At 38.9% G+C, this 72089-nt stretch overlaps 1 protein-coding gene across 3 annotated transcripts; it reads right to left on the reverse strand.

Moving 5' to 3' along the window:
* Positions 1 to 24596: 24596 nt before the first annotated feature.
* On the reverse strand, positions 24597 to 42806 carry LOC104120791 (ion channel DMI1-like). Of its 3 annotated transcripts, none has more exons than XR_011409751.1 (12): positions 41996 to 42806; positions 41191 to 41259; positions 40321 to 40941; positions 39155 to 39337; positions 38878 to 38937; positions 38596 to 38799; positions 37252 to 37500; positions 28942 to 29040; positions 26733 to 26927; positions 26206 to 26282; positions 25640 to 25906; positions 24597 to 25218 (listed from the first exon to the last, which is right to left on the reverse strand). XR_011409751.1 is itself a non-coding variant. In XM_033652720.2 (12 exons), exons 1-12 carry the CDS (start codon positions 42596 to 42598, stop codon positions 25000 to 25002), a joined length of 2802 nt encoding a protein of 933 aa, XP_033508611.1. In that variant the 5' UTR covers positions 42599 to 42805; the 3' UTR covers positions 24597 to 24999. The 3 variants fall into 3 exon arrangements, 2 of the variants coding, with proteins under 2 accessions (XP_033508611.1, XP_009630932.1); XM_033652720.2 differs by having other exon boundaries at positions 26206 to 26298; positions 42056 to 42805; XM_009632637.4 differs by having other exon boundaries at positions 26206 to 26298; positions 41996 to 42805.
* Between the last annotated feature and the right edge of the window lie 29283 nt (positions 42807 to 72089).

The raw sequence follows: 72089 nt of genomic DNA on the forward strand, positions 1-72089 counted from the left end.
CACACTGCCTCAAACCACATGTCTCATCACAATCTCATGGCCGAGAAAATTTCTCCTCACTCAAAGAAAAATCACACGCTCCTTTCTCATATCTGATTTTTTTTAATTTTCTTCACAAAAATAAGTTCACCGATTCTTCTAAATATTTTATCAATATTCTCCTTTTTGAATACCCATAAAATAAAAATTAAAGCCCACGTTATTCAGCTCTTAATCTCTATATTATATAGAAATAGAGATGTACAACAAGTCTTTAACATAGAAATGGTTGGTAGATTCAAAATTATAAGCAAATATTGCAACTTTGAAAACCCGCTCGCCGTCAATCATCACCACTCAAAATTAGACTGTATCCCTGCCATCAAAGCTACCCACCATAAGGCTGAACATTTTAGATGAAGGGGGGAACATGAACGGGAAAAAGGGGTGGGGGAAAAGAAAAAGAATGGAGGGTGGGGATCGGGAAGAAAGAGGTATGAATTAGGGATTCGTTTTTATTTTATTTTTTGTCATTTAGTATTTGTGTTTAGAACTTAGTACTTTTTTAATTAAAGTACACTCATTCACGTGCTCTATCAGAGTGATTAACACATATCTTGACACATCAGTTGGATTTTTGCCACATAACCATGGTCAACGGTCAAAGGGATTTATTATTATGCAAATGAACGAGTACAAGTGTCTAAATGGAAAAGTTATAAGTTCATTTACCAGCAAGACAAACGTGTGAAAGTTTAGGTAGCCCAGACCATTTTTCCTTTGTATATTCTACTAGATGCTCATGCACTTATGACACCGATTTTTAAAAATTTCTAGTAGATATTCATGGTTGTACCTAATATTATCATCATTTCGCTTTATGTATTGTTCATCCTTTGTGACTTAGTAAGAATGAAATTATTTTACCATGGTTTCTAAACTTAATTCCACCGTCTTAAAGTAATTCATGATTTGAAAAGTTTTATGAACCGATAACTGTGTTGGTGGTTCACCGTTGGCTTGCCTAAAGGAAGCATCGGACGCCATCACGGCCTATGTTGGGTCGTGAAATTTTGGTATCAAAGCACTAAGTTCACATTGATTTCACGATCATGAGCATACCTAGTAGAGTCATGCAGATCGGTGCGTAGACGTCCATACTTATCTTCGAGAGGCTATAGGGTATTAGAAAACTTCTTTTTCTTTATCTCTTATCGTGTAGTCAATGTTGTGCTAAGTTTAAATCTTTCTCTTATTCTCTAACAGATGGTGAAAATGTGCACTAGAACATTACCCAGCGACAGGGGGAATGCTCCCCCAATCGTTAGAGGTAGAGGTAGAGACCGAGGGAGGGCCAGAGCTCCTTTTAGAGGGCGAGGGCATCCTAGAGTTTCCCTAGAGTTACAGCTAGTGGATCTAGTGGAAGATCCTATTGTGGAGGAGCAGGATGAGGCACCTGTAGTCGAGAAGGACCTAATAGATTTTATGATCGCACCAGGCTTTCAGAAGGTCATGGGACGTATACTGCAATTTATGGACTCTATGACTCAAGCTAGACTATTTCCAGCAGACCCGGCCATATCTCAGGCGGGAGGGGGAGTGCAGACCCCTACCCCTCATGCTCCAGGCACACTGCTATTTTTTATCACACCCCAGGTGCACTACCTATTGGCGGGATTCAGCTGGTTGTAGTGGATAGAGAAGAGACTAGACCGGCCGCGACCATTGAGGAGCAGAAGCGGCTGGATAGATATACTAGGCTTTTTCCGCCCGTCTTTGGCGGTGAGCAGTTAGAGGACCCACAGGATTTATTGATCGTTGCAGGGAGAGGCTGCATAATTTAGGACTATTGGAGTCTAACAGAGTGGACTTTACCACTTTTTAGCTAGAGGGGAAGGCATGTAGATGGTGGAAGTCTTATCTCCTGAGTAGGCCAGCAGGTTGGACTTGGGATCAGTTCACACACCTCTTCTTGGAGAAGTATATTTTAGCTTCACAAAGGGAAGAGTTACGGGGTCAGTTCAAGCGGCTCAAGCAAGGTCAGATGTTTGTGACCGACTATGAGGCGAGATTCACTAAGTTGTCTCGTCATGCATATATCATACATCCCACAGATGCAAAGAGAGTGCGGAGTTTTATTGTGGTCTTGCACTATGGGATTCATGTTTTTATGGCCCGAGAGGCGGATTTGGGGACTCCTTACTATCAGGTTAAGGAGATAGCTCAGAGGATCGAGCGTATCCGCAACTATGATAGAGAGTTCACGTCGAGGGATAAGCAGCCTCGGCATTCTGGTGGATTCAGTGGCGCCCCATCTGGGGGTAGAGGTAAGTTCATGAGGGTCCATCCTAGCAGGCCAATGTATTCGGCACCACAGCCTATTTGGGGTTCTCCAACACGGCCTTACTTCAGCGCCATTGCAGAGAGCACCTACCGTCCACCAGCTATTCAAGGTTCCTCCAATAGGCACTCAGGCTATCCGGGCCAAACCCAGGGTCAACAGTTTTCAGCACCGAGAGGTTACTTCGATTGCTGGGAGATTAGTTATATGAGGAGGTTTTGTCCCAGGCTTTGGGGCAAGGTAGTACAGTAGATCCATCAGCCCATGATTACCGCACCAATTGCCGCACCAGTTGCCGCACCACTCGTTTGGTCGGCCAGAGGTGGAGTGTAGGTGGGTAGAGGCCGACCTAGAAGTGGAGGTCAGTCAGGTAGCACTCCAGCTATATTCTATGCCTTTCCAGCCAGACCAGACGCAGTAGCCTCCGATGCAGTGATCACATATGTTATTTCTCTCTGCCGTAGAGATGCTTCGGTACTATTTGATCCAAGGTCTACCTATTTTTATGTCTCTTTTCTCTTTGCTCCTTATCCAGATGTATCTCGTGAGTCCTGGAGTGTTCCTGTATATATATGTCTATGCCATTGGGAGATTTTGTTGTTTTGGATCGGGTTTATCGATCCTGTGTAGTGACTTTTTGTGGGTATGAGACCAGAGCGGATCTTACATTGCTTAATATGATTGACTTTGAGGTTATCATGGGCATGGAATGGTTGTCTCTATATCATACTATTCTCGATTGCCTTGCCAAGGTTGTTACTTTGGCGATGCCAGAGTTGCCTAGGTTGGAGTGGGGAGGTTCATCTATTAGTACATCCAGTCAGGTCATTTCTTTCTTGAAGGCTCGACATATGGTCGATAAGGGTTGTCTGGCCTATCTGGCCTTTGTTCGAGATATTGTTGTGGCGACTCCCACGTTAGATTCAGTGTTTGTGCTGTGGGAGTTCTCCGATGTATTTCCTACGGACTTAACATGCATGTCGCCGAAACGTGATATCGATTTCGGCATTTATTTGGCACCAAGCACCCAGCCTATCTTTATTTATCCTTATTGTGTGGCTCTAGCGGAGTTGAGAGAGTTGAAGGAGCAGCTTCAGGAGTTGCTCGAGAAGGGATTCATTAGGCCGAGTGTGTTGCCTTGGGGTGCACCGGTATTATTTATGAAGAATAAGGATGGGAGTATGCGGATGTGCATTGATTACTACCAGCTGAATAAGGTCACCATTAAGAATAAGTATCTATTGTCGCGCATTGATGATTTATTTGATCAGCTTCTGGTGCTAGAGTGTTCTCGAAGATCGACATGAGATCTGGGTATCATCACCTACGGATTGTGCTTCGGACATTTATGGATTTGATGAATCTAGTATTCAGGCCATACCTTGACTCATTTGTCATTGTTTTCAGTGATGACATATCTCGTAGCATAGAGGAGCACGAGCAACGTTTGAAGATAGTGCTTCAGATTTTGAGGGAACAAAAACTATATGCTAAGTTCTCTAAGTGTGAGTTCTGGTTACATTCTGTGGCTTTCTTGGGGCATATTGTGTCAGGTGAGGGTATTAAGGTGGATCCCAGGAAGATCGAGGCAATTCAGTGTTGGCCTCGTCCTACCACAGCAACCGAGATCAAGAGTTTCTTGGAGCTAGCAGGTTATTATCGTCAGTTTGTGGAGAGTTTCTCGTCTATTGCATCTTCTTTGACTAGATTGACCTAAAATGTTGTTCAATACATATGGTCCGATGATTGCGAGGCGAGCATTCAGAAGCTCAAGACCGCATTGACTACATCACGAGTGTTGGTTTTGCCTTCCGGATCAGGGATGTACATTGTGTATTGTGACGGTTCATGCATCGGGTTGGATTGTCTATTGATGCAAGATGGGTGAGTTATTGCATATGCTTCACATCAGTCGAAGCCCCATGAGAAGAAATACCCTGCGCACGATTTGGAACTGGATGCGATAGTTCATGCTCTCAAGATCTAGAGGCATTATCTTTATGGAGTATCGTATGAGGTTTATAGCGATCATTGCAGTTTGTAGCATTTGTTTAAGCAGGGGGATCTTAATCTGAGGCAGCGCCAGTGGCTTGAGTTACTGAAAGACCATGATATTACCATTCTTTATCATTCGGGCAAGCCGAATGTGGTCGCGGATGCCTTGAGCAGAAAGGACGAGAGTATGGGTAGTTTGGCGTTCATTTCAGCAGAGGAGAGGTCATTGGCTCTGGACATTCAGTCCTTAGATAACCGACAAGTGAGGTTTATATTTCAGAACTCAGTCGAGTTCTTGCATATGTGTGACTCAGTCTTCATTCTTCGCACTTGTTGGTTCCTAGAGAGTTGGTACTACAAGGTAATGCCAAGGAGGTTACTATCCAGGATAATGGTGTTCTACGACTCCATAGTCTCTTATGTGTTCCTAATGTTGATGGCCTAAGGGATTCGATACTAAAAGAGGCACACAATTCATGTTATTCCATTCATCTAGGTGCCAAAAAGATGTATCATGACCTGAGGCAGCATTACCGGTGGCGGCGGATGAAAAATGACATAGTTGAGTATGTGGTGAGTTGTTTGAATTGCTAACAGGTTAAGTATGAGCACCAAAGGCCATGTGGCTTACTTCAGCAGATGGTTATACCTGAGTGAAAATGGGAGTGCATCACTGTGGATTTCATGGTTGGTTTGCCACGGATGTTGAGGAAATTTGATGTCATTTGGGTCATTATTCAAAGTGTAAGAGGGGGGTGAATTGTAATTTTTCTTTTCTTTTACGAGATAGTCGACTAACTTGCGTTCTAGTCGACTGGACTTTTGATATGAGATGTAAATCAAATACAAGAAAATAAACTACAGAATGTAAATGACACAAAATGTTTTATACTAGTTCGGATTCAGAGTGAATCCTACGTCCAGTCCCCTTGGGTTGCAAGGGTGTTCTCTTTCAAGTATGAAGTTGCTTAGTTCATATGGGTTGGTGTTGTTATACACCAACAGCTTCGCCACTTTGTTCTTTCCTCTCTTCTTGATACAATGCATCACCAGTGATTTCTCTCTATTTCTTCTCTCCCTAGTTACACAGTAAATCTATAGTAGACTACAATGCTTGTCTAAAGTAGAACACATAGATTGATATTGGTTCGATCAAAGTATATCCTTCCTTTGCATCTTTTGTAGTATATATATGATAGTTGGTCTCCATTCTTCATGGCGTGATAGTTCCATGGCTGAAAGGCAGGCCAAGGGAGTTGATTCTCAGAATCAATCATGATGATTTTCTTCCAAGAATAGAACGAAACTTCTTTTCATTGTTTCCTTGATTTCCTTTTCTTTGCAAGCCCTTGAGATTGAATATTCTGCGTGATTGAATATTTTCTGTAGATCTTCTATATTGATTGATTGATTTCTATACTGATTGATTGATCTTTTATACCGATTGATAGATGCCTTCCATAAATAGCTGAATCGACTATCCGTTTTCCATGAAACTCACAATCACATCATATTTACTCCTTGATTCTTGCTTTTAGATCTTGACTTGCACGTTTAACTCCTTGGTTCTTGCTTTCAGATCTTATGCTAGAATCTTTCCAATTCTTGTGACTTCCTTCTTTGGGATTGATTTCCTGTAATTATAATTAAGTTATTGTCTATCATTAAAACATATATCTAACAATCTCCCCCTTTTTGATGATGATAAAAAAAACTTAATTCATTTAACTTCCCTGTTTATAGTAATACTCTACAAGTCAGTCGACTGAACCACATCCTGCAAGTTAGTAATACTCTATTCTATTCTCCCCCTTTGGCATCAATCAAAAAGAGGGCTAAACAAGTCTAACTACTAGCAGATAAGATTAGCATATAGTACGCTTAATTACAGTCATCCACAGAATATCCAAAAAAACCATGCAAGCATAAAAAATATTATCAGGCAACATTGTGGGCAAGAATACGGGTTTCAAAATTGATATCACTGGGTCCTAATTGATTTGGTAGAGGATCAGACAAGGAATCAACAAGATATTGTTTTTCTTGTTCAAACGACACTTCAAAATCATCAGGCTAGGAGTTTTTAAACAGAGCAAAGTAACCAGAACTTTTACACTTAAACAGGGAATCAAAAGTAGAACAATCTAGAATGATACGCGGACCCAGCATGAGTGACTCAATTTTATCAGATTTCTTGGAATGGAGATTTGCATAGAACATACGAACCAGATCTTCATAGACTTTTGGACGGGTTAGGGCAAAATATTTTCCCATTTTTGAAAAATGAAGAAATCTTTTACCTTGTAATTTAGGGATTCTATCTCTTCCAGATTGATGATTCTTCCATGAGCAATTGATTTTCCTTTGAATGAGACAAACTTATCTCTGTTGGGAGAAGCCCAATAGCTCAATTCTGACTCCAGCGCACTGTCCATGTCTATCTTCACCTTCTTTGGAGGGAACACTTCTACACCTTCTTCTATGGGTTGCTTTCCTAGTTCCTTTTTCTATTCGAGCATCATAAGAGAGGTTTTCTTGAGAAGAAGAGAAACCCTCAGAGTGGTCAGATCCAATAGTGACTGGTTCTGACGGTTGAAAAGGGGTTTCTCTTTGGACAGGGTGCTTTTGCGAGTGGAAGCAGAGGGATGTTTTGAAGCTTTAGCCATTAGAGAGTTTGAGTCAAGGTTGTACAGAGAAGACATAAATAAGAGGCGGACTTATAGAGATGGAGGGAGGAGTGAAGAGACGGTATTGAATCGACATGACTGATGGGGCAGAGAAAGGCAACAGACACGACTGATTGATTCAATTTCCATCTCGGTAAACCAAAAAGGCGGAAAGAAGTGATAAAAATGGAGGCGCTTAATTAATGTTGCAAGCAGTAATAATGAAGTACACGGTACAAAATATTTTTTACCAAAATTATTAAAACACGCAATCTTTGAAAAGAACCAAAATTTCATTGCCTTATTTTGAAAAAGTAATAATACCAAGTAAATTCCTAAGGGTTTGAAAGTTGTCCTCTAGAGGAGGCTTAGTAAAAATATCAGCTAATTGATTTTCAGTGCTAAAAAATAATAATTCAATGTCACCCTTAAGAACATGGTCTCTAATGAAATGATGCTTGATATCTTTATGCTTTGCTCTAGAATGATGCACTGAATTTTTTGAAAGACAGATGGCACTAGAATTATCACCAAAAAGTTTAACAGTCTTAAACGAAAGATCATAGTTACTTAGTTGATGCATCATCCAAAATAGTTGAGCACAACATTGTCCAATGGCAATGTATTCAGCTTCATTTGTAGATAATGCAATTGATCCCTGTTTCTTACGGTTCCAGGAAATAAGCGATTTTCCAAGTAGTTGACAAGTTCCACTTGTGCTTTTCCTGTCATCTTTATCTCCTACAAGAACTGCGACTGAAAAACCTTCAAGCTTAAAATTATTAAGACGTGGATACCATAATCCATGTGATGTAGTTCCAATAAAACATCTAATAATTCGTTTCACAACTGTTAAATGTGACTCCTTGGGAGCTGCTTCGAACCTGGCACATCTGCACACACTAAATATTATGTCAGGACGACTAGCAGTTAAATAAAGTAACGTTCCAATCATTCCTTGATATTTTGATTTATCCACTGGTTTTCCTTCCTCATATTTGTCAAGAGATGTAGCTGGACTCATGGAGTCCCATGTGCCTTGGCATTGCTCATTCCAAATTTTTGTATTAGATCCTTCGTATATTTTGTCTGACATATAAAGATTCAGATTGATGAATTTGAAGTCCAAGGAAGAAAGTCAATTCTCCCATCATGCTCATTTCAAACTCACTTTGCATGATATGTGAGAATTCCTTACATAGAACAGGGTTAGCAATTCAAAATATAATATCATCAACATAGATTTGAATAATGAGATTTCCTGAAGAAGAGGGTAGTATCAATCTTGCCTCTTGAGAATCCATGACTCACCAAAAATAAGCTTAGACTTTCATACTAAGCTCTAGGTGCTTGTTTTAGCCTATAGAGAGCCTTAGTCAACTTGAACACATAATAAGGAAACTATGAGTTTTCAAAACCAGGAGGTTGTTTAACATAAACTTCCTCATCAATGAAGCCATTTAAAACGCACTTTTAATATCCATTTGAAATAATTTAAAACCTTTAAAAGAAGCACATGCTAGTAAAATATGAATTAATTCTAACCATGCTACCGGGGCAAAGGCTTCATCATAGTTGACTCCTTCATGTTGAGAGTAGCCCTGACTGGCTAGCCTTGCTTTGTTCCGGATAACTTTACCTTCTTCATTCAGTTTATTTCTGAATATCCATTTGGTTCCTATGATTGTTGCATTTGCTGGTTTGGGCACCAATGTCTAAACTTGATTTTTGTCAAACTGATCAAGTTCTTCTTGCATAGCCTGTACCCAACTTGAGCCTTTCAGAGCTTCATCAACTTTCTTAGCTCTATTTGGGATATGATAGCAATGTTAGCCTTTTTCTTTAGAGCTCCTCTTGACTTCATTCCATAAGTTAGATTTCCAATGATACACTTCTGAAGATATTCTAGTTCGCTTCTCCATTCGTTTAGTACTACTTTAGTACATTGAGCAGTCGACTCATTCTGAGGTTGATTATGCTCGCTGATGTCTTCATTAGTGGACTGTGGGATTTCAGTTATACTGTCAGCAGATTCTTTTGAAATCATTTGTTCATTGATCTTTGGTTGATTTTTACTGATCTCTCCATCGCCTGCAAGATCTCCTTTCTTGACCATAGAGTTATTATCATCAAAAATAACATGAATTGATTCTTCTACGCATAAAGTACGCTTATTATAGATTCTAAAAGATCTACTATTATTTGAGTAACCGAGAAATATACCTTCATCACTTCTTGGGTAAAACTTACCAAGATTATCCTTACCATTATTGTGGACAAAGCATTTTCTTCTAAAGGGATGAAAGTATCTAATGTTGGGTTTCTTACCTTTCCATAGTTCATATGGATTCTTCTTTAAAATAGGTCGAATTAAGCATCTGTTGAGAATGTGACATGATGTACTAACTGCTTCTGCCCAGAAGTGATTTAGTAGGGAATATTCTAGTATCATGGTTCATTCCATATCCTGCTGAATTCTGTTTTTATGTTCAACCACTCATTGCATAATTCCTTGAATGCTCTGCTTTCAAATTCTCCTCCATGATCACTCTGAATAGTTGAGATAAATTACTCCTTTTCTCTCTCTATCTTTTTGCAGAAAATCTCAAGGTTCTTTAGAGCTTCATCTTTGTGAGCCAGAAATATTACCCATGTAAAACGTGAGTAGTCATCCACAATAACAAAGACAACCTTTTTCCTCCTATACTAGCAGTTCTAGTTGGTCCAAATAAGTCCAAATGCAATAGTTGAAGTGGCTTGCTAGTGGAAACAATATCCTTGGGTTTGAAAGAGTTTCTAATTTGCTTACCAAGTTAGCATGCATCACAAACATGGTTTCTAGAGTAGTTTAGCTTAGGAAGACCAACGACCAAATCATATTTGGAGAGTTTTTTAATTAAATGCATGCTGGCATAACCAAGCTTTTTGTGTCAAAGCCAGGGATCATCAGTAATGGATGCAAGACAGATATCACTTTCCAAATTATCAATGCAATCTAAAATGTAGACATTTCCATACCTCTTTTCTGGAAGAATGATTTTACCTGATTCATCTTCAATAGCACAACCGGTTTTCTTGAATTTCACTTCATATCCAGATCACATAGTTGGCTAATGCTTAGTAGATTGTAATTTAGTCCATCTACAAGATAAATTTTAGTGATGTCACAATTGTTATTAAACAGAACAGTTCCGGTATCGAGAATTTTGCCTTTTGAATCATCACCAAATTTAACGTTTTCTCCATTGATTTTGGTAACTCCTTGAAGAGATTTTTATCGCCCGTCATATGACTGGAATACGCATTGTCAAGATACCATTTTCTCTTTTGACTTTTCCTTGGTGTTCCTACAAATAAAGATTATTACCTTTTTTTAGGTACCCAAGCTTGCTTGGGTCCTTGTTGGTTAGTTCTACCAGGATCAGTGCTTTTTTTCGTTTCCAAATCCATCCTAAGACATTTGATTTACGAAATCTACAAAAGAAATATTTGTGTCCAGCCCTATTACAGTAATGACACATAGGGGTTGATCCAGTCTTTGACCTTCCACTGATGTTAGTACTTGTGGACTCTGTTCTGGCATGTCCTTTTTCCAGTTGACTCGTAAGTCACTTGGTTGGACTTGACAAAACTGTGACTGGTGGATTTGCGCATGCCATTAAGTTGCATTTTCAATTCTTGAACCACATCTTGAAGTAAATCTCTTTCGATCTCACATACTTCAAGTTTGAGTTCCAGTCATTCTTTTCCCTATTGAGTCTCTTTAATTCATTTAGCAATTTTTAAGACTCTTTTAAGGTAAGATCAAGAATATCCTGCATTTCGTTACATCTATCATAGTCATAAGGTTTTACCTCACTTGTTTTACCTCGTGCCATAAAGTAATTTTTAGTGTCTTCTTTACAGTCGTCGTTTGATGTATCTTCATCAGTCCATTGTCCAGAATATTTGGTCATATCATTTTCCAAAATCGTCATGAAACATAGATTTGCTATTTCTTCATGTTCTGAACTATCTTCATCGCTCCAGCTTCTGAAAGATTTGTTTTTGTTGAATCCTCTGGAGACTTTTCTCTTAAGATCTAGGCATTCAGCTTGGATATGACCATACCTTCCACATTCAAAGCATTTTCCGTCATTTTTGTCTTGTTTATTATATTGCTTGATTCGTCTAGATGACATCCTTACCTTCTTTGTGTTTCTGTATCATCTCATAAATTCACTCATGTTTCTTGACACCATGGCAATTTCTTCTTCAAGAACTTCTGGATCATCATCAGCATCATTTTCAAGACCTTCCATTGTAGTTTTGAAAGCAACTGTTTTCTTCATTTCTTCTTGATGAGTTTTCTTGAGATGGGTTTTCTCAAATACTATAAGATCACCTCGTAGTTCATCATAGGAAGGTTTGTCTAGATCTTGAGATTCGAGTGCAACTACCTTTGTCTTCCATGTAGTAGGCAAACTTCTTAGGATTTTTCGAACTTGATCACCACTTGAGTAGGGTTTGCCAAAGGCTTTCAGATCACCAATGATTTTGCTGAATCTTGCAAACATCTCCTCAATGGATTCTCCTTCTTTCATCTAGAAGAGTTCATAATCGTGAACCAACGGATTTATCCTGGTTTCTTTCACTTTGTTGGTTCCTTGATAGGTAACTTCCAGTTTGTCCCACATTTCCTTGGCGATATCATAGCTTGAAATTTTCTCGTACTCTTCTCTACTAATGGAATTATTAAGCATGTTTCGTGCCTTAGTATTAACTCGAACAATAGCTATTTGCTAATCTATGTATTAATCTATATCTTCAAGGTCAACGGGTGTTTGAACTGCTCCTGGTAATGGATAATTTTCCTTTTTGATAATGCGTCATACTTTGACATCATAGGACTTTGCATAGATTTCCATGTACACTTTCAATGAGAAAAGTGTTGTCCATTGAAATATGGTGGCCTGACTTGTGATGTTCCCCCTTGAAATAGTGCTCCAATAGTTATTAATTTGTCATGATCTTTTCTCACAAGTTGTTAAGCAAAAATGTGAGACCTGCTCTGATATCAATTGAAAATATAAGAGGGTGTGAATTGTAATTTTTCTTTACTTTTATGAGATAGTCGAGTAACTTGCGTTCTAGTCGACTGGACTTTTGATATAAGATGTAAACTAAATATAGGAAATATATTACAGAAAGTAAATGACACATGATGTTTTATATTGGTTCGAATTCAAAATGAATCCTACGTCCAGTCCCCTTGGGTTGCAAGGGTATTCTTTTTCAAGTATGAAGTTGCTTAGTATAGATGGGTTGGTGTTGTTATACACCAACAGCTTTGTCACTTTGTTCTTTCTTATCTTCTTGATACAATGTCTCACTAGAGATTTTTCTCTCTTTCTTCTCTCCCTAGTTACATAGTAAATCTATAACGGACTACAATGCTTCTGTGAAGTAGAACAAAGAGATTGATATTGGTTGGATCAAATTATATCCTTCCCTTGCATCTTCTATAGTATATATATGAGAGTTGGTCTCCATTATTCATAACGTGATAGTTCCATGGCTGAAAGGCATCCCAAGGGAGTTGATTCTTAGAATCAATCATGATGATTTTCTTCCAAGAATAGAACGGAACTTCTTTTCGTTGCTTCCTTGATTTCCTTTTCTTTACAAGCCGTTGAGATTGAATATTCTGCGTGATTGAATATTCTCTGTAGATCTTCTATACTTATTGATAGATCTTTTATACTGATTGATTGATCTTCTTTATCGATTGACTGATGTCTTACGTAAATAGCAGAATCGAATATCCGTTTTCCATGAAACTCGCAATCACATCATATTTAATCTTTGATTCTTCCTTCTTTGGGATTAGTTTCTTGCTATTAGAATTAAGTTATTGTCTATTATTAAAATATATATCTAACAATTATCGACAGACTGACCAAGTCTGTATATTTTATTCCGGTGATGACTACATATACTTCAGATATGTTGGCACAGATGTATATCTAGAGATCGTTTGGTTGCATGGCGTGCCTATTTCCATTATTTCATATTGAGGCACTCAATTCACTTTGTATTTCTAAAGAGCAACACAGAGTGAGTTGGGTACTGATGATAGGCTAAAATTATTAGTTTTTAGTTATATTACACCTATTATTTACTACACTTTAATTGTATTTGAGCTTTAAAAATGAAGAATTCATATTCATTATGTATTTTCTGTTGTGTAGGTTGAGATTCCGGGCTAAGACAAATTTTTGGAGCTAAAATAAATAAAAGAAAACTTTGAATTCTGAGTAGAAGTTCAAGAGTTAAGCCGAGGTCGAGTTAGGGTGTCAAGGACTGAGAATGTACATGAAAAATGAACGAAAAATATTCAAAGGCCAAAAACTATGGCCTAAGATGCCACCTGAAATGCATGTTACTGCACCAGCTCTTTAGGAGACTCTCGCCCAATTTCTGAGCATGTTCGGCACTTTAGCTCAAGCAGGGTTGATCCCACTTGATCCTGCTACATCTCAGGCTGGGGGAGGAGCACAGACTCCTACCGCCCGTACCCCAGAGTAGCGGGTCCAGGTTGACAGGTCCCAAAGGTCATACTAGTGCAGCCGGTAGCCCCAATTCAGCTCGAGGTTAGGACAACAGCTTCTGAGGGGGAGGAGCTCAGGCTAGAGAGGTACAAGAAGTACCACCCTCCTACTTTTAGTGGCTTGGCATCATAGGATGTTCAGGGTTTTCTTGAGGAGTGCCACTATATCCTCAGTACTACGGGTATTGCGGAGTCTAGTAGGGTTGCTTTCACTACGTTCCAGCTTACGGGAGCTGCTTATCAGTGGTGGCAAGCATATGAGTTGGGTAGTCCGGTCGAGGCAGCTCCACTCACTTGAACTCGGTTCTCGGATATGTTCTTGAGAGAGTATGTTCCCAGATTCTCAGAAATGCATGGCGCGCAGAGTTTGAGCTATTGTGCCAGGATTCTTTGACCGTGTCGGAGTAGGCGATCCGGTTCAATGATTTGGCTAGGCATGCACCATCCTTGGTTGCTACTGTTAGAGAGCAGGTCCATCAATTTTTCGAGGGGCTCAACCCCAGTATCAAATTTAGCATAGCCCTAGAGTTGGAGATGGACATCGTATACCAGCAGGTAGTGGGGATTGTTAGGATATTTGAGGGTATGTTGACTCGGGAAAGAGAGGAGAGGGAGGCCAAGAGGTTTCGAGATTCAGGCACATACAGTGGTACCTGTGACCCAGCTACAGCTCGTCATGGTAGGGGCTATGTAAGTCGCCCTGTTCATTCCACACTTCCAGCTTTTAGCGGTATTCCGACCACTCCTAGGCCTCAGGCTCACTATTATGCACCGCCATTATCTAGGGCACCCCCTGCACGGGGTGCTTTCAGCGGTCAGTCTAGCCGATCAGGTCCGAGCCGGCCTCAACAGCCATATCCTTCGAGAGCTTATTTTGAGTGCGGTGATACTCGTCATATGGTGAAGAATTTCCCCAAACTCAGAAGGGGTGCACCTCCACAGACTACTCAAGCTCTGCGTATTCCACCGGGCCCTCAGGCTTCTCCGTCCATGGTCGTCGCACTAGCTTCCACCCCACCTGCACAGCCAGCTAGAGGTGGAGGTCGAGCAGGTAGAGGTCGCCCTAGAGGGGGAGGCCAGTCCAGATATTATGCTCTTCCTGCTAGGACGAAGGCAGTTGCATCCGACTCTATCATCACATGTATTGTTTCGGTCTGTCATAGAGATGCATTAGTCTTATTTGATCCAAGCTCTATTTATTCATATGTGCCATCTTATTTTGCTCTGTATTTAGGTGTATTCTGTGGTTCTTTGAGTTCTCATATATATGTGTCTATACTTGTGGAAGATTCTATTATTGTTGACCGTGTGTATCGGTCGTGTTTAGTTGTTCTCGGTGGTTTTGAGACCAGAGCCGATTTATTGTTGCTCAGTATAGTAGACTATGATATTATTTTATGCATGGACTGGTTGTCGCACTATCATGCTATTATCGATTGTCACGTCAAGGCCATGACGCTGGCTATGCCAGGATTACCACGGATATAGTAGAGAGGTGCTTTAGATTATGTTCCTAGCAGAGTTATCTCATTTCTAAAGACTCACTGTATGGTTGAGAAGGGTTGTAATGCTTATGTAGCTTTTCGTGAGGGATATCGGTGTTGACACTCCTACTGTGGAGTCAGTTTCGGTAGTGAGGTATTATCCAAATGTATTTCTGCTGTATCTTCCGGGCATGCCTCCCGACAGAGATATCGACTTTGGCATTGATTTGTTACTGGGCACTCAGCCCATTTCTATTCCACCCTATCGTATGGCCCCAGTAGAGTTAAAAGAGTTAAGGGAATAGTTGCAAGAGTTGCTTGATAAGGGCTTCATTCGTCCTAGTATGTCGCCTTGGTGTGCTCCAGTCTTATTTGTAAAGAAGAATGATGGTTCTATGCGAATGTGTATTGATTATTTCCAATTGAACAAGGTTACAGTGAAGAACAATTATCCATTACCACGTATTGATGACCTACTTGATCAACTACAAGGTGCCAGAGTGTTCTCTAAGATTGACTTGCGTTCAGGGTATCATCAATTGAAGATTTAGGATCCAGATATCCTAAAGACTGCCTTCAGGACTCGGTATGGACATTACGAGTTCCTTGTGATGTCTTTTGGGTTAATCAATGCCTCATCAGCATTCATGCACTTGATGAACAGTGTATTTCAGCCCTATCTTGACTCATTCGTCATTGTGTTTATAGACGACATTTTGGTGTACTCTCGGAGCTGGGAAGATCATGAGCAACACCTGAGGACTGTGCTTCAGACCTTGAGAGAAAAGAAGTTATATGCAAAAAATTTGAAGTGTGAATTCTGGCTAGATTTAGTGGCATTTTTGGATCATGTAGTATCGAGTGAGGGGATCAAGGTAGATCCGAAGAGGATTGAAGAAGTGTAGTGTTGGCCCAGACCGTCCTCACCTACGGAGATTCAGAGTTTTCTTGGTTTGGCGGGGTATTACCGTCGATTCGTAGAGGGTTTCTCATCTATTGCAACACCTATGACCAGATTGACCCAGAAGGGTGCTCTATTCAGGTGGACCGAGGAATGTGAGGAGAGCTTTCAAAAGCTCAAGTATGCTTTGACTACAGCCCTAGTGTTGGTATTGCCTAAAGTTCGGGGTCTTATACTATGTATTATGATGCATTGCGCATTGGTCTCGGCACAGTGTTAATGCATGACGGTACAGTGATTGCCTACGCGTCTAGACAGCTGAAGGTGCATGAGAATAACTATCCTGTCCACGACCTCGAGCTAGCAGCTAGTGTTCATGCCTTGAAGATCTGGCGGCACTATTTGTACGGTGTCCCTTGTGAGGTCTACACCAATCACCAGAGTCTACGGCATCTGTTCAAATAGAAAGATCTTAACTTGTGGCAGCGGAGGTGGTTAGAGTTCCTTAAGGACTATGATATCATCATTCTATATCATCCCGAGAAGGCCAATGTGGTGGTCGATGCCTTGAGTCGCAAGGCAGCGATTTTGGGCAGCTTAGCATATCTACCGGTAGCAGAGAGGCCATTAGCCTTGGATGTTCAGGCCTTGGCCAACCAGTTTTTTAGATTGGATGTTTCTGAGCCGAGCCGAATTTTGGCTTGTGTGTTTTCTCGGTCTTATATTTATGATCGTATCAGAGAGCGTTAGTATGACGACCCCCATCTGCTTGTCCTCAAGGACACGGTTCAGCACGGCGATGCCAAGGAGGTCACTATTGAAGATGATGGTGTATTACGGATGCGGGGCAGGCTATGTGTGCCCAATGTAGATGGCTTGTGTGAGTTGATTCTCTAGGGGGCTCACATTTTGCGGTACTCCATTCATCCAGGTACTGCGAAGATGTATCAGGACCTGAGGCAGCATTATTGGTGAAGGAGAATGAAGAAGGACATAGTGGAGTATGTATTTCGGTGCCTAAATTGCCAGCAGGTGAAGTATGAGCATCAACGGCCAGGTGTATTGCTTCAGAAGCTAGAGATTTCGGAGTGGAAATGGGAGCAAATTACTATGGATTTTGTTGTTGGGATCCCACAGACTCAAAAGAAGTTCGATGCAGTTTGGGTGATTGTGGATAGATTAACCAAGTCAGCTCATTTCATTCCACTGGTGACTACTTACTCTTCGGAGCAGCTTGCTCAGATTTGCATTCGCGAGATTGTCACGCTTCATGGCGTGTCGGTATCTATCATCTCTGACCGGGGTACGCAGTTTACATCGTGGTTCTTGAGAGCCGTAAAACATAAGTTAGGTACTCGGGTGGATTTGACTACAGCATTTCACCCTCAGACGGACGGACAGTTTGAGCGCACTATTCAGATATTGTAGGATATGTTTTATGCGTGTGTGATGGAGTTTAGGGGTTCTTGGGTTCAGTTCTTTCCACTTGCGGAGTTTGACTACAACAACAATTATCAGTCGAGCATTTAGATGGCCCCGTATGAGGCTTTGTATGGTAGGCGGTACTGGTCTCTTGTGGGTTGGTTTGAGCCGGGTGAGACTAGGCTATTGGGTACAGACTTGGTTCAGGATGCTTTGGAGAAGGTTAAATTGATTGAGGATCGACTTCGTACAACCCAATCCATACAGAAGAGTTATACGGATCGGAAGGTTCGCGACGTTGCATTCATGGTTGGGGAGCGGGTCTTGCTCCGATTTTCGCCCATGAAGGGTGTTATGAGGTTCAGGAAGAAGTGCAAGTTGAGCCCTAAGTATATCGGGCCTTTTGAGATTCTTAAGAGGGTCTGAGAGGTGGCCTACAGGCTTGCACTACCACCTAGTCTAGCTGCAGTTCATCCAGTGTTCCATGTTTCTATGATCCGAATGTATCACGGGGATCCATCTCATGTGTTAGACTTCAGCTCAATCTAGTTGGACAAGGATCTATCTTATGTTGAGGAGTCGGTGGCCATTTGGGGCAGGCAGGTCCGTAAGTTGAGGTCCAAAGAGATTGTAGTGGTGAAGGTCCAGTGATGTAACGACCCGGCCGGTCGTTTTGAGTGTATTAGCCTCGATCCCCTACTTATTTCCTTCTCTATGTTATACTTTGATTACGTGATTTGTCGAGATGTTTGGTTTTGGTTTCGGGTGAGTTTCAGAGTGAAATGGGATGCATCGTCCCTAAATTGGAAGTTTAAGTCATAGGAGTTGACCGTAGTTTGACTTGTGTGAATACGACTCTAGAGTGCAGTTTTGATGGTTCCAATAGCTCCATATGGTGATTTTGGTCTTAAGAGCGTTCCCGGATGTTGATTTGGAGGTCCGTAGGTCGTTTCGGCATAAATTGGCAAAAGTTGGAAGGTTAGAAGATTTTTGGAAAGTTTGACCGGGAGTGGACTTTTTGATATCGGGGTCGAACTTCGATTCCAGAAGTTGAAATGGGTCTGTAATGTCATTGAGGACTTGTGTGCAAAATTTGACGTCAATCGGATATGATTTGATAGGTTTCGGCATCAGATGTGGAAGTTAGAAGTTCAAACGTTCATTATGCTTGAATCGATGCGTAATTCGTGGTTTTAGCATTGTTTGATATGATTTGAAGGCTCGACTAAGTTCGTATGATGTTTTAGTACTTGGTGGTACAATTGGTTGAGGTCCCGGGGGCCTCGGGTATGATTCGGATCATATTCGGCGTATTTCGGAACTTGGGAGATTGCAGATTTTGCTGGTGCTGGTGTTGTTGTATGCGATCATGAGAGCGGGGCCGCGTTCGCGAAGTGTTAATGGTGGCAACTGGGATTTCTTTCTACGCATTCGTGAGACTGGGTTTGCGATCGCATACGTTGGTGTAGCAGTGAATCGCGAACGCGTGGGTACGATCGTGTTCTCATAGAGGAAAGAGAAGGTTGGGGATTCACGCGTGATTGTTCATCGCGATCGCGTGAAGTCATTCGCGATCGCGTAGGTATGAAGGATCAGTGCACCACGTTCGCGAGTGGACCTTCACGTTCACGTAAGACGAAAATTGGGCCAGTGGCATTTTGTGCTTCGCGAACGCGAGGCAATTTCCGCATTCGCGAAGAAGGAATATCTCGGTAGTAGATTTAAGTTTCAAAATCGAGGGTTTATATCATTTTTCACCATTTGGACTTGAGAGCTCGGATTGAGGTGATATTTTGAAGGAATTTTAGAGGGATTGTTGGGGTAAGAGTTCTTAACTTGTTTTTGATTAAATTCCCTTAATCTATCATTGATTTTATCATTTAATTAGGGATTTGAGTTGAAAAAATGGGGAAAATTGGAGGAAACTTCTTAGGCCGAATTTTGGGGATTTGAGCGCGATTTTGGTATCGGATTTGTGTAATTTTTGTATGGTTGGACTCGATATCGAATGGGTGTTAGGTTTTTATAATTTTGGTAGGGTTCTGAGACGTGGGCCTGGGTCGACTTTTTGGAGCGATTTTTCCAATTCTTACAAAAAAAACATTATTTCATTATTTAAACTAGCTTCCTATAGTTATATTTATAGTATGAAATTATTTTGGCTAGATTCTAGTTGTTCGAAATTGGAAAATCAAGGGAAACGCCTTCTAATTGATTGATTAAGCGTGGTTTGAGGTAAGTGACTTGTCTAACCTTGTGTGGGAGAAACTCCCCTTAGGATTTGGTATTTTGGTGATAAATTGTGATATGTGAAGGCCGTGTACGCAAGGTGACGAGTGCGTACACGAGCTAAATATTGAAATTCCAGTTTTGCTACGGAGTTTCTTTTTCATGCCCTAATTGACTTACTTTAGCACGTTATAGTCATCATGTTTAGCCTAATTTCACATGTTTGCTTGTATTATCTCTTATTTGCAACTTGTATCACATGTTTAGTTGAATTACTTGCTTTTCTTGAAATCTGTATTCATTACTTAAAGGTGGAAATTCTTTATTTGAAATTGATATCCTTGGAATATCATTTATTCAGTTGTTGTGTTTTAGCTCTCGTGTTATTGTTGAGGTGATTGTTTAGTTGTTTGCACGAGGTTTCTATCGTGCTGTTGTTATTGTTGCACGAGGTTTTTGCCATGCGGTTATTATTGTTTGCACGAGATTTCTTATATGCGGTTTTTATTGTTGCACGAGGTTTCTGCCGTGCCGTTGTAATTATTGATACACATGCGGTGGTATAAAGTCTGGGTGTTGAAACGCATGCGGTGAGATAAGGTGGGCTTGATACGCATGGCAAGTGGGGGAACTACTAGAAGCCATGCGGTATGATAAGGTGGGCTAAAACGCGGGATGCTATTTCGGGAAAGTGATTTTCAAAAACCAAATATAAAGGCTCTCGCGGTGATATAAGGAAAGACTGTGAATTGTTTTTACGATTTGGGACTATGAGGCGGTACCTCGGAAATGCTCTTGTTGATATTCTTTATTTGATGTATTGTTTGTTTCTTCTTTGGTTCTTGTTTTCCTTAACATGTAAAATTCTTGTGTTTCCTTTCGTGTTGTATTCTCTTTCCTTGATTCTGTGTTTTTATTTACCGTAAATTCTTTATTGTTCATTTCCCTGTCATTTCCATTATATCATTATATCCTCTGTTTTGTTTCTTATTTCCAGTAGGGCCTTGACCAGACCTCGTCACTAGTCTACTAAGGTTAGGCTTGGCACTTACTAGGTATCGTTGTGGTGTACTCATATTACTCTTATGCACATGTTTTTGTGCAGATCCATGTACATCCTACCAGCCTCGATATTAGTACGTTGTGTCGCTACTTGGAGACTTCAAGGTACACCTGCCCGCCTCCGCAGGCCTCGGAGTCCCCTTCTACCCTATTTTTCTTATTTCTTTATATTTTTTATAGACAATGATGTATAGGATTGTTCAGCATTATATCTAGAGTTTGTGACTTATATCTCACCGGGTTTTGGGAAATTGTATGTATTGAGCTTATAGTCTATTGATGAAATTGTTGAAGTTTTAAAATTTTAAGTTTTTATTTGATGTTTTTGCATATTGTTAGGTTTACCTAGTCTTAGAGACTAGGTGCCGTCACAACATCCTACGTGGGGGATTTTGGGTCATGACAAGTGGAGGGGTCGAGGAGGAGACTTCGGAGACCGAGGAGGACATGCGGAGCAAATATCCATACTTATTCGGCACTTCATGTATGATTCAAAACCTGTTTGAGGACGAACATTTGTTTAAGAGGTGGATAATGTAACGACCCCATCGGTCGTTTTACTTTCTAGATCCTTGTTTCCCTATTTAAGACTACCCGTATATGCTTTTCCTATTTTATGACTCATGGGGGCGGTCCGTTTAGTTTTGGGAAGGGTTCGGATTGAATTCGGAACACTTAGTTTCATAATAGTGGCCTAAGGTGGCTAAGTTTGACTCGAGTCAACACACTCAGTAAACGACCTCGAAATTTAGATTTGAAGGTTTCAATATATTCGTATGGTAATTTTGGACTTGGGCGTATGTTCGGATTGAGTTTCGGGTGGATCGGAAGCGTTTCAGTGCTTATTGTCGGAAGTTGGCATTTTGAAGGTTTTAGAGTTTTCTAAGTTTGATTTGAAGTAGACTTTGTTATTATCGGATCGAGTTGGGCATTCCGATCCAGGGAGTAGGTTGGTTATTTGACTTGTGTGTGAAATTTAGTGTCATCCGAGTTGTCTAAGTATGATTTATCGTGTTCGGAGTTAGTTGGAAGAAGTTTGAAGTTTAGAAGTTGATTAACTGGGTTTTGAGGTGTGATTCTTAGTTTCGATGTTAGTTTATGTGTTCATAACTGTTTTTATGTTGAAAATCATGTTATTTATATTTACCTGTTTCGTTGCTACTTGTTGGGCTTCATAAATGTATGCTTTTATGTACTTTGTTATTGGACCACTAGTAAGTGTCGATATCGACCCATCATCACTACTTCTTCGATGTTAGACTAGATACTTACTAGATATGCATTGATTTACGTACTCATACTATACTTCTACACTAATTATACAGGTACCGAGGCAGGTACTTCAAGTGGTCACTCGGGCGCGTAGACGCACTTAGCCGGAGACTTAGTGGTGAGTTGTTTTCTATGCTTCAATCCGCAGCACCCGGAGTCTTCTTTCCCCTCCTATGTTTATTTTTTCTGTCTATTTTTATTCCAGACAGTAGTTATAGTAGTTTTGTATATTCTACTAGATGCTGATGCACTTGTAACACCGGATTTTAGAAATTTCTAGTAAATGTTCATGGTTGTACCTAATGTTATCTTCATTTCGCTTTATGTTTTGTTCATCTTTTGTGACTTAGTAAGAATGAAAGTATTTTACCATGGTTTCTAAACTTAATTCTACCTTCTTAATGTAATTCTTGATTTTAAAAGTTTTATATTGTGTTGGTGGTTCATTGTTGGCTTGTCTAACTGTAGCATTGGACGACATCATGGCCTATCGTGGGAATTGGATCGTGACAATATTAGAGTCATCTTTTGAGGCTAGAATGTTAGAAAGAGTCACACAAATATTTTAAATAGTCTTGGCATGGGTCTAAAAATAAGGAAAGATATCAATAGTCCTTATGATGGGTTCTAAGTGTTGATATAAATCATTGTCACTGGTATGATGCTTGAGCATGTTTTTAGAATTGTGTTACTTGCCGATGTATTTAATTTTAAGTTTCTCGAGGACGAGTAAGAATTTAAGTGTGAGATATTGATAAATGATGCAAAGTGCATGAGTATGTTTGCATATCATTTTTGTGTGAGTTGCGGGAGCTCACACCGCTTTTGATGTAAAATATGCTCATTACGTATTTCTTATATATAGGAATAAACTTGCAAGAAAAAGAATCAAATAGGAGAAAAATTTAAGAAAAGAAGTTGAAGAGAAAAGTTCGACAACGAAGCGAGATTCACTTCGCCAGACTGGGACTGGAGCAGAAGAAAACAACAACTGGGAGCGGTCTGGTCGCGCGTCTGGACGCGCCCCCAGCTTCTCCACTCTGAAATAAAAGAAGTCAAATTTACCCCATACAAACCCTAGTGTCAATAAATACATCCTAAAATATTCTTTTGAAGGAGAGACACTACTTTGAAGCGAGAGAAGATTTTGGAGACGTGAGAACACGCTTGGAGCAAGGAGAAAAATTCAACTTCAAGTTTCCCTTCTTTCTTCCTATTTTTTCATTGTCTTGAATTCTAATCTTGTATTTTTACATGCTATTATAAGTAGCTAATTTCTTATCTAGGGTTGTAATTGAACCTCTTGGAGGATGAATTTCTAATACGTTTAATATAATTAAGCATTTTATTTCTCTCATTTTTCAACTACATATTTATTGTTGTTGATTGAAGGGCCCTTAATTGATTGGGCATATTCATTATATGTTACTCGGGAGAAAATATATATTTAGGTGGTTGTTGAACAACATCACTCCCAGTGTATATGAGAGATCAATACGCGTGTTTAAAAGCGGTAGTAGAGATAACAAAGCTTTGAGGTGGTCATAGTGAGTGGTAAGAAAGTGCGAGCTAGCGTAATTTGAGGGTATGGCTAGTAAATTGTTGTAGTTGCATGAGAGAGAATTACGATAATTCGAGTGCTCACAATCAGTAGAGATTAATTAGGAGAAATTATAGGATAAGTAGCGGGAAGGTTTTCGATAATTGAGGAAATCATTACTCTAGACTCTTTCAATCTTGTCTCCGACCCTTAGTATTTTTAGTTGAGAATTTCACTATTTTTTAATATTTGTTAGTTAATTAGTTTAATAGCACAATCTACATAACTAGAGAATTGTTTGAAATTGTGTTTCTTAGTAATAGTAAACAGTTGTAGCTAAGCCTTAGTTCTCCGTGAGATTCGACTCTGAATTCTTAGACCGAATTATATTTGCAGCGACCGCTTATCCTTTTTAGGACTAGAGTTAGACATAATCACTGAACAACGCCGGAAACAGAATCACTCCAGATAGAGAAGCTCGGGAAGCAAAATAGATTATCTTACCAAATTTCTAGTTGGAACACAGAGCTTTAACATGTTGATGAAATAAGTAGAGGACTTGTTTTTGTTTGAATTCTTATGGAAGAATGAAGTGAACGAATTAGCGTAGAAAACTGATTTGGGAAAAGAGATACGGGAGTGGAAATACATAGTCCCCATAACTGTGAGTGCGCCGACAATGGTGATAAAACTCAATAGGTGCATAATACATGGCCGTACTCATTTGATATGACGAATGCAAATTCTCCCTTTTAGATTATTTATTTTCAGCGTATATATAGTTTGAAATAAAGCCCGAAACAACTGCCAAGAGGGTGAATCGGCCTACTTTCCTGACAAAAGAATTACAAATTTCGAGTAGATAATAAATTAAGATATACCCCAAATTATTTGGGACTGAAGCATTGTTGTTGGAGTTAAGCAACAAATTGATTTGAGATTATCTTAATTCATCTGGTTCTATTCCTTCAAGGTCTTATAATTATATTGCACGGACAATTCATGTAGATCAATCTTTAGTATGACTTGCTCTAAAATTATGATCATAGTGTTGGACATAAAACTTCACTTTTTCTTATCCAAGTTGCTCATATTTGTATCAGTCGCTCCAAGAGATGATGCCAAATAAATAAATAAACTAATACCATACATGATACTGTGTTTTACAGAGCTCTAGCTTGTTAGGTTTTACAAAAGTTACAAGAAAAAAATGGATGAATTTCATTCTCCATACTAATTTCTGTTACAATATCAAAAAGTTAAAAAGAAAAGAGATTCACCATTTGTAAGAATCCTCTTACCCTTCCCTCCTTCCCCACTATCCGCACCAGCTCTTACTAAAACGTAATAGCTCTTCCTGTTACTCCCTACCTAATCTGCTGGTTGAAGTTAAAGCTACTTAATTTGCCTCTTTTCTAGTGAGTGCTTGTCTGGAGAGAAATATGAGATGTCTGATTCGACTGTGTGAAAGGCCGATGATATACAGGCAGGTGCATGTGAGATTTGCCTGATTATTTTCTCACTTACCAGAGGAAATAACCACAAAAACATCATCAAGGGACCACTTGCGTTGCTCTGACTTGCCTGCTGGGTTAATCACAGCACGCTCTGCAGCTGCAAGGCGGTATCCAATCACTATCTCTTGTCTTTGACGACCCCTTCTCATGATATCAGTGAAGCAGAGTTCTTCCTGGTCATACAGATAGAACTCTGCTGGCTTAATGCATAATTCATTTCCCTGTATTTGATAAATGCAGTCAGATAAAATTGATCCGGACACAGAACTAAATGTAAACTCAGTAAACAAAGTGCTTTATAGCTGTAGCTTCAACCAGGAAGGTTAGAACGTCCAAGCTGTGAAGATCTCTTCTCCAACCCACCCATCCCCCCCCCCCCGGTCAAAACCCGGCTCTGTCATGATGAATATGAGAGGAAAGACTGGCTTGTCCCGTATCAGCTAGAAGTAAATGCATCCTAGTAGAATACTCCGCTGAATGCCATGCCTTGCCATCCCACCACAATTTAGCTCATCATTCACTTAAATGTTTTTTTCATACACATTCTATTCTTGAAAAAATCAAGTGATAATACATACAAAATCCTACACTATATTAAAGCATGCATTCAGAATATGAGTAAATAAAGGGAAAAACAAATACCTCTTCCGCAAACAATTCTTCTAGCACACGATTAATCTGTTTGTCTTCTGCTACCATTGCAAGTGCCATGCTCACCAGTTCATTTGATAGCACGTAATCGCTTATTCTAGAGACTGAAACAAGATTTCTTGTCCTAGAATCCAATATCTCACTTATTATTATTGATCTGTCTGACGCCTGCTGCATTTCACGAATCCAGGAGCTCTGAGAAAACACAGAATGCCGTAGAGGAATCGACCTAGAATCTTTATTAGGAAGACGCTTCGACTGCATTAAATAACAATTCAGCAATTTCAATCACTATTTGAGGATTAACGACATCAATCTTAGTACTGTGACCCATTTTGACATGGGAAACAAAAAACAATTAGGCCAGAGGAAGAGGAAGTCGGGATCATTAGCACTGAAGGGGAGAAAGGAAAAAGGAAGCGAAGAGAAATTGAAGATGGCGAAAAGAAAAAGCTGCACATTAATAGCGCAAACAAGAAATGTTTCTCAAAAACAAATACTCCAGTGAAGAAGAAAACTTTGGTTATATGCCTCAATTAAAAGTTAGCAACAATGACCTGGATATCTCGGATGAGGAGGAGGGTAGCAAGAGACCGTGAATCAGAGTGAACAATGGAGTCTTCAACAGATTCATCTGCAAGAATCAGAATCTATTCTCTTAGAGTTAGTAAACGGTGAATCAACAAAAACATGAATTAATATGCCAATATACTATCATCTGATATCAGTTTAAATCGAAATGATTCTCGTCTTTGCTTTTGCTACACAAAGGAAAATCAAGAGCAACTAGCCCACTGCATTCAGATCCTTATTCACAAGATAACGCCAAACATCTTGCTTGAATTGGGAAGTGTGTAAAATTACTAAAAAGATTCACCAACAATCTAGCACTAGGCTACATCAAATCCAGAAATATTATTTTTTTCCAAGAAAATTTAAAATAAATACACATCTTTCATGCAACCAAACATGATCATGTTTTCTTCCAACCTTATTTGAGAAATGACCTTCATTTAATATTTTTCCAGTTTTTCTTTTAGGAGATAATCAAAGATCTCAAAGTATGAGCACAACTTGAACTTACCGAATCAAATGTCTCCAAAGGAAGACCCTCCAAATGACGTCTAATCACTGCATTTCCCACATGATGGACAAGTTTAATGTTCTCCAGTCCTGAGATATCAAGGCCCCCATCAGTCAACTTCCTTTCTCTATCTTTCTCGGCAACCTCATTAAGCATCCATAATTCAGACCCTGGAGCCAATAATGCCTCTAGCACCTAACAAACAAGAAATGTGCAGAAGCCTGTGAAACTCATGAATAGTATCTATCTCACTGTTTAGGATTGAAACAATGTAGTTGATTCTTAAAAAGCTTCGAACACAAAAGTTCCAATGCTGAGATTTTTAAAGATGGCATTAAAAGTTAACTCGAAATTTTAAAAAAAAAAACAAATGTTCAGCCAAAGGAATATCTGTTTTCTCAAACTATTGTGTAAAGTATACCGGATAAAAGAGATGCTGACAAGAAAAGGGAATAACTAGAGAGTTTCATAGCAATTTGGAGTGGCAATTATCAAGCACCTAAAAACAAAGAGTAACCTAGATGATATCCAAGGGCATGTAGCAGGAATTCTCCACATCAACTGGAAAGAATAGTAGGGCCAAAACTGAAATGTACCACTTCGAAACTGCAAATGAAAGTTTGTTTTTTTGGTACAATTTATTTCCGAGTGTCAGAAAAAAAGAAAAAAAAAAGAGGGACCCTATTTTGAGAGAGCAGATGAACACTACATCAAGCCACAACGTCCCATCTGAAAACAAAGGAGCATTTAATCCATCTATTAAGAAAACTGACCCTAGGCTTAACTTAAACACAAAAGCAAGCTCATGAGGCGTGAGGATTGCCCAAAATCATATAAGGAGACAAATCATTTCCTTGACTAACGTGGACATTTTAACACCACCGACACCCAAGTCTGGACATCTGGAACATGAAGAATATAACATGGGGACCAAACATTGGCAAAACCAAGAATAACAGTGGGTATGGATCTGGTACCATGTTTTAAGAAATGGACATCGGGCCTCACTAAACCCATTCCCACAACCAATGTAGGACATTCTAATATCATTGATTAGCTTACTAAGTTGAGATCAAACTGAGTCAATCTAAAACGAAGACCTACAAAAGTTCAGATGTACTAAGGGGTCAATTTATTGATGGTATTGGAATAATTAATCCCAACATAAAATCTCTCGTAAGATAGTACATCACGTATACAAATAAATATGTAGTGTCTGATTGGCGGTATTAAATAATACCCACATTGAATCATTTTTTTGAGACTGATACCCACATTGATTTCTGCGACAATCTATATACTACTTCTGTCCCAACCTATGTGACGTTTTTTTCCTTTTTAGTCCATCCCAAAAAGAATGACAACTTTCTATATTTAGAAATAATTTTACTTTAAATTTCTCATCTTACCCTAAATAAGATGATTTACAGTCACACAAATGTCCATGGCTTGTTTTAGACCACAAGTTTGAAAAGTTTTTCTTTCTTTCATAAACTCTGTGCCAGTCAAATATCATCACATAAAATGGAAGGGAGGAAGAAAGTTTTTCTTTCTTTCATAAACTCTGTGCCAGTCAAATATCATCACATAAAATGGAAGGGAGGAAGTATTATTTTTTCGGTGATAGAATGTGGAATAAGAATACGTGTATTAACAATGCACTAACTAAACTATGTCAAGACAAAAATGTCCTTTAAAAGTAATTCATGTATAACAATTTCTTAATTATTGATCATTGCAGGACAATCTTTTCATTACTAATCACTGCATTATAATTCCAACATAACTAATATGCGAAGAAAACGCCTCATAAAGGCGCTACACCATGATTCCAGGGGATGAAGTCAACCCCCAACCCCCACAAAAGAATCCCTTCAATTAAGCACTGGTAAACCTTGAGAACCTATTAAAAACCTGTAATAGTGCAGCGTGCTAGGACTTATTCCAAGATATAGGTCAGATTTGGAATCAATGTCAATCAGATCAATAAAGGATTGTATACTCTTAGACAACCTTTTTCCCCACTATGAGGTTATGGAAGAACATGTTGCTTGACGTAAATTCCTAGATCTTCTTACTCAACATATTTAGAATGAAAAAGGGAGGGGAACAACCCCCCTCACCCCACCCCCCACCCCCAAGACACACACACACACAGAGAGAGAGACAGGAGGAATGGGCAATCAAGATGTAGGTATGTAAACTGTACCATAATCATATCGTCAATATCACGTCTCCAACCACAGAATAAGATTCTTTCTGGATATTTTGGAGGATCAGCAATCCTAGGGAATAGGCCTTTATTTACCTGCAAAAAGCAAGTCACTATATAAGTAAATACAAAAACTGAGCCAGTATCAACCATGCATTAGTTGAAATATCACCAAACAAGGATCACAAATAGTGAACTATGGAAGAGAGCAACCAATACATTCACAAAATACAAATATACAAGTAATTGTGATAAGCGACCCCATTCTTGTCTTTGTTTTCTTATTTAAAGAACCATCAATTATATTGCCTAACAGAGTGACAAATAGAACTAATGTAATGTTATACCGCTATCTCTTGCTCACACAAGATAAGTACCTTAAGTTCAGAAAAGGAAGGAACTAGAATACAGCACTCAATTGATTTTGAAAGCAAGGATAGTCAACCCTAGTAAAAATTCTTAGGTAGTAAACAAGTTCCTATATATAATCTTTGTAAAACTTCTGCCGGAAGAAACTCCTTTATCCTATTTTAGCTTACAGGGACCACCAACATCAGAGCAGGCTTAGCAGATATAATCTCCAAGAATATTGAGAGGGGTGTGACCTAATATCATGCAAATATTTATGCAATAACAGTGGTGTATTTCATCTTCATTTTTGCCATATTTTACGGTTATCATGCTTTACCAGAACCGCCAAACTATGGTAAAGGAACCAATTAACGTCACTAGAGCAAAAAACTTTAAGCTTTGTTGTCATTGTTAGAATAGTTATGTGAATATATGTAATCAGTGTTTTAAAAGGTGCGGGCGTAAGGCGGGGCGTTTTACATATGCCTCAGCGAGGCGTAAGCCCTATGGGTATTTAATTTTTAATATATTTTAAAAAATACTATAATTACAGTAAATATTTATAAACAGATAAAATTGCATAAAAATTGAAGAAAACTATAAATATGCGAAAAATATATATATAGATGTGCTACATCCCCACAAAAACTAGTCAAAACAATCTATTATACGCTACTTACAAGCACAAGTAACATGAGTCGAAAAGAATAAAGTTTTCTACATGGAGGAACAAAAATGATGACTCACTTGCAATTTTTTGAACTTTGAACTTGCTGCTACGAAGGAGAATGGAGTTCTCTTTGTATTTGTAAAAAACAAAAATTGAATATACGTTGCTTTGGAGTGATATTAGCAGACTAGCGAACAAGATAAAGAATTGGGAAAGGCCATAAATTAGGGCTTCAATCAATAAAAAGGTCTTGACTTTTAAATTTAATACATTTCAGTTCCTTTTTAAACTTTTGAGTAATTACAAGCTGACTTTTGAGAATTTGAGTATATATTGAAGGACTTATTCAACAAATTTTGTTTTAATTTGAAAAAGTCTCTACGCCTCACTGCAAAAATGCGCCTCAAACGCCCGGGCGTACGCCTCTTGAGACTTTCGCCCACACCATCACCTCGGGGCATTTTTGGGGGCCTCGCCTCAGGGCTTGCCCCGAAAACGCCTTTTAAAACACTGCAGGTAATTAGTCCTAGTCCCTTATGTAATAGGAATAGATTATATGTTATGTATACATATAAATAGGGCTCATTGTAACATAGAATATCAATAATAGATTTTTCTCCCTGCATTCTCATATGGTATCAGAGCATCGGTGAGAAAAGATCGATGTGCGTCATTCCAACGACATCCAGGAAGAAAGAACTCAGTCACCGTGCAATTTTCCGGTGACCTAAGTGATTGATTGCGTCAAAGTCACTATTTATTAGTGTTGTGCAAAATCCAACACCACCACAAGGTTCCCAAGAGATCTGACCAAACCCCAGAAAGATTCTCCGGAAAATACTCATCCACGCGCCCCCACGCGCCTGTCGGAGATCTCTTTCCGGTGGCGCGTCTGTCACACGCGTTGGCGCGTGTGGCCTGTTCCAATCAGATTTTGAAAAACTTTCTTTTGAACAATATGATCGCCTAGTAATTCTGAGTCTACCTATACCTTTTTCTTTTTATTCCGATCACTTTGAGATTTTCCAGCGACTACATTGGTTTTCCGGCGGCTAGAGTGATTTTTTCGACGAAGGTTCTTTTAGACAGATTACTCGGGAGGTTATTCCGAGTTCCTTCATTCAAGTTTCATCAGATTCCGACAAATTTTTTTATTTTCCGGCGAGTGGACAGTGTTTTCTCAAAAAAATTTAAAAAAAAAAAAAAAAGTTTTCTGATTTGGCATTCCAAGGTTAATGATACAACTTTTTATCAAGAATTTGAGAAATTGGTTGTAGAAAAATGAAATCCAATACTATGAACAGTTGGATGGTTTCTCGACCAGATTATATTGAGTTCCTTCAGTACAAAGCATGCAAACAGACATCTTCAGGGATAGGTTCCACTGTTCAAACAGATAGTAGCGTGATTGTTTCCCAATCTTCAACCTCTGAGTCTTGGGTCATTGATACAGGTGCATCTGATCATATTTCTGGTAACAAATCTCTTTTCACTACTATTTCATGTTCTCAATCTCTCCCAACAGTCACAATGGTCAAAGGGTCTCAAACCATGGCAACTGGAATAGGTCAAGCAAGTCCACTTCCTTCCTTACCTTTAGAATCAAGTTTCATTCTCTGTCATGTTTCCCCAATAACCTTTGTTCTCTCTTCCACCCCGTGTCTTTGGGAGCATGTGTTTTGTTCATAACCTTACTTCAGGAAAAGATAAGTTAGCTCTTCGTGCTCTTAAGTGCGTATTTCTGGGTTACTCGAGAACGCTAGACATCGATGTTATTCTCCTTACCTCCAGCAGTACCTTATGTCTGTTGATGTTACTTTCTTTGAAACCTAATCATACTTCACAGGTCCAGGTAATCACTTAGATATTTCTGATGTGCTACCAGTTCCATCTTTTGGAGATTCAGGCACTATCTCCCATTCATCTTCCTCTATAGCTTCAGTTGCAGCTCCACCACTTATAGCTCCAGTGACACCACCTAGTCCAGTTCAACCTTCTACAGCTCCACCACTCCTGACTTATCATCGTCGTCCGCGCCCAGCATCAGGTCCAGCTGATTCACGTCCTGCACCTGACCCTGCTAATACTGCGGACTTGTCTCCTCTTAGTCAACCGATTGCACTAAGAAAAGGTATACGGTCCACACTTAATCGTAATCCCTATTACGTAGGTTTAAGTTACCATCGCCTGTCATCACCCCATTTTGCATTTGTATCATCATTGTCCTTTGTTTCCATCCCTAAGTCTACAAGTGAAGAACTGTCTCATCCAGGGTGACGACGGGCTATGATTGACGAGATGTTTGCTTTACATACGAGTGGTATTTGGGAGCTTGTTTCTCTTCCTTCGGGTAAATCGACTATTGGTTGTCGTTGGGTGTATGCAGTCAAAGTTGGTCCAAATGGCCAGGTTGATCGACTTAAGGCTTGTCTTGTTACCAAAGGGTATACTCAGATATTTGGGCTCGATTACAGTGATACTTTCTCTCTCGCGGCTAAAATAGCATCAGTCCGCCTTTTTCTATTCATGGATGTTGTTCGCCATTGGCCTCTCTATCAGTTGGACATTAAAAATGCATTTCTTCACGGTGATCTTGAGGATGAGGTTTATATGGAGCAACCACCTGGTTTTGTTGCTCATGGGGAGTCTAGTGGCCTTGTATGTCGGTTGCGTCGGTCCCTCTATGGTCTAAAGCAGTCTCCTCGAGCCTGGTTTGGTAAGTTCAGCACAGTTATTCAGGAGTTTGGCATGACTCGTAGTGAAGCTGATCACTTCGTGTTTTATCGACACTCTGCTTCAAATCTCTGTATTTATCTGGTCGTTTATGTTGACGATATTGTTATTACCAGCAATGATCAGGATGGTATTACTAAGTTGAAGTAACATCTCTTTTAGCACTTTCAGACTAAGGATCTGGGCAGATTAAAGTATTTTCTGGGTATTGAGGTCGCTTAGTCTAGCTCAGGTATTGTGATCTCACAACGGAAGTATGCCTTAGACATTCTTGAGGTGACAGGTTGTAGACCTGTTGACACTCCGATGGATCCAAATTCTAAACTTCTGCCAGGACAGGGGGAGCCTCTTAGCGATCCTGCAAGTTATAGGCGGCTGGTTGGTTGGTACCTCACGGTGACTAGACCTGACATTTCCTTTCCTGTAAGTGTTGTGAGTCAGTTTATGCATTCTCCCCGTGAGTCATTGGGATGCAGTTGTCCGCATTCTTCAGTATATAAAATCAGCTCCAGGCAAAGGTTTATTGTTTGAGGATCGAGGCCATGAGGAGATCGTTGGATACTCAGATGCTGATTAGGCAAGATCACCTTCTTATAGACGTTCTACGTCTGGATATTGTGTCTTAGTAGGAGGTAATTTGGTTTTTTGAAAGTAAGGGTGGACGTTCAGTACTTCAGTATGGTATTTAAAAACTACGGTTCGGTACTTCGGTATTCGGTATATTAATTATGCATACCAAATACCGTACCAAAATAATTTGTCACGGTTCGGTATCTTCTTGTTTGGTTCGATAACGTTTCAGTACGGTTCGGTATCGTACCATGTCTTTGTGAACTAAACAATGTTGAACTACTGAACTCCAATTCATTAGAAAATTTCTAATTACGTGAAAATGAGTATAGCAGCAACAAAATGTGAGCAATACCTTCACTTCTTCTAATAATTTCTAATAGAAATCACTACATGAGCTTAGCAATTGAATGTGAGTAGTTCCTTTACTTCTAATAAGTTATAATAGAAATCACATCATTAGAAAATTTCTAATAAACTGAAAAATGAACATAGAAGCAACAGATGTGAGAAGTTCTTTACTTTTCTAATAAATTCGGGAGAAATTCAAAAATAGCTAAATTTACAAGTGGTAATTGAAAAATAGCCACAGCTTCAAAAGTAATCGAAATTTAGCCACTTTTTATGTAAAGATAAATCTGAACGAAAACACTGTTCAAAATCCGAAAAATATTCCAGCATAATATACTGGAACTCTAGTATATTATACTGGAAGTTCATACACAAGTGCTCCAATCTCCAGTATATTATGCTGGAACTTTCTGCGTGTTGGAGTTCCAGCATAATATGCTGGAAGTTCATACACATGTGTATCAATCTCCAGTATATTATGTTGGGCCGGTCCGTGTTGCAGTAAAATAGTAGCTATTTTTCAATGACTTTGCAAGCGCTAGCTATTTTTGAATTACCGTTTCGAAAACTGGCTAGCTCGTGCTATTTTTACAATAAATTCTAATGTTAGGTTGGGGCGTTGGGCTTAGTCTTAGTAGGATTTTGGGCTGGAAATTGATAACTTGGGTTGGGCAATGAAGGAAGGTGTACTTAAATAATTCGGTATTTCGGTATACCGAAATATCGAAACCTCAATACCGAGGACTGTACCGAAATACCGAATAACTAAAAATCCTATACCGAAGTAGTACCGAAATACCGAATAAACCGATACCAAAATACCGAATTAATTCGGTCCGGTTCGGAATTCGATTTTTCGGCTTTTATGCCTACCCCTACTTGGAAGAGCAAGAAATAGAATGTGATTGCTCGGTCTAGTGCAGAAGCAGAATATCGAGCAATGGCTATGGCGACATGTGAGCTAATTTGGATCAAATAGTTGCTCAAGGAGTTGAAATTTGGTGAGATAAGCCAGATGAAACTTGTGTGTGATAATCAAGTTGCTCTTCATATTGCATCAAATCTAGTATTCCATAAGAGAACTAAACACATTGAGATTGACTGTCACTTTGTCAGAGAAAAGATACTCTCGGGAGATATTGCTACAAAGTTTGTGAAGTCGAATGATCAACTTGCAGATATTTTCACCAAGTCCCTCACTGGTCCTCGTATTAGCTACATATGTAACAAGCTCGGTACATATGATTTATATGCACCAGCTTGAGGGGGGGTGTTAGAATAGTTATGTGAATATATGTAATTAGTCCTAGTCCCTTATGTAATAGGAGTAGGTTATGTGTTATGTATACATATAAATAGGGCTCATTGTAACATAGAATATCAATAATAGATTTTTCTCCCGTGCACTCTCACAGTCAAGAGCCTCATGCTAGAAACCTATGTTGCAGGGACTCGTCAAAATCCCTGTTGACCCGCACACGTGTCGACACGACATGGGCGTGGGTGTGGGATCCACGTCAGATTTGGTCAGCTTATCTTGGGTGCTTTGACTACATCTATGATCAAGAAGTATAGATTGATTGGATATTTGGTTTGTTTTTTGGGTTTATGTCATATATATGTATATATACATATATATATACATACATACAAACAAAATAAGAGAATCTTTTGCTATTACACGAGATATCTTATGAATAAAGTATTAGGTTTTTATAAAGAATTAACTTTTATTAAATTGAGTTCCATAACTTTAATTAATCGAAATATATACTTTATATATCGAAATAAACATTTATTGGTTGTATCCCAGCACCCGTATCCATAGTTGGATCCATAACCCACCCACCCTACCCACCCCAAATCCTAAATTTATGCGATAAAGAATCCGACCTCTAGATCCACCTGTATCAGATACCCATAACAGAGTCCGAGCAACATAGCTAGAAACTCTAAACAAAATCCAGAAAATGTCAAACTTGTTTCTGGTCAAAGGATGCTCTTGGAAGATCCTGGCAGATACCGAAGATTGGTCGGTGAACTAAATTACCTCACAATTACACGGCCAGATATTTCATTATTTCATTTGCAGTACGTGTCATCAGTCAATTCCTCCAAGCCCTGTGTAAAGGTTATTGGGATGCAGTAATTTGTATCCTCATATACATCAAAGGAGCTCTAGGACAAGGATTGTTATATGAAGCAAGAGTCAATTAGACATTTTTTTAGGAACAATTCCTCACAATAAAGACGAGTCAATTAGACATTGTTGGATATATTCTGATGACGGCTGGGTCGGTTCTCTTTATTGTATCATGAGTAAAGGAAACCTAGTCTCTTGGAAAAGTAAAAAAGCAAGATCTAGTGCGGAAGTGGAATTTCGAGCTATGGCTCTTGCTACATGTGAGCTTATCCGGTTAAAACAACTTCTCCAAGATTTAAGGTGTGTAGAAGTCAAGCATATGAAGCTAATGTGCTATGATCAAGCTGCTCTTCTCATTGCCTCAAATCCTGTTTTTCATAGAGGTCAAAACATACAGAAGTGGCCTATCATTTCATTATACAGAAGATCGAGTTTGGATGCATAGCCACCAGCTCTGTTGGCTTGAATGATCAGTTGGCAGATGTTCATACTAATCCTTTAGAGGACCCTGGAATGAATACATTTGTAACAAGCTTGGAGCTTATGATATGTACACTCCAGCTTGAGGGGGAGTGTTAAGATATTTGATGATTAGCATTAAATCAGGATGATTTGACTATTGATTTAGGGATTTGAGTAGGGTTTTTATTTTGTATTTATATGCTGACCAAATACGTGTACATTGTAATTGCTATAAATTCCCTATCAAGCTTAATTGAATAATCAACCTTCTCCATTCTCACATTCTCCCTTCTCCTTCTCCTAAAAGAACAGTAACTAAGTTTGTAAAGCCAAATGACGAGTGTGATCACATATCCATCAAATCCCTCACCATTCCACGGACCTATTACATATGTAATAAATTAGGAACATAAGACGTGTACACCAACTCGCATGGAAGTGTTAGAAACTTAACTCGCATGGAAGTGTTAGAAACTTAGTGAAATATGTATAGATGCAGCATTCTAGAATCAATCCACCGTCAGTTAAGTATATAACATGTGCAATGTATCACACAAATATAAATAAGTGTATCTTGCACTTCATTGTCATCAAGTTTTCCATACAGTTTCTTCTCTCATAATTCCCAATACATCCATGACATTTTAAATGCATAAACAAGAGATCATAAGTAGCATTACTGGCTCAACCAAGACTAAACAACATCACCTGCTTAATTCATAAAATTTAGGCAAACAATAACAGGACATGGAACTCCACATTAGCTGTGAAGAAGCATGAAGAAAGGAGAACAAGATGCAATAGCAAATCAGCAGAAATACTTGCATCTCAAAGTAAAACCAAAAATGTATTTAACTTTTTCGGGCACTAAAGTTAAATATGGAGGTGGATCAGAAAGGTGTAAGAAGGTTTGAGATATTGACCCAAAGAAAAGATTAAAAGGCATTCATCAAAAAGAAAAAATAAATTTAATCACAAAATGCCACAGGAATGCCTGATAACCATCAATTTTAGAGAAGAAAAATACCTCTGGCAAGGGACCTGGTGCATAGGTATCATCATCTTCAGCTATGACAAGGACTTCATCACCTTCTTTTAGAACATATCTATCATCAGGATTTATGATAATCTTCCCCCCATCAGCAGCAACCTTAACTCCACAAGGAATTGCATCTGGAAATGATACCAGTACATCTTCAAAGGGTACACCATCCAATTGAGGCCACCGTTTAATGTAAAATTCTGCATTTTCAAAGCCCAAAATGTCTTCCCAAATCTGCCATATTGGACAACAAAGAGAATTAAACAAGAAAATATGTATTACTCATCCGCAGAGACCAACAGTTACCAATAACAGGATCAAGCTGAAATTGAGAAATCTATACTACTGTGATATGGCAATCAGTAGTTACCTCTATATTATTGTTACTCTACAATGAGTTTTCTCGTGCATATCAGTTGTACATTAAGTGGGGATGTCATGAGGGTATCATTATGGTTTTCCAAAACAATTTGGTAAATGGCTGTGATCGTCTTCCAATTTTTCTGTTCCTCCTGAACAAAGGTGTATCAACTAAACTGTAACTAAGAATAACTAACCTTAATAGTATGCAGATGCAAGTATCAGATCATCATTCATTTGCAGCTTGGAAAGGCATGTTCCCAATAAAGAACTCAACGAAAGAATAACCTTATACTGGATCTTCAGCCCCGAAAAGACGGTGCATCAAATTTCAGGAGCATTAACGGCAGAACAGTATGAAATAGCAATAGAACTATTTATCTAATGACCACATGTAACTGTCAACATGTTTACATCAAAAGCAATCTTGAAAATTTTCTCCTCGCATTTTCTGGGTATATATAGGTAAGGGATTAACAAGGACCTCAACTTCGCCTCTGTAAGCTTAGCATCTATGTGAGCACAGATTGCCGGTCCAAAGCCCAGATAAAGGAGGGTTGTGGTAGGTTACGGCCAGTATAAAACAAGTTAATTTATGAATTTCATAATATTGAACTTGTACTGGAGTGAAACAGGTACAAATGGAGCAAAATGGGTATTGCGGATTACAACAGACCCGAAGTAGTTTGGAAAGTGTCATCATTGTTGTTGTTGTTTCATCAACATGGAACTCAAAGGAAGAGAATTCTTCTGGTCCAACCTTGCAAGTTTTTCAGGAAATTTAAGGCACAAGAGTCTGGATCCGCACTCATTGAATGCAACACTAATGATTATCATTAGCCAATACATACAAGAGGAACCAGAAGGACTACAGCATGTCTAGATGACAACATAAGTGGTACAAAGCTGCCAAAGTGAGCAAGTGAAGACAAATGAAGAAATAATGTAACAGAACTATATATAACTGACCTGAGCAAGGCCAGGCTGCAAAGCGCACTGTATCATCAACCTCCCAATCACATCATGAGCAACAACTGTTTCAATAAGTTCACCACCAACAAGCTTCACTAACGGTTCGTTGTCGAGATCACTCATCTCCACAACAACATGACCTCTCAACCCCTCTCTTACTCCAGTTAGGCTAAGTACAACCCTTAAAGCACGTGCATCACTCTAATAAGAAGAAAAGTTGGAATAGTTAGTCTGAATTATCTGCTCTAAAAGGAAGGAAGATTCATTTGTGAAAAGCACCTGATCAGCATTCTCATCAGATGCTAAGACAATGATTCCACGTGCTTTCGAGACTGAGACCTGCATGTGCCATAGAAGAACAAAAACAAAGAGAAATAACTATAAGAAAGAAGGAATAGAAAGGTTAAGGGGATTAAAGAAGAATATAAGACACTAGTTACTTTTACCTCACAGAGTAAATTAGGAAATTAGGATAATGAGGTAAAGGAAATGCGATTAAAAGATAGGAGGGAGTATCAGGGTCAACAAGGGAAAGAAAAAAGATAGGCTCTCACACCTTTTTCAAGTCAGCAAGTATTAAAGGACTGCCACTTCTGCAGATAACTGAAGTTCCCATGAAGTCAAATTCTAACTTTGCTATGTCCATCTCCATCTCCTCTTTGTCTCTTTCCGCGAGCACAACGACAACACCACCACCAATGCTCTTGTTTGCTATTGCTAGCTGCTTCAAAAGTGACCCCTGTAATAAGAAAATACCTTTACCCCTCTGTGTCATAATCAGAGTCAAAAGTCATGATTAAAGCAGATAATTCCTTCCATCTAGCGAAGGCAACACCAAGTGAAGTTTGCAGCTAACGGAAGCAAATATGTCTGATCTGAAAGCTATTCCAGAAGTATCTCTTTGCTCTTCTCCAGCAAGATCTCTCAAGAACCAATGGTACTATCTTACCTGCAAGCCTACTATTGACGATTTGCAGATCTTCACACTACCGGATAATTGAGAAGGTAATGAGAATTAAAATGCCATTCTTTCTTGTATAAGGTAGGCTTGCTATCTTTTTCCCTTTCGGCATTCTATTATTAAAAGAAAACCAAACCTATATCAAGTCTCTTTTTTTATAAAGTACAGTAATTTTATAAATCAAATCGATATCAAGCCTACTTGATTTTCCTTGCCAAAAGCACCTTTATTCAAGCTTTTCATTTTACTTGTCATGTAGGAAAAGAATTCAGCACTAAAGACCCAGACAGAGAGTTCAATTAACAGCTGAAAACGCCATAACTAGAAGTAAAATGTATTTCTGTAAACAAACTATTATCTATGAAAAATAAATCTCACTAACTTAGATTATATTATTTACAAGTCAATGTAAGATTTGGGTCCAACCATACAGCCTTGTTGCACAGCCATACAGGTGACAATGTGTGTGAGTGTGTGACTGTATATATTTAAATCCAATGATTCATCCGCGTCCCATATGTTTGCATCAAATGGACTGTAAAAAAGATGGATTTGGACCCCACTTTTTTATGGATTATAAATCGACCACACTATAAATCGATTGGACTTCGAATGGATAGAGATTGCGGATTGCCCATATCCAATATACATCAATCCAAATCCAATCTCTATCCTTTTCCAACCCAAATAAAGGCATCTTAGAGCAAAAGCCAGATAGTACCAAAAAGTCACAACATTTTAAGCAAGATACTATAGCTTACCAATTTATCACTCCACCCAAGAATAAGAATGTGATTACTTTCAATCACCTCACTCTTTCCTTTCCGTAAGGAATCCACTTTTTCTGAAATAGCATCTGAAACAAGCCCCAGCATCATAGCAAATATGAGCATGCCTCCTGAGGTTATCAGAACTGAAACTATCCTTGGCCCTGCACCAGCCATATCAGCATGGCTTCCAGAGTCTGCTACGAAGCTCCAAGAAAGCCAAAGAGCTTCAGTAAAGCTGCCATCACCAACGGCATAAAGTGCCAATCCTCCATAACCAATTAGAAAGAGAGTGGCAAAGAGAAGTGCAAGCAGCTTTGCATAAGGGTAAACTGAGAAACACACATCCACCATGTAAGCAATCTTTTTCTTCAATGGAACCTCCTCCTTTTTGGTAGTTTTCCTCTTTAAGAGATCAATTATTCTCGGAAGAGAGTCAAGATATTTGTACAATACAAAAGGAGTAACGAGGATGAAAATCACCATGTACAGAGAAACTATTCTACTGTCAGCATTCCCAAAATACACTAGTGAATTAACTTCTTTTAGCTCCGTGATACCAGCACTGGCAAGATCAACATGGCTACAAACTCTGCGAAGACTAACATTCTCCTCCTGCAAATAAATGATTCCTCACCTTCAACTTTCGTACTGAGAACCAACTATTTAATTACAACAAGAAATCAAGAAATTGAGTAAAATTGAGGGTTTCTTCCAATAAGTAGTGATTCTTTTCTTTATTTTTGGTGATAAGTAGTATTTGTGCTTCTTCCAACAAACAGTAATTGAAAACTACATTTATACTTTGAATGAACACTGGAGGAAAAGACTTCGCGAATTTAGCAGTGTTTGTAGGGAGCATACCTGAAGCTTAGAGACTTCATTCCGCAAATATAATGTGTGAGATACTGATATTGTACAAACAAACTTAAGCTGCAATAAGGGGAAATAATTGGTCAATAACTATAAACAAGAACCATAAACCTAACGCAGAGAGCACAGAAAGGTTTGATATCCAGAGACGGGCAACAAATTCCCATTAACCAAAACATTAAAACATACTACTACACTATCATGGAATCTCTCCTTCCAATTTATAACAATCTTTCCTTTTTGAGACGTCCCAAAATGTTTGACATCATTCCGTTCTAACAGATTTCATACTTTTCAAGAATTCAAATTCACTAAACTCCAAACTAACAATTCAACCATTACTTTAATTGTTTTTCCAACATCATTAACATAATACTACATATAAATCAAACTAACATTTCAAAATAATCCAGTCAAACACAAGATACATAAAATGCGACAACAAGGAAGTACTATGCCACTACGTAAAATTACTACCTCTATCTCAATTTATGTGATGCACTTTTCTTTTTAGTCTGTCCCAAAAAAATACATTTCTATATTTAGAAACATTGTAGCTTTAAACTTCTTATTTTACTATTAATGAGATGATTTATAGCCACACAAATTCACGAGTTTCAAAAGTCTTTCTTTCTTCCTTAAACTTCCTACCCAGTCAAACTGCATATGTAAATCAGGACGCAGGGAGTATTAGATTTCACATTTCTGCAAGTTATTTTGGTTACTTACTGGGGAATTGAACAGAAATGCGAGAAGTCAATAGGAATTAGAATGGGAAAAGCATAAAAACACAAACCAAAAAAAGAATCCAGGAATTGCTATGACCAGAAGCTCTTCGAGCATTAGAGGAGTTAACTGAAGTAGAACACTCTGATGACAAAGCTGAAGAAGAAGCTGGATTCGAGACTTGAATTGACAAAGCATGCAAATCTTTCTCAGCTTTCAGTTTCGGCTTCGGCTTCATCTTCGGCTCAGCCTTAGCTCCACCCCCTTCACTAGTCAAATTCGACGGCATAGACTCGCTACGAGCGGGTAATTTCGACAATTCCAGCTGATTCCTCTGTGATTTGGAAGTTGACTTGAAGTTGACTCTACTCCTAGCAGTATGAGGTCCCAAAAAAGAAGGATAAACGTAGTCACGATCACCAAATCCGAAGTTTGTATCATGAGTCGTAGATGCTGAAGTTGATGTGGAGGTAGAAGAGGCGGAGTAGGTATTAGATTCAGAGGAGAAGCGGGGGGAGGACGGTGAAGTAGAAGAGACACGACGAACGGCGGGGAAAAGTGGGCCCGAGAAGTGGGCGGCGATGGTTTTGGATTTCTTGAGCAACGGAGGTCTCTCCGGCTTGTTAGGGTTTGGACTCGGATTCGGATTTGGAGCTCCATCTCTGTCGGGCATTTGTCCGAATGGAAGAAAAAACTATATAATGAAGAAGCAGGGAGAAGTGGAGAAAAAGGATATTGGAGTGAAGGCAAAAGGGCTAAATGAGTGAAGAAGGAGATGGAGAAGCCATGAGATCACAGAGAGAGAGAGAGAGAGAGAGAGAGAGAAGTCTGGAGGTTATGTTAGTTTATTCTTCTTTTTTCTTTTTCAGTTGGACTTGGAGTGAGCTGAGTTTGTTACGTGTGTGACATATGATATTTTATCTACTGTCTTAAAGTTCTCTTTCCCTTTTTAATTCTTTGAACAAAATATCATTTAATCTTCAGAAATTCCTAAGTTAAAATTTTGGAATATGAACTTTAGAAACCCGTCAAGAGAATATTTTTTGAAATTGTAATTAAATCTTCCAAGTGAAACAGAACACTATTCATAGACCATCAACAATTCAACGATCACCAAAATATAATTGGACTCGATAAAGTTGAAGAACTTACTTATTTTGAATATATTCAAGTTCATGAACTCAATGCTTTATTTGGTGATTATGGAAACAGTTGATTTTTTATTATTTTTTATGTAAGAGCTTTTGACCTTCAATATTTTTTTATGTTTGATTGGCTTCCAAATCTTTCTTCAAACTTCTCCGCCCTATTCTTCATCCTCACCAATCCCCACACACACCACCATACCCACCTACCCTCCCCAATCCTGTCCTACCCTCACCCTAAATAGAAAATTTATTATGAATACTTTCTTTTCATATTGTAAATAAAGTACTTTCTTTTTAATTTCAATAAAATGAATATTTTCTTTCATTTCAACAAAAGATACTTTCTTTTTATGATGTAGAAAAAGTATTTTCTTTCATTTCAACAAAATGAGGTAGTAAAAAGTATTTTCTTTCATTTCAACAAAATGAGTATTTTTTTTTCATGATGTAGAAAAAGTATTTTCTCTCATTTTAATAAAATGAGTACTTTTTCATGTTGTAGAAAGAGTACTTTCTTTTTCAACCAAAAAAATAGTATTTTCTTTTTAGTTATGTAGCACAAATTTCAACAGTATTTTTGCGCGAAAAAGTAAAGCAACACATTAGTCACTTTGGCTTTGTGTAAATTTTTAAAAGAATAATTAAACTCTTGAACAATATAGAGTCCTCAAATTGCTTGGTATTTGAGGGTTGGGCGGAGAGTATAGAAAATATGGGGATTTGGAGGAGCGGGATAGTGGTAAGGAAAGTAGCATAAAAAATATATTTTCTACTCTTTAAACAAACACTAGAAAATATTTTTCGGAAAAAGTTTTTTACTCACCCACCAAACAAAAAAAAATAAGTGATAAAACCACTCATTTTTCAAGAAAATATTTTCCTTCATACCAAACACACCCTTCGTCTCTAACCAGATCACATTTCGAGTTAAAACTTTGGACGCTGAGATTTTCCCATAGAAAATATTTAATGAGTCATCTACAACTTGAATCTGGATTAGTTGGATAAGTGGGTACCGAAGAGGAGAATACCAATTACTCCTTCAGTCCAATTCATACGAAGGTATTTGTTTGGATACGAAGTTTAAAAAATAAAATAAGACTTTTGAAACTTGTAATCTAAAATAATTTACAGAAATTTATGTGGCTAGAAATTATCTCATTAAGGGTAAAAAAGGAGAATTTAAAGTTGAATTATTACTAGATATAAAAAGGTGTCATTCATTTTTGAAACTAATTAAAAAAGAAAGAGTGTCACATAAAATGGATAAAAAAAAATATTACATAATTAATTAATAAAGAAAATATTGTGATGGCACATGTGTACAATGAGGTCTCCAATAATCGTTACTAGTCCCATGAATGAACGAAACGTACATTTAAGTTAACTAAATGATTTAGCATCTGACTCATCCCTTCCTAGTGAGAAAATGTCGTAAGGATTCCGGTTGTTTGGTTAAGTTTACTCATCGAAGTAGTAGGAAAGCTAAACAAAATGCTTGCAGCTAAACCAGCCAATACTCTTGAACAAAATCACAAGCTAGCTCTAGCCACAGGAGATGATATTGATGATATCGCTCAGTTTCGACGATTTTTTGGGCGACTTACTTACTTGGCAGTAATTACTAGACCTGAATTATCATATTGTGTGTATATTCCTGGTCAAGATATTTCCCTTAGAGCCAATTGCGATTTGAGATTCTATGCTTATTGTGACTCAGATTGGGTTGATTATCTATTGACTCGACGTTTCTTGACTGGATATTTTGCTCTTTTGAGAAATTCACCTATTTCTTGGAAAACGAAGAAGCAAGACACAATATCTTGTTCATCTGCTGAAGTTGAATACCGCTATATGACCACTACGGCTTGCGAACTTAAATGGTTAAAGGAAGAATTAGCTTCACTTGGTGTTGAACTGTCGATCATTCTGATCGTATGGGTTTGCATTGTGACAGCCAATCAGCTTTGCACATTGCTGCTAATCTCGTTTATCATGAAAGAACCAAGCACATTGAAGTGGAATGTCATTTTATTCGCAATGAGATTCAGAGTAGAAATATTCAAACTGTCTTTGTAAAATCCTCGATGCAACCTGCTTATGTTTTTACAAAGGCTTTGGAAAAGGATCAATTTGATTTCCTACTCTGCAAGTTGGGCATTTTCGATCCTCGTGCTCCAATTTGAAGGGGTATTGACAAAATATTGTGCAATATTTTATTTTTCTTTCTTATTTCTTTGTATAATTGGTATATATGCCTTGTAAACAGTCTTGTAGTTGTAGTTTTCCATGTAAAGAATTGTATCCAGTTTACGATTGCTCTGTATCTTATTGTATATATCCTTCCTTGTGAATGAAAGACGCAGACTTGGAACCCAGATATCTCTTATAGCTTTATTTCATATATATATATATATATATATCTTTGATATTCAATTGAGTTTCCAAACCAAATTATAATCTTTGTTTATTAAGTATCTCCTTTTAACTTTTTTTTATTTAAAAGATATTATGCTATAAATAAGAGGTTCCTCTGTGAAGATTATGATGGTCCCATCGAGAAAATGATCAAAATAGTCCTAAATGTACGGGGATTAGACTATTTTGGTCTTTCAAATATCTGAAATCTATATATTATTCAAAGAAGAGGAAAACCCCTCTATATTAAACCAAGTGGCAGCCTCACAATAAGCCACTTGGCAATTAGGACAATACTCATATAAAATAGGAACTAGAAATTTTAGATATTTTTATTTTAAAAAAATACTGATTTTACATGTGGCTTATTAAAACACACATTTTTTCTACTTTTTAAGTTTAAAAAAAATACTGATTTTAGATTATTATGTAAAAATTTATATCCTTATATTATTAAAAGGAAAAAATTTTAAAAATCTATATCTATCTATATATTATTAAAATGAGAGAAAAAATCTACTAATATCTTTTGGAGTATCGTGTTGAGCAATGCCAAATGACTCAGGCTGGCACTTGGCTTAATGTGGATACTTTTGCATACTTTGAATGTGATGCCCATGACGGAGGGCGGGCCGTGAGGACGAGTCAAGCAAGATTGGAAGGCTCACACAAAGTTAGGCAAGATACTCACCTCAATAAGCTCAAATCAACCCTCAAAAATAGCATTTCCCTTCAAATCCACTTTTGTCCAGCTCAAATCTAGCTACAAACCACCCAATAACATCAAAAAAATATTTATATGAATCAATTCCAAACAATAAAGTTCTAATATTTACCAAATTTCGAAAAAGTCAACCCCCGGTCCGTACGCTCAAAGCCCAAGTTAAGAGGTAGATCCCGACTACCCATAACCCTACGAGTTCAAATATGTGATTAGATTCCAAAACAGAGTCCAAATTGACTCCCAATTTCCCAAATTCTATTTTCCAAAACATAGTCAAAAACTTTGGAATTTCTCTTCCAAATCCTATAATCTAGGTATAATAATCCATGAAAAAATAAGATATTATATCAAAATCAAGTAGAAATCACTTACCTCACAACCTTATGTGAAAATCCTCTTCAAAAATCGGCTTTCTCCAAGTCTAGGTTTCAAAATATGAGATAATAGGTCTAAGTCCTGAAATTGACTAATTAAAACCAGCTCTAGATGTCGCATTTGCAAATAGGGATTCGCAAATGCCATTGTCGCAAATGCGAACATGGCCCCTGAGCATCAGTCATCGTAAGTGCGACCATGAAGCTCGCAAATGTGACCTAGTGTCGCAAATGTGAACTCCCCTTCGTAAATGCGGATGTCGTAATTGCGTCACCAGCTTCGCAAATGTGAAGCTGGCCTTCCCAGCCAATAATCACAAATACGATCAACAGTCCACAATTGCGGACCTTCGCAAATGCAAGCAAACCATCGCAAATGCGAGGTTTACAACATTAGAAAACCAAAAGCTTTCCCAAACCAATCTGAAATACACCCGAGCCCATCGGACCCCACACCAAATATTCACACAAGTATATAAGCCTCATACGAACTCGCTTTTAAGCTAAAAATACCAAAATAACATCCATAACCAAGAATCAAGCACCAAAATACATTATGCAAGCCTTCAAGTTCAAGAACTTCAAATATTCACAACCAAGCGTCTGATTTATACCAAACCAACTCGGAATAAAACTAAACTTGCACATAAGTTCCAAATGATAAAACATACCTATTCCAAGTCACAAAACAATAATCCGAACCTGATAGCCTCAAATTCAACATGGTCAAACTTATGAACTTTTCAAACCTTCAAATTGCCAACTTTCGGCAAGTAGAGCTAAATTAATCTAGGAACCTCCAAATCCAAACCCCGATATATACGCCTAAGTCCAAAATTACCATATGAATCTATTGGAACTATCAAAATACGAATCTGAGATCGTTTAAACAAAAGTCAAACTTTGGTTGACTCTTATAACTTAAACTTCCAATAATGGAATTAAGTATTGAATTCACTCCAATACCTTCCTAAAAGTAAATCAACTGTATCCGCAAGTCACAAAACATAAACCAAGCACACGAAAAATATCAAATGAGAATTTAGGGCTCAAATACACAAAACGATCGTCAGGTTATTACAGCAAGTTACGTCTACCATAAAGTTTTCATCGATCGTATTGTCTCTCTATTTTATTTATTTTCTATTTTTTTATTGGATGTTGTTTGAAGTTCTTTTAGATGAATCATTAACTTTAGAGTTTAAGACCAAAATTGTTAGTTTTTGACATTAAGGATTATTTCAATTACAAGATATACATGAAAGACCAAAATAGTCCAACACTATTTTGGTCAATTCTCTGGTACGTCCACGGACTGTAATTGGATTAATGGGATCACTCTATTTTAACCAGAGATTTCAAATTCAACTTTTGTCACGACCCAAAATCTAACATGTCGTGATGGCGCCTATCTCAATACTAGGCAAGCCGAAAACATCAATAGCCCCCGATTTCCTTTAAGTTTGAAAATATAATATCTAAATTTAGCGGAAGAAAAACTCATAAATACATATATAAATACTCCCTAAAACCTGGTGTCACTGAGTACATGAGCATCTATTAGAAATACAAGTTTGAAAAAATACGGTCTATAATAGTTTGAGACCAAATACAGTAAACAAAAAAATAGGGAAGGAGAGACAAGGTCTGCGAAACACAGCAGCTACCTCTGAATCTCCGGAAGATCAACCGCACGAGAGAATCAACACATGCTATGCCCAGAAACACTTGGATCTGCACACGAAGTACATGGTGTAGTATGAGTACAACCAACTCAGCAAGTAACAATAATAAATAAGGAACTGAAGATATTGACGAGTTACACAATTATAGTTCATTTTGAGCAATTCCAGCAAAGAATAGACATGCTTTCAAATCCAGCAGTTTAAGTCAAATCAATTTTATACAATTCAAGTTCATGTAATCCGGATATAATATCTTTTAGAGAATTTCACAACAATGACAGATAGCAACTAAGTGCAACAACAAATGAAAAACAAATACAGCCTCTCGGGGCAACAGTCACTCCACTCGTCACAACAACTCAACCACTCGGCTCTCAGCCCTCAGCACTTACACTCAATGGGTACCCGCGCTCACTAGGGATGTTCACATTCCGGAGGGGCTCCTACAGCCCAAGCGCTATAAGAACGGATAACTCACGTGCTGCATGGACAACTCACGTGCCATAGTATAAATATCTGGATCCGCACGGACAACTCACGTGCTATAGTATAATGTAAGGATCCGCACGGACAACTCACGTGATGCACGGACAACTCACGTGCTATAGTATAATATCTCACAATCAGGCCCTCGGCCTCACTCAGTCATAAATCTCTCAAGTCTCTCGGGATCTCAATAATCATGAAATCAGCCAAGACAGCAATGATATGATGCATCAAATAATGAACAATAAAGATTGAGATAAAATAACAAGTAAATTGTGACTGAGTACAAAATAATAATTTAACAGATAATTCAACATGTACACGACCTTTGTGGGTCCCTACAGTGCCAACACATAATTTAAACATGATTTACAGTCAAATTTCTACAACACATAGAGAGCATATGGCTAACAACAAGTTATTCAACTTTACAGTTTTACGGGACGGACCAAGTCACAATCTCCTCGGTGCACGCCCATACGCCCGTTACCTAGCATGTGCGTCACTTCCAAATTAATTGCATGACACAAAAATCTGGGGTTTCATGCCCTCAGGACCAGATTTAAAACTATTACTTACCTCAATCCGAGTAAATCACTACTCCGCAATTCCCTTGCCTCTCGAATCGGCCTCCGAGCGTTCCGAATCTAGCCACAAGTAATACAATACCATTAATATGTGCTAAAGGAATCAATTCCACAAGAAAACTACTAAATTAGACTAAAAATCCGAAATCGACTCAAATCCGAACCCCGGGCCCATGTCTCTAAATCCGATAAAAGTTACAAAACCCGAAAGCCCATTCACTCATGAGTCTAACCATACAAAATTCATCAAAATCCGACATCATTTGATCCTTCAAATCCTCAAATTACTCTCTCCAAAATCCCAAGCCCTAACCCCTTATTTCACTTCAAAAATCCTACTAATTAGGTGAGAAATCAACGGAAAAACACCATAGCTAATGATAATAAAGCTCAAGCAACTTACCTCAGTGAATAACCTTGAATCCCCTTCAAATATCCCCTCAAAAGCTCCAAAGTCCTAGTTAAAAATGGTGGAAATGAGCAAAAATCACGAAATCCTCAATTTATACATTCTGCCCAGCGAAGCCGCACCTGCGGTCCTTTTTTCGCTTCTGCGACACCGCACCTGCAGAATTCCCATCACATGTGCAGAACTCACTTAAGATCCCAGGTTCTGCATATGCGTCCAATCTCTCGCGCCTGTGCTTGCGCACCTGTGCATAACTCTCTGCATCTGCGAAGCCAGTCATTTTCCTCCCTTCCGCATCTGCGCCCCAGGTCTCGCACCCTGCGGGCTCGCAGATGCGACAGCCTTCTCGCACTTGCGCCTTCTGCCCAGCTCCTCCAATCCCGCATCTGCGATCACCCGCTTGCTTCTGCGGGCTCGCACCTGTGATGACACATCCGCAGGTGCGATTATGACAGCTAAGTTTAACTTCAGCAATTCCTCCAATTTCCAAACTTGTTCCGTTAATCACCCAGAATCACCCCGAGGCCCTCGGGACCTCAAACAAACATATCAACATATCCCACAACATCATACGAACTTAGACAAATCATCAAATCACTCAAAACAATATCAAAACACCAAATTACACTCGGATTCAAGCCTAAGGACTTCTAAACTTCCGAATTCCACAAACGATGCCGAATCCTACCAAACCACGTCCGAATGACCTCAAATTTTACACACAAGTCAAAAATAATACCACGAACCTATTTCAACTTTCGGAATTCCATTCCGACCCCGATATCAAAATTTTCACTACCGACCAAAATCGCCAAAATTCCAACTTTCGCCAATTCAAGCCTAATTCTACCATGGGCCTCCAAATCTCATTCCGAATACGCTCTCAAGTCTAAAATCACCTAACGGAGCTAATGGAACCATCAAAATTAAATTACGAGATAGTTTACATATAAGTCAATACTCGGTTGACTTTTTTTCCAACTTAAGCTTCTACTTTAGAGACTAAGTGTCTCAATCCACTCCAAAACTACTCTGGTGCCGAACCAACTAATCCGGTATAACACAATATAGCTGAAGGACTCAAAAAGATTCAGAAATAGAAAAAACGAGGCTATAACTCTCGAAACGACCGGCCGGGTCGTTACAACTTTAGACATAAAAATTCACCCATAGAGAACATTTGATGATTCATATGCAAGATGGATCTAGATTAATTGCAGCAATAAGTACTGAAAAGGCTGATACCACATAATTAATTAGTTATTTTAGAAGGCAAAACTATGATTACACATGAGTACGATAGAGTCTCCCATAACTGTTACTTGTTTAATAAATTAATGAAGCATACATTCAAGTTAACACGTGGATATAACAATAATAACTACAATAAGATACTTAGTGTATTCTAACAAGTGAGTTTGAAGAAGGTAATGTCTACGCAAACCTTACCCTTATCTTATAGGTAGAATTCAAGCTAACAGTGGATATTTTCCAAAAAGATTTTGTCGTCGGAATGATTTACATTTTGAGGTTGACATCCCGTCTTATTGGTGAAATGTCTTAAGGATTCCAAGTGTTTTCTAGAGGTGGAAAATGAGCTGGTCGAGTTGGATATGGGCGGGTTGATGAATACAAAAATAGATAAATTATTCGATCCGATCCATATTTAATACATATAGAAAATGGGTTAACTGACGGATAATATGGACATCCATATTATTCATGGCTTTTTGAATATGATTACTTTTGGCAGAATTTCTTGTCTTCCAAACTTGAGAAACCCCCAATTTGAGTCTTTACAAATGTTAAACTTAAACCCATTGGTTATATATTTTTAAGTTTTTTTTTGGTAACCTGTGAAGAATTACCATTAACAACTACATTAGTACACCTACAGAGCACTTAGGAACACAACCACCTTCTAGGAAGGGTGTGATGCTTGCTAAGCCTCAAGAACAAAAAAAAAAATCACTAATTACATATTCTGGAAAACAAATGTCGACATCTATCAGCTTTCTTTGTAGCTTGTATACTCTCTAGTCTTACTCTAATCTCCTTTTGTATATGTGTAATAACAAAGTTTATATTTACAATAATATTTCTAAATATTCTCCAATTCCTGGCTTGCCATGTATGGTAGAGCATTGCACTCCAAACAGCAAAGACGATCTCCTTCTGACATAACCTCCAATGCATGCTCCTTATCCATTGTATAGACTGTTTAACTCCTCATTTATGCAGTTTAATCCCCATCCAGTTAGAAAGGCCATTTCCGACCTCCTCAGTCCATTTACATTCTGCAAATAAGTGTAGTTGAAATTTCACTCTCCCCTAATCACATAAACTGCAATTAACATCAGCAACTGGGATATGCAACCTCATGAGTCTTTCCTTAGTTAACAACCTGTCCTGGTTTGCTAGCCAGATAAAAAATCAGTGTTTAGGTTGCAGAATGTTAAACCATATTAGGTTAGGTTGGCTACTGGCAATCTCCCCTGGACCCTTATCAATGCATTGTATCTTATATTCATTGAGTAAGAGCTATTTGTAGTAAGCAAGTAATGATCATTATTGTACCACTGGACCATGAGAAATTTAAGAAAAGTTAACTTTTTTCAATACCAGCTGCAATCTATAGGTGGCTTATGCTGCCAAATATCCACATCAACCTTCATATATATTCCATGCACCCATTTAACCCATAACTTCCTTCCTTGCTCACAACCATAGTAACTTTCCTACTAAAGCAACATTCCAGATTTTGCACCCTTTAATATTCAAGCCCCCATACTTCTTAAGAACACACCACTTTCCTATGTTCCTCAGTGCTGCCCCAGATAGTCTCTGCATAGCTTATCTACCTATTTGAGTATGCTTTGAGGTAAGATAAACACAAGCCCCCCAAAATTATAGATGGAGAATAATACAGCAGTAATGACCTAAAGTCTGCCTGCATATGATAGGAACTTTTGAGTAAGCAGTACTTATCCTGTTAGTAATCTTCCCTACAAATTGGTGACACTCCATTTTGCTACACTTCTTAGAAGATAAAGGCAGACCAAGATATCTTATTGGCAAGGTCCCCAAAGAGAACCTAGTGTTTGTCAGTATCTCCTCCTTTGTTGTGTCATCAATACCTACCAGAAAGATATTAGATTTTTTCACATTGGCTATCAACCCAGTAACAACAATGAAATGGTGTAGAGCCTCCATCACTCTAGCAATGGATCTACAGCCATCCTTACAAAAAATTATTAGGTCGTCTGTAAATATTAAGTTTGTTAGTTTTAGGGATTTGCACATAGGATGATACTTGAAATCTGGGAGATCACTCATCTTCTTGAGTATTCTGGTCAAATATTCCATTACCAAAACAAACAACAATGGTGAGATGGGGTCTCCTTGCCTGAGCCCCCTTCTCCCTTCAAAATAACCATAGCCTTCTCCATTTACTTTCACTATGAAATTTGTGGTTGTAATGCATGTCATAACTAGCTTGACAAATGATGCTGGAAACCCATAGCCATGCAAAGCTTCCTCAATAAATTCTCAACTCACCATATCGTATGCCTTTCTTAAGTTTATTTGCATTAAACATCTGCGTGAGGTTTTTTTATTATAATGTCTCATCAGGTCATGGCATATCAGGATGTTATGGATCAATGACCTACCTTCTACAAATACAGCCTGATTTTCAGCCACTAAATGGGTGAGTGCTTGCCTTAATCTTACACAAATAACCTTTGATATACACTTGTAGATGACATTACAACAAGATATTGGTGTGAATTGGCTAGAATACTGAGGAATTGGCACCTTTGGAATCAGGGAAATTGCAGTAGAATTTATCTGTTTTAATAATTTTTCATTCTCTAAGAACTGAAGTACAGTAGTCCTAATATCATCTCCCACAGTACTCCATGTAAAAAAGTCACTTTCATATCCATCTGGCCCAAGGCTCTTTGTGCTGTCTATTCTAAACATAGCACTCTTCACATCCTTTCTAGAGTAAAGTTGGATTAGTTGTATTTGCTGCTCAGTTGAGAGGGTAGGACCAAGCCTCAAGAACCTTTGGAAAGCTCTAGTTCTATGTAGTGATTTCCTGCCTAGCAAATCTTTATAAAATTCCACAAATATGTCAGCAATCTTTGCATTTTTTTTTGAATGGACATCCTCATGAGAATCTTTGAGTTGGGTTATACCTTGCTGTAGCTTCTTATGTTTAATAACTGAAAAGAAGTACCTTGAATTATCATCACCAAGCCTTATCTATTTTGCCATGATCCTCTACTGTAGGAAGCTCTCTACTAAGTAGGATGGCCTCCTAAATTTATGATATTACTCTCTTTCCTGTTATTGCAAGAGCTGATCTGTAGGATTCAATTGCAATTCTTTTTGTACCTCATCCGAAGCCATTATGTCCTCATCAGCCTCATTCAATATGTTGCTGAAATGTTGCTGGTTAAGTTCTCTCAAACTTTTCTTTAGTAGCTTGAGCTTCTTGAAAATTTATAGCATGGTACAACCTTGAATTGGTGTCTTCCAAACTGCTTCCACCCTCTCCATAAAACTTAGGTGGTTGGCCCATATGTTGCAATATTTGAAAGGTCTTCTTGGTCTATTATCTGCATTTAATGCTTCTACCTTGATTGTACTATGATCACTAATTTCCTCTGACAGTAAATTAGCAATATAGTCAGGCATGTGAGTCAAACAATCATTATTTTTAAATACACAGTCTATCTTTGAATACACCCTTTCTTGTCCTCTATCATTCCATGCATATCTACTGTCTTTTGATGGCAATTTCATCAATTCACAAATGTCCGGACAATTTTGAAAATCCAATACTTCTATCCTTAACACTGGATTCCCACCAAGTCTATCCTCTATATTCAACACTCATAAAGTCACCCGTTAGGATATCCATGGACCCTTACAGCTAAAACTGACAAATTCCAAGTACGACTATAATTCTTTCCTTTTATCCCTTGTGTTGTAGGCATATACCACTTACATCAGGAAAGGCATATTTGAGCCTATTCTAATGGGCTTAGGCCCCGTGCACTACCTGATACGCATTGTATATGGAAATAGCCAGGCCTTCAATTCAGCCATATCCTTCCATTGTAATGATGCTCCAAATTAGTAATATATTGTCAGCCTTGAAATAACTTGTTGGCAATCATCTCTATTCTATTTGCCTTTATTTTGGTTTCTAGTAATCCCACTAATCATGTATCTTCTCTCTTGCAATTGAGTTGGACCTCCTTTTGCCTATTAGTACCATTGAGGCCCCTAACGTTCCAACATAGTATGTTATCCATTATGAGATAGAGATATTTGATCGCCTCCCTCTTTCCTGACCTCCATGTGTTGCACCAATTTGCTTGACCCTGGCTTATCTAGCTCTTGATATGCATTTGGAGATTGTACTGTGGTCTGCTCTTGCCTATGTCGTTATCTTTTGGGATTCAAAAGGGTTATCCAGCCTCCTTTGATATGTATTTATTATGGATGAGTAGTCTGCTGATTAACTTAAGCTTTCCTTTTACCATCCTTTTTACCAGTTTCTTCTTACCTCCATGAGGTTGCATTAGCAGCTTTATCATGTTTAGGCTCAACATCTTGTGCGAGTGGCTCAATAGCATCATGTTTTTCCTCAGGCTGTGGTTGTGGCTTATTCTTCTTCCTACAAATCTCCTCAGTATGTCCATACTTTTGGCAAAACTTGCATAGAGTAAGCTTCCAATGTATTGGACTTTCTGCTTCACCAAGTTTCCTTTCTCATTTTTAAAGGCTATCTTCTCAGGTAATGCAGTGTCTATATCCACCCCAATCAGCAACCTCGCAAAGTTCAATCCTATCTTTTTCTCAGTGTTTTGGTCTACCATAAGAGGCTTCCCAATCAAACTCCCAATTTTACTAAGACCCGTAGGGCTCCAATACTTGAAGTCCAATCCTGGCAACTTCACCCATATGGGAACTATATGTAGTTCCTCTCTTGTGAATTCCATGTCCGGATTCCATGCCTTAACAAATAAGGGTTTGTTATCGAAGAGATAAATCCCCCTTAATTACTTCATTCTTCCCCACACTTGTATCAAACTTGATCAGAACAATTCAATTTTTGAGCATTGTCACCTTGTTTATCCCATGCTTTTTTCAAAGTCTTCAAATGTATCCATTCAACACAGAAAAGGGTTCGTGTGCCCCCAACACATAGCAGACAACAACATTCTGCTAATAAGCTAGTTCAGTACCTATATCCTCTAATTCGATTTCACAAACTGGAACCTCTCCATGCAATTCTGGTTCAACAAACTCTAGTTTAAACCCAACATTAGAATTTTTTGTAATATCAAAATTGTCCCATATGGATCCCCGCTTGTTCAATTCGGGTGAATTTTCAACTTTACCTGCCCAGGATAAAGTACGGGTACTTACAAATGACTGGCTTAAGGGGCATGGAATTGCTCCTTCATTGTGTTGCTCTGGAGTTTCCTTCTGTCCTCGCGCCTATTTCTCCTTTTGACATTGCTGATTCCCAACTTGAGCCGACGCAATTTCAACCTGGGTCTCGTCAATTTCTTCCTCACTTTGTTCCAATGTTTCAATGACAACTGTTTCAGTTGTTGCCGATGCACCCTCCTTTAATACTTGCGTACCCTTCTTCTTTTGTTGATTCCCAACCTTTGCTGCCATTTCCTGAGCCATTAGTGCCTTATGGGAGGGAATACGAGCTCGTTGTCCCGTGGATAGTGCAGGTTAGTTAACCTGCGCCGAGAGAGAACATACTCCGCTATTTTTTTTTAAGTTGATAATATCAATCTTATACATATTTGACTCATTTTTAAAAATTCCATTATCCAATTTATTTTTAGTGAATAATATAAATGAATAACTAATTTATTTTTTATCCATTTTACTAGCACTATTGTTTGCTTAGGCTTACTCCATACACCGTTTGGTAACTCGCCACTTTGCTTTTTCCATTTTGTTTAGCTTTCCTCCTTTTGTTTCGTAATTCTAACTGGTTGAGCTTTACTTCCAATATTCTTCGGTCTAGTTTTCCTTGCATCGCATCTTTTCAACTATATAAAGAAGTAGAGGACAAGATATTGATGTACTTCTTGCGTTTAAACTTTTTTCCTTTTTCAGGGCGAAAGTTATAATTCATACTGTAGAGAAAAAGGATGCATTTCGTAATGTGAAAAAGGTGGGACAAAAATCTTTTCCATTTTTGTCTTTTTCTTATTTAGTCGAGAATCGAATCGAGTATATCAGTAACACTCGTGACCTTCTGACAAGCACACATGGACCCCAAAGGGCTCTGCCATTTATTAATCTTCAATAATTCTCTAATTTATATCTATCACTCCATATTATGATCAATCGAAATATTCCAAATTTATTTGAGGGATAAACGATGCATATATATTTGCTTCTTTTATATTTACCAATTATTTATGTACGTCTAATATCATTTCACAAATGATAAATGTTGCTTCATTAATACGGCAATTACAATTAAGAATCCGTTTGATCATAGATTTTGCTAAATTTTTTTAATTTATTTTTGGCAAATAAATATTTATTCATAAATTTTATCCATATTTTAGCAAATTCCCAAATAAGAACTAGTTTTGGCCCAAAATTTTACTATTACATTTTTTAAAAAATTTAAAAATTATCCCAAACTTTTATATTTTATAAAGGAGCCCACCATTTATTATTTTGTAACAATATTGTTTCGTCTTCTTAGTCATCTGATAGTGTATTATGTAGTTCATTATAAAAATGATAATTTTGTACCAAATTTATTTATGTTCAGGACTACGGTTTGTGATAATGATAATGAATGTTATTGATGAAAGTACTGTTGGTTATTTGTGATAGTTTTTAGAACTTGTGGGTATAAGTCATGTTTCATGTTTTTTCAAAAAAAAAGTGAAACATGTTTTGAAAACTTATGTCCAAACACATTTTTATCTTCAAATCAAACTTCACCCCAATCTGATTTTTCAAAACAAATTTGAGAATTTATGGCACGCTAGCTAAGAATCTTGTGCTTTTGATAAATCATATTTGGTACTTTCTACTTTTAGTGTTGAGTCATAATTTTATTCCTAAGAGTTTGAAACTTTGATTTCAATTGGTCTATGAATAAAATTTGTTATGATTTATTACGTCTCCGTGAAAGATTTTAATTTTACTACCGATGATATTAATTCTTTCTTGCCTTTTCAACTGTCAAAGCCAGTAATAAATTTCTTATTTTTTGACCATTCTCATCATCTCTTTTCTTGTTACTTTTACCTTAAATGCTTCACATAATTTCGTGGAACAAAAAGGAAAAAGGAGTATTAGGTTATTTTTGTGGTTATCCTTCTATCAGAAGAAAAAGGAAATAGAAAAAGAAAAAAGGAATACCTGATCTAGCTAGCTCTTGCTTTGAAGCTAGGGAACTCCATTTGCAATTGTTTCTTGGAAAATGGAAATACACATTTCTTCTTGTCTTCATTTTGTTTCACTGCCATTACATGAGAAGAAAAGATAGACATTGAGTTTTACAGTTTATATCTCAAAATTCCAAAAAATCTAAGATTCTTCATTTTTGCTCTTTTTTCTTGTCGCAAAAAATATACTGATATATGGTTTCCGTTTTTGTTTGTTTATTCATTTTACTATGTTTTGCCAATTAATCGAATCATTTGGCATTAATGAAAAGGCAAAGTTTCATTCTAGATGTGCCATAACTTTTCACTTGCGATGCACGTATTCCTTATTACCAGGGATTCCATGTGTAGTTTTCATGAGTTTTGAACAAGTACTTATAATTATATTACTCCATTTTAAATAGGATACACCAGCTTTATTTTTTGCTATCTTTAGTCTCAAGAATCTCTTTTTACCTTCCTATATTATATATGAAACTTTATTATCCTTCCTAATCAAGTTTTAACTTAATTATATAGGCATATACAATTTATTAATTATATACAAAATAGTTTTAAATGAGTATCCCTTTATATTAGAAATTGAATAGGGAATCTTCATCACTACGCTCTCTCTCTCCGTCTCTCTCTCTCTTTCTCTGTTCTTTCCCCAATTTTCTTCCTTGTTTTTCTCTGCTTTTCATCCTCACCCCCCCCCCCCCCCCGGAACATTCATCAATGAATTTCAATTATTATAATATAGAGTTTTAACTTAGCAATTTCCTTTTCATGTTGCACAATTTCCTTTTGAATGTATTTTATTCTTCACCATTGACAGCCATTAAAAAGCTCCGAAACTTTGAATTCGAATTTGGGTTTTCAAAATCTATTGTTTGTTTAGATTGGGTATTGTTGCAAACAATTGGAAATATTCTTTGGAGTATCTCAATTTTGAGGGTGTCTGGTGAAGATTAGACTTGATTTTGGCTGAATTTCAGATTGAAACTCGAATTTGGGTTTTCAAAAACTATTGTTTATTTGGATTGTGTGTTGTTGCAAACAATTGGAAATATTCTTTGGAGTATCTCAATTTTGAGGGTGTCTAGTGAAGATTAAACTACAAAAGACATATTAACTGGGTAAATACATATGATTTTGTATACAAATCATATACAAAATACATACAAAAGACATATTGTATAAAATTTATATAAAAATTATATTTAAATTATATGATGTTGTATTTGTATTTAACCGGGTAAATATAATGTATGAAAATTGTAGATAAGTTATAAAAAAGTTGTATACTATATAATTAGTCGTATAAAATCTGTTCTTAGTTTATATTTGTTATAGATGTATCAAATTTGTATCAAAATTAAATATTTCTGCATTCAGAATTCCTTTTGATAATTAAACTAAAGAATTTAATTAGTCAAATAAATTAAATTATTAGTTCAAATAAAATATTATTATATTCTTTGCTAGCACATATGGTATAATTAATATTGTGGACAAATTAAAGTTTTCTATTTGCAATCAAAAAATTAAATTATATCTCTTCATTTATATATGTATACGAGTGAAACCGAGCCCTTTGGATGCCTCGGTTCCCGATAAAGTAAATGGAGCAGAGATGTGACTGTAAGGAACCGAAATCGGGGCAAGGAGCCCATCGAATCGGGGTCCGGGTAAAACACCTGCCCTCGGAAGAATCGGGGCCACGTCCCCCTGGTCCGATTCGAACCCCAAAACTTCGGAGAGCATTACCAGATAATCGAGCACGACAAAACAAAGGGTTGTGATATCCGTGTCCAACCGGGTGTTACGACGTGAATCTCGGCATGTATCGGCAGAAAATCAGTGATTAGTAAAACATAAGATTTTTATCTCTTTTGGAATTGTACTTAGGGTAAAACTCCCCTACTATATAAAGGGAAGTCTAACTATTTATTAGGAATCATTATAACACGCATATCAAGGCAATATACTCTTATTTTCTCTATTATTCAAAGTTCTTACTTTTGTTCAAAAGTTCTTCATTATCGTGAGCCCGGGATCGAAGGCAAGTATTTCATTAAAGTTGTTACTGAGTCTGGGATCACTCCCCTTAATTTGTTTGACAATTTATTACGTCATTTATCTGTTTAATCTAACGCAATTTATCATTTGTATTGAATTAATCAGCGTATCCTTAAAACCACATATAAATTTAATTGTTATCCATTTTTAGGGTAAACAGTTTGGCGTAGGATAATAGTGGCAATTTGATATAAATTTCCATAACACACTCTATTTTACACTTGTTCTTTGAGCTCATAATTTTAGGTTAAATTAAAAATGTCAGATTCCCAATATGCCCATTTGAACGTTGATGTTGAATTCGGCCACCATGGTGAGAATAACAATGAGGTACCCAGCAACGAGGTGCCCCCTGTTAACCCCAACGGAGTTTCAGCCGCGGACCCGATTGATACTAACTCACATGTTTCTATCGAAGCAAACTTGCCAACCGACCCCGAAAACATCATTCGCGGGGGAGCCTGATTGATAGCCCGGAGTACACACGACGGCGAAGGCAATGAGATCAACTTGCGTGATCTTCGAAATGTTACAGGCTCAACAGGCAGCGATAGCCCAGCTGCAGAACCAGAGCCGCGCCCCCAACAGAGTTGAGCTCGAACCGTCTCGGGAAAACACTCGCAGAAATGAACTAGTCACAGAAAGATCGAGTGAAGCTAAACCCGAGACCAACCCCGATATAATAAAGATGCTCGAGGAATTGACAAAACGGGTAGAATCAGGAGAAAAGAAAATCGAAGCCAATGACACAAAAGTTGAAACCTATAACTCCAGGGTCGATCAAATCCGGGAGCACCACCGATACTGAATGGCCTAGATTCCAAGAAGTTTGTCCAAAAGACTTTCCCTCCGAGCGCAGCTCCAAAGCCGATCCCGAAGAAGTTTTGTATGCCCGCAATTGCGAAGTATAATGGACTAACTGATCCAAATGAACATGTGACCTCCTACACGTGTGCCATCAAGGGGAACGACTTGGAAGATGATAAAATCGAATTCGTTTTACTGATAAAGTTCAGAGAGGCCTTGTCAAAAAAAGCTATGCTATGGTATCACAACTTATCCCCTAATTCTATTGACTCATTTGCTGTGCATGCAGATGCCTTTGTAAAAGCGCACACTGGGTCCATCAAGGTCGAGACCAGAAAGTCCGACCTTTTTAAGGTGAAGCAAAGAGATAACGAGATGCTCAAGGAATTCGTGTAGAGATTTCAAATGGAACGGATGGATCTGCCCCCGGTCGCGGACGATTGGGCCGTTCAGGTATTCACCCAAGGACTCAACCCCCAAAGCTAATTGGCTTCACAGCAGTTGAAGCAAAATTTGATAGAATACCCGACGGTAACTTGGGCCGACGTCCATAAAAAGTACCAATCAAAAATCAGGGTTGAAAACGATCAGCTCGGGGGCCTTTTCGGATCCGTTTATCCCGCCAGGACTAGTTACAGATCCAAAAGAGTCGTCGATCATAAACCAAGATCGAACAGAGATCGGTATCAACCATACAATGGAGATCAAAAGAGTAATGGGTATGGACGCAACCCTGCAAGGATTGAAAGAAAAAGCGATCGAGGTCATAATAACCGAGGACTCATGAGAAAAAACGATTCTGACAGACCCATCGGGTCCAAGGAAGCACCAAGGTTATCGGAGTACAACTTCAACGTCGATGTTGTCGGCACCATATCAGCCATCGGGCGAATCAAAGATACTAAGTGTCTTCGACCATTACAATCTGATCCTGCCTAAAGGGACCCCAACCTAATGTGTAAATATCATGGCACTCACAGCCACAGAACCCAAGACTGCCGACAACTGAGAGAAGAAGTAGCCGGGTTGTTCAATAACTGGCACCTCCGAGAGTTTCTGAGTGATCAAGCAAAAAATCACTTCAGGAATAGGGACTCCAACAAGTAGATCGATCAAGAGGAACCTCAGCACGTCATTAACATGATCATTGGAGGAGTTGACGTCTCCCAAGGGCCGATGTTAAAGCACACTAAAGCATCTATTACAAGGGAAAAACAGACTCGAGATTATGTACCGGAGGAAACCGTATCTTTCAATGATGAGGACGCTGAAGGCATCGTATATCCACACAATGATGCACTAGTAATATCTGTACTCATAAATAAATCTCGAGTTAAGCGTGTGTTATTTGATCCAGGTAGCTCGGCCAATATCATCAGATCGAGGATCGTGGAATAGCTGGGTCTACAAGACTAAATATTGCCTGCAGTTTGAGTTTTAAATAGATTTAACATGGCATGACCACTAAAGTGGAGATAACCCTACCGGTAAACATTGTCGGAACCGTTCAGGAAATAAAGTTCTACTTGATCGAAAGAGATATGAGATATAATGCTCTATTCGGGAGGCCATGGATTCACAACATGAGGGCAGTACCCTCGATGCTACATCAGGCGTTGAAATTTCCCACATCGGGAGGAATCAAAATAGTTTACGGGGAGCAACCGGCCGCAAAAGAAATATTCGCAGTTGATGAGATGGTCCCGATATCCGTACTCACGGCATCAAAGAACCCGAGTTCGGTCACCAAGGAAGGAACCAATTAGCAATCACTGACACCAACCCTGTATGAGCCAAAAAGGCAGGAGACATGCGAGGATGATGATTACGAAGTCCCTAGGTCTTTCATAGCCCCTAACGATTCCGATGCCACCAAGTCAACAGTGACAATTACGAAGTCCCTAGGTCTTTAATAGCCCCTGACAATTCCGATGCCACCAAGTCAACGGTCGATGAGCTAGACCAAGTTAGATTGATCGAGCACCTGCCTGATCGGAATGTATACCTGGGCACGGGGCTAACTCCCGAGCTCAGGAAAAAACTTATTAAATTCCTTATAACTAACATAGATTGTTTTGCTTGGTACCATCTTGATATGACAGGGATCTCGCCAGAAATAACCACTCATAAGCTGAGCTTGGATCCGAAGTTCCACCTGGTTAAATAGAAGAAGAGGCCTCAGTCCGAAGTCAAGCATGTATTCATCAAAGACGAGATGTCCAAACTCCTTAAAATAGGTTCCATTCGGGAAGTTAAGTACCCGGATTGGTTAGCTAACGTAGTGGTAGTGCCTAAAAAGAGAAATAAATTAAGAATGTGCGTAGATTACAAAGAATTGAACAAGGCGTGCCTTAAGGAATCTTTTCCTTTACCCAACATCGATCGCATGATCGATGCGATGGCCGGGCACGAGATACTCAGATTTCTCGATGCCTATTCCGGGTACAACTAAATCCGGATGGACCCGGGCGATCAAGATAAAATTTTCTTTATCACTAAATTCGGCACCTATTGTTATAACGTAATGTCGATCGGACTAAAGAACGACGGTGCCACTTATCGACGCCTAGTAAACCGTATGTTCGGAAAAAAAAAATAGAAAAATCAATGGAACTTTATATTGACGACATGTTAGTTAAGTCCCTGCGAGTGAATGACCATTTGAAATATTTGCAGGAAACTTTTGACATACTGAAGAGATACAATATGAAGCTGAAAAACTCCTTGTATTCGTGGTCGGATCTGAAAAACTCCTTGGATTCATGGTGTCCAATCGAGGGATTGAGATCAATCCCGATAAAATCAAAGCTATAGAAGACATCATCGGGTGGACAGTGTCAAGGCCGTTCAGAGGCTAACCGGGCGCATAGCCACCCGGGGTCGGTTCATATCACGGTCCTCAGATAAGAGCCATCGGTTCTTCTCCTTATTAAAGAAGAAGAATAACTTTTCTTGGACCTCAGCATGCCAACAAGCTTTGGAAGAACTCAAACGGTACCTTCCGAGTCCACACTTGCTCTATACTCCGAAGGCGGATGAGTAGTTGTACCTTTACTTAGCGGTATCCGAGGTAGCGGTAAGTGAAGTCCTAGTCTGAGAAGAGAAAGGTACATGATTTCCTATTTACTATATTAGTAGAACTCTAGGCGAGGACGAAATAATGTATCCTCACCTGGAAAAATTAGCGCTCACTTTGTTAAGCGCCTCCAGGAAGTTATGGCCTTATTTTCAATGCCATCCCATATGTGTCGTGACTACTTATCCATTGAGGAACATAATGCACAAACCCGAGCTCTCAGGATGATTGGCCAAATAGGCAGTGAAAATTAGCGGGTACGATATTGAATATCTACCCTGAACCGCCATCAAATCACAAATTTTGACAAACTTCGTGGCCGACTTCACGCCGGCATTAATACCCAAAGTCAAAAAGGAATTGTTGTTAACCTCAGGGACCTCCTCAGGGATCTGGATCCTTTTTACGGATGGTGCCTCGAACGCAAAAGGGTCCGGACTTGGCATCGTGTTGAACCGCCCACGGGTAACGTAGTTAGACAATCTATTAGAACTGTGAAATTAACTAACAATGAGGCCGAGTATGAGGCCATGATTGCAGGTCTCGAATTGGCCAAAAGCCTGGGGGCTGAAGTGATCGAAGCTAAATACAATTCCCTCATTGTGGTGAATTAAGTCAATGGGACATTCGAAGTAAAAGAGGAACGAATGCGAAGATACTTGGATAAACTACAGGTAATGCTACATCGATTCAAGGAATGGACCCTACAACATGTGCCCCCGGATCAAAATAGCAAAGCCGATGTTCTGGCTAACTTGGGGTCGTTAGTTAATAATGATGAATTCAGCTCGGTAACGGTCGTACAACTCATTAAATCAGTAGTGGAAGAAGGCCATGTTGAGTTAAACTCGACAAGCTTAACCTAGGATTGGAGAAACAAGTATATAGATTACCTGAAGACCGGGAAGCTGCCCTTGGATCCTAAAGAATCGAGAGCTCTGCGCACGAAGGCGGCCATGTTCAACATGTCCGAAGATAACAACATGTTCAGAAAAACATTCGATGGCCCACTCGCCATATGTCTAGGGCCGGGAGACACCAAATATGTTTTGAGGAAAGTTTGTGAAGGTACCTGCGGGAACCATTCGAGGGACGAATCGTTGATTCGTAAAATAATCAGAGCCGACTATTACTGGATCGACATGGAACAAGATGCGAAGGAGTTCATGTGAAAATGAGACGGTTGTTAGAGGCACGCACCAATGATCTATCAGCTCGGGGAGCTACTACATTCAATCTTGTCACCTTGGCCATTCATGAAATGGGAAATGGACATCGTCGGTCCCCTGCCATGGGCACCTGGTGAGGCTCGATTTATATTATTTATGACTGACTATTTTTCTAAATGGATTGAAGCTTAGGCATTTGAGAAAGCCAGAGAAAAATAAGTTATTGATTTTATTTGGGACTACATAATATGTCGGTTCGAGATGCCGGCCGAGATCGTATGTGACAACAGGAAGCAGTTTATCGGCAACAAGGTAAGCAAATTTTTTGAGGACCATAAGATAAAAAGGATCTTGTCAACACCCTATAACCCTAGTGGGAACGGGCAGGAGGAGTCTACAAACAAGACCATACTCCAAAACCTTAAGAAAAGGTTGACCGATGCCAAAGGAAAATGGAAGGAAATTTTGCTTGAAGTCCTGTGGGATACCGTACGACCTCAAAAGTCTAGTACCGGGGCCACCCCATTTTTGTTGGTCTACGGTGCCGAAGCACTAATACCGGTCGAGGTAGGAGAACCGAGTTTCAGGTTCTGATATGTGACCGAAGAGTCGAATGGTATGGCCATAAGCACGAGCCTAAAACTATTGGATGGGAGGCGCGAGGCCGCCCTCGTCCGGTTGGCCGCCCAAAAACAGCGGATCGAAAGGTATTACAACTGGAGAGCTAACCTCCGACACTTCAATATCGGGGACTTGGTGTTAAGAAAGGTGACATTAAACACCTGGAACCCGAACGAAGGGAAGCTAAGACCGAATTGGGAAGGTCCATATCTAATTATCGAGATTACCAGTAAAGGTTCGTATAAACTCAAAGCAGGAAACGATGAGCAGCTACCGAACAACTGGAACGTGAACTACTTAAAACAATACTACTGCTAAGGTACGACCCCATTCATTATTTTATATATATATATATATATATATATAAATAATACTACTGCTAAGGTACGACCCCATTCATTATTTTATATATATATATATATATATATATATATATATATATATATATATATATATATATATATATTGTGAATTGGACTAAACTTACAGGCAACAACCAAAGGATGATTTAGTTATTAGGCCTGAAAGTGTACGTTGTACTCTTTTTCCCTTGAACCTGTTTTGTCCCAAATAGGTTTTCCGGTAAGGTTTTTAACGAGGTAACAATGGATCGTGCTAACTTAGAATCGAAGACCGGTTTTGAATCGGAGTTGATGGTCACATCAATAGTATTCGATCCCTCTCAACAATCGACCTCGAATAATGGGGGCCATCACCCTCGGGTCATGATTTTTAGCAAGGAAGGAAACTCTGTGTTCGATCAATCTAGGCTCGGTAGTTAGGTTTCATTGTAAGGGCCAAATTGTCAAATGAACAGTCCCCGCGTAGGTCATACCGGTCACAATACGAGCTTTTATACAATCTTGTACATTATGCACAGAAATGAAAGAGAGTCTCTACCTTGCTAACAAACATTTTTTGCTTCTTAAAAGTATCGAGCCTAAGGGCTACTACTGCCCAAGAATTATCGAGCCCAAGGGCCACCCCTATCCGAGCCCAAAGGGGGTAGGCTACCCCCACTCGGGGACTACCGTCCTTGATAAGTTTTGACGGCTCGGATTATCGAAACTCGGAGGCACAAGACCTATTAGGTAGTGCCCAAACCTAAAAGGCTACGACCACCCTAAAAGCAGCTCGGAGACGTCCGAAGCCCCTAATCAAAACATAAGGCCTTCAAAATTTCAAACTGGTTCAAAGGTTATCCTCGGCAATATTATAGTCTAAAAACATTTGAACCAGTATTTTGGGGAAGGCTTCTAGTCATTCCGAGGCCCCACAAGTTTAAACAAAACTTGCATCGACAACAAGTCTTGTTCGGACCTCCGAAAAACAACTTATTACTACGTTTTATTCCGTGCTAAGGCATTTGAAACCTTTGCAATTGTAAAAAGAATGCTAAAGGTAATAGACTTGAAAATTGCCAAAAGGGAAAAAACCTTATATATACATTCAGAATGTCTTTACAAAGGCCAATGAAAAAGGCCTCAACAAAATAAATGTACAAAATGCAAAACCAAAGACAAAAATCCCTAAGGCACCTACGCCTGATCTCTACCAAAACCTGCCTCGTCACCAAAGCCGTCGGGGTCTCCTCCATCTTCGGGTTCGTCAGATCCCTTAGAGCCTTATTCAACCTCGGGTTCAGCAAGCTTCTTGGCCTCAACCTCGAGCCTTTTCGCCTCTTTGATCTCGATCGACAGGTCTAAACCTCGAGCATGGATCTCTTCGAGGGTCTCCCTTTGAGATAACGACTTCACGTACTCAACAGTGACTTTCAGGTAAGCCTCGACTGCCTCAACATCAGCCCTATACTGGGCCACCATATCTTCAGCATCAACCCTGGTTGTTTCCAACTCGGACCTCGTGATTTCGAGCTCCTTGCCAAGGATATCCCGTTCAGCAATGGTCGAGCCTAGTTGAGCTTGGAGGTCCTCATTTTGTTGAGCCCATGCATCAGCTTTATCTTTCGCGACTCAGAGTTGAACCTCCGCTCCCGGACGGTCTCCTTCTCCGAAGCCAGTCGGTCCATTTTTCCCTTCCAGATATTGACCATGGCGTGGACCTCATTCATTTCATCCTAGAGTTGGTCGATCCTGTCAATCTTCTGCTGAACCTGCGAGGTTTGGTCATTAGTCGCCATGGCTAAGTCGTCATTGCTAACTTCGAAAACCTTTACCTGTTCTACCAAGTCGGCATGCTCCTTCTGAGCCACATCAAACTCGGCCCAGAGACTCTTGACGATACCTTCGTGTTGCTCGCTGAGAAGCTTATACATGTCTCTCTTCTTGGCGAGCTCCCTGGCCTCAGTCTCGAGCTGGTTAACCTCAGCCCGATACCAAAGAAAGCTCTCATGATGGAGTACCGAAGCCTATAAAAAGATAAGGGAAAGAAGACATGAAAAATATCAAGAACTAAGTTGAAGGATGAAAGAGTGTAGTGGTGCCTTACCCGATTTAGCGCCTGCTGCACTTCGTTGAACAAGCACGACACATCCATATCATTCATTTTTGCCTGGTCTTCTTCTGTTACCAGGAACCGGAGGTAGCTCACTACTGCCATGGGAGCAGAAAGAACATGGGTAATCGACCTCTTACGGTCGGGATCCATACTTGGGGCGGAGAACTGGTTGATTAACTTTGGGCTCCAGTTCAACCCACTGACCTCTGAAGACGGATCTTTACTCGGCACTTCCAGGTCACCCAGCCCAGAAAATTCCTCTAAGACAGATGAGTTCACGCCGTCGAAAAAGGAATAAAGGGGATCGTCCATGCCATGAGCCCCTTTGTTAAAACTATCTTTCCGCGCTCGGGCCTCCTAGAGTATGGACTCGGAATAAGAAGGCGACCCTGAAATATCTATTACACCGGGTGCCTCCTTCAGGGCGTGGCCGATGTCCCGAAAAGTCTCAATCCTGGTCTTCTCATCGATCTCCCTGGTCTGAGAGATATCGTCCTCGTGGATCTCCTCTTCAATAGTTGCCCTCTCCTCAGGGGATGTCGGCCTATGAGCCACAAAAAGGTTGTCTTCCTCGGGCTCATCTCTGAGTCGAAAAAGCGAATCCGAGTCGGGTGCTCGAGAGCTAGAACTTTTCAGTGGCTTACGGGCTAACCTTCTCTTTGGTTTCTTCTTCTATGAGCCCGGGGATCCCGGAGCCTTCCTTTTCTTCTTTTCTCCTGCTGTAACCCCGAGTTGCCCCGAAGCAGAGGGGTCAACGGACAGATCTTCATCCCCTACTGCAGGCCTAAGCTTGATGGTTTTAGGCAAACCTGCAAAGGGAAAAATGAAGGAAAGAGGGTAAGTGCGATGCGAATGGGAGAGCCAGATATTACCTATTCGAGGAAGGGTCTTACCGTGAGAACGGGCCTCCCAGCGGCCCCTCAAGAGTTTGCTCCATGAGCGCTCGAAATAAAGCATTTGTGAACAAATGCCCTCGATCCACTCCTTGAGCCGAGGGATCACGTTTAGGACTCGAGCGACAGATGCATCACCACAAATACCAGTAAGAAAAGAGGAGATGAAGGTAAAATGATGTTCAAGGGGAAACTATACTTACGAGATACGTTCCACTTCTCGGGGAACGACATAAGTTTGGGAGGAACCAAGTCTTCGGTCTTCACCCGAACGAAACGTCCCTACCAGCCCCGGTCCCGGTCCTCATCGATGCTCAAGAATGGGGCTTTGCTGGCCCGACGTGTGAGCTTTATTAGTCCCCCCTCGAAAGATTCGGGGACTGTATAGATGGAGAAGGTGATCGATAGTGAACCGACGGGACTCGGTCTTGTTCACAAAATAACGAAGGAGGATCACGATCCTCTACAGTGACGGGTGGATTTGACCGAGGCATACTTTATACCTCTTACAGAAATCCAAGATAACTGGGTTCACCGGGCCCAAGGTGAAGTGAGAAGTATAAATACTTAGATAACACTCCACGCGGGTAGTGATGGCGTCTGCATGCCCGTGGACTACTATGTCCTTACCCGCCTAGTTGCAGTCCTCTCGGACCGCGGGGAGGACGTCTTCGGTTATGGAGCATATATATCTTGATACTCCCTCACACCGGCCCTGCACCGACGAGGGCTTCTCAAACTTAAAGTCATCGACAACCGAACAACCCCCGGGAACTAACATTTTCAAGGGAGGCACGACAGCCAATTCATCGGTAGCCATGTCAGGAGCGGACCTCTCGAGGACGACTACATCGGGAATAGTCTCATCGATTTCAGCGGTTAGTTGAGAAGAAGAAGAAGCGACTTTTTGGGGAACAAATTTGAAAGTTTTAGCCATTGTTATCTGAAAAAAGTTTGAAAAATATGAAAAGAGGTTGAAAGATGAAAGGTCAAGTGCACTGATTTGGGTAGAAAATAAGTAAAAACTTGCAACTTACTGAGAAGTTTTGAAGAACGGAGGAGAAGATATTAGAGTGTTAAGAAGGGTAGTGATATCCTGAAAACTCAAAGGTAGAAGCTTGGTCAAAAGGTAAAAAATGAACGAAAGAGGAAAGTATTTATAGAGGTTTTGTGCCGTTTCACATTCAGGGATGACCTGCCGATGGATGACGCGTATTTGAAGTCATAATGACACGACTGACGGGACGTTTCAGATTCTTTATCATTTTTGTCACGGCCTATTCAAGAAGGAATCGAAATGCATATGTCGTTTCTCGTCATTTCCGTAAACTCACTCTCTGAGAAATGATGGGACTATCTGTATACGGGTGAAACCGAGCCCTTTGGACGCCTCGGTTCCCGATGAAGTAAACGGAGCAGATATGTGACTGTAAGGAACCGGAATCGGGGCAAGGAGTCCCTCGAGTCGGGGTCCGGGAAAAACACTTTCCCTCGAAAGAATCGGGGCCACGTTCCCCAGGTCCGATTCAAACCCCAAAACTTCGGAGAGCATTACCAAATAATCGAGCACAACAAAATAAAGGGCCGTGATATCCGTGCCCAGCCGGATGTTACGACGTGAATCTTGGCACGTATCGGCAAAAATCAATGATTAGTAAAATAGAAGATTTTTACCTCTTTTGGAATTGTACTTAGGGTAAAACTCTCCTACTATATAAATGGAAGTGTAACTATTCATTGGAAATTATTGTAACACACATATCAAGGCAATATACTCTTATTTTTTCTGTTATTCAAAGTTCTTCATTATCGTGAGCCCGGGATCGAAGACAGTCATTTCATTAAAGTTGTTACTGAGTCCGGGATCACTCCCCTTAATTGGTTTGACAGTTTATTACGTCCTTTATCTGTTTAATCTAATGCAATTTATCATTTGTATTGAATTAATCTGCGTATCCTTAATATATTTAGCACTCACAATTAATATTTATTTATATATATAATAGTTGCATATAAAATATTAGTAAATACTTAATCCAATTTGAAATTGGATAGTTGTAAAGTAAAGGACGTGTAAGTCAGTCTAATTTTGAATTGGATTGTCATGAAAATCTGTCCATAAGGACATTCGGCATTCGGCAAAATCTTTCCATTAAGAATGGGATTCAATGTTTCCGATTTTTCTTTAGAGAGGAAGTGATTCTTAAATAATACTTTTCTCCTTTTCATTTTACATAAATACTACATTTAAGGCACTATGGGAAAGAGGAGAGGAAAAAAAAAATGATGTAATTGAATCCCCTAATTTAAGGCACTAATAATCTATATTATTATAAAAGCATGAATATAATACTGGTTTACAAAAATAAACTTTTAATTAATATTAAGCATAATAACTCACAATAAAAGGACATAACCGGAATTCTAGACATTAGCCTTATAATCCTTTTAGTTTTAGGACATACTACACGTTAGGAATCCTACATGATTACCTTTAAGAATCCTATTAGTATAATTACTTTCGGGCATAGATATATTATACTACATGTTAGCATGTAAACCTAATACCTTTAGAAATACGCTATATTTTTTATTAGTATAATAATGTCACGACCCAAAATTCACCTAGTCGTGATGGCACATAACCCAACCTGTTAGGTAAGCCAACTATCCACTATCCAATTCTAATGTAATTTAACAAGACAATTAAGTAAAATAAAATATCTAAATCTTATACATTCCCCAAGGACTGGTAGTACAAATCATGAGTTTCTAAGATTAAAATTTACA

The sequence above is a fragment of the Nicotiana tomentosiformis genome, chromosome 7, assembly GCF_000390325.3.
Source record: "Nicotiana tomentosiformis chromosome 7, ASM39032v3, whole genome shotgun sequence".
NCBI lineage: Eukaryota > Viridiplantae > Streptophyta > Magnoliopsida > Solanales > Solanaceae > Nicotiana > Nicotiana tomentosiformis.

Bases quoted from the DNA above. Each gene is read 5' to 3' on its own strand.
- LOC104120791 (XM_009632637.4), bottom strand. From the start codon at position 42,598: ATGCCCGACAGAGATGGAGCTCCAAATCCGAATCCGAGTCCAAACCCT. The intron at 29,041-37,251 runs GTATTTTTCTTC...TGCTTTTTGCAG, and splicing joins CACCAGGTCCCTTGCCAGAG to GTAAATAAAGGCCTATTCCC. The intron at 25,907-26,205 runs GTCATTGTTGCT...TATTTAATGCAG, and splicing joins TCCTCATCCGAGATATCCAG to TCGAAGCGTCTTCCTAATAA.